The sequence below is a fragment of the Procambarus clarkii genome, chromosome 3 (genome assembly GCF_040958095.1).
Source record: "Procambarus clarkii isolate CNS0578487 chromosome 3, FALCON_Pclarkii_2.0, whole genome shotgun sequence".
In the NCBI taxonomy this organism is placed as follows: Eukaryota; Metazoa; Arthropoda; class Malacostraca; order Decapoda; family Cambaridae; genus Procambarus; species Procambarus clarkii.
In genome coordinates, this window is record NC_091152.1 from 19610545 (window position 1) to 19682633 (window position 72089).

At 46.4% G+C, this 72089-nt stretch overlaps 2 protein-coding genes across 6 annotated transcripts in view; both read left to right on the forward strand.

The window, feature by feature from the left end:
- LOC123760856 (serine-rich adhesin for platelets) overlaps nt 1-7861 on the forward strand; it is a 312965-nt gene extending 305104 nt beyond the window's left edge. Inside the window, 1 exon segment of the mRNA XM_069329888.1 lies at nt 4696-7861. Within this exon segment, the coding sequence (XP_069185989.1) occupies nt 4696-5610 (915 nt within the window). The 3' untranslated portion in view covers nt 5611-7861.
- A 9089-nt stretch (nt 7862-16950) lies between these two features.
- Nucleotides 16951-47483, forward strand: LOC123760857 (receptor-type tyrosine-protein phosphatase R). Of its 5 annotated transcripts, none has more exons than XM_069329900.1 (11): nt 16951-17072; nt 28098-29921; nt 31507-32579; nt 35488-35664; nt 36425-36525; nt 38868-38993; nt 39376-39499; nt 41983-42234; nt 42843-42962; nt 44141-44298; nt 47116-47483. In XM_069329900.1, the coding sequence occupies exons 2-11, from the start codon at nt 29852-29854 to the stop codon at nt 47210-47212; spliced, it is 2298 nt and encodes a 765-aa protein (XP_069186001.1). In that variant the 5' UTR covers nt 16951-17072; nt 28098-29851; the 3' UTR covers nt 47213-47483. The 5 variants fall into 5 exon arrangements, with proteins under 5 accessions (XP_069186001.1, XP_045602597.2, XP_045602598.2 ...); XM_045746641.2 differs by lacking the exon at nt 16951-17072 and adding an exon at nt 17090-17169; XM_045746642.2 differs by lacking the exon at nt 16951-17072 and adding an exon at nt 17090-17169 and having other exon boundaries at nt 31507-32570.
- The last annotated feature ends 24606 nt before the right edge of the window (nt 47484-72089 follow it).

The following is a 72089-nucleotide window of genomic DNA, read 5'->3' on the forward strand; positions in this document are numbered from 1 at the left end:
GACTTACCAGGGTCGAGTGGTCCTCTTGGCCCCATGGTGGCCGGCCCAGCCGGGGTTTCAGGCGCTGCTTGCCCGGTGTCCAAACCCGGAGGTTTTTCCGCGGGTCCGCCTCTTTCAGGAGATCGGGCCAGTCCGGTATGTGACTGGTTCGCTCTTTTCCGCGAGTCTTCGCGTTTGGTGTTTTTGACTCGTGTTTATCACCATCTTTATGGTGAGCAGGTTGCTTCCTTGTTGGTTTCTCACCTGCGAGTTTCCTCTTGGCGGCAGTATGAAGTTTCCTGGAAGTCCTTCCGGTTCTTTTTGACCCTTCGTCGTTGTTCCTTGCTTTCGGTTCGGGTGGTGTTGTCCTTTCTCTCTTGGTTGTTTCAGGACCGTCATCTGATGCCTAATACTGTCGCCTCATATCGTGCGACACTGGCGGAGCCGTTGCAGCTTGCTTTCAGTATTGATGTTACTTCTGCGCCGTTTCGCAAGCTGTCTCGGGCATTGTTTCACCTCCGGCCTGCTCATGCGCCGCCTGAGCCGTCCTGGTTCTTGGACAGAGTACTCTTCTATCTTTCCTAACCTCAGTTTGTTGTGGCCCCTTCGGTTCAAGATTGTTTTGCTAAGGCTCTTTTTCTGTTGGCATTAGCCTCTGGGGGTCGTGTGGCAGAGCTTCATGCTCTTCTCCAGCGTAGAGGTTTTTGCTCCTTGGTCGTGGTCTTCGATTTGTTCGTTTGCAGCCGTCTCCCTCTTTTCTGGCGAAGAATGAGACTGCTGCTTTCCGGAGGGGTCCTTGGGTTGTAGATGCTTGGTTTGTCAGGCCGGGGATTCACCATGTGTTGTGTCCGGTTGTGGCCCTCCGCTGTTATCTGCGCGCTACGGCTTCTGTGTCCGGGGACGTGCTTTGGGTTGACCCAGTTTCCCTTCTTCCCTGTTCGCGGGTTCGGGTCTCTCAGGTCGTCCGCAGGGTTATTAAATCCAGCCAGCCTGCGGTCTATCCCCGTGCCCATGACATTCGTAAGTTTGCTGCTCTTGCTGCCGTCTTCGGAAATATGTCTTGAGCTGACATTCGGGCACGGGGGTTTTGCGGTCGAACAGGGTCCTGGCTGCATGCTACCTTGTAAACGTTCCTGGGCCCAGTCGGGCCTGTGTTGCTTTAGGTCGGCGGTTGCTGCCCGTTTTCTCGTCTTCGCGTTGAGGAGTGGAGCACCGACCGCCTCCCGGGTAAGTCCCCTTGGATTTCTTGGTAGTCTTTGGTGAGGTAGCTCCGGGGAGCCGTAGGGGCTCCCCCAGAACACCAGTGTTGAATGTAATGAAACGCCATTTTTTGGGTGAGTCCCAGAGGCTCCTCCGCATCCCTCCCGCCCTCCGATCGGCGGTTTTTCGCGGGTTTTGATATCCAGCCTCTGAACTGGGGCGTGGATCGCCGGCTCAGGGGTCTGGGGCTTCCCCTTTTCCCTACTGGGGAGGGGGGAGCTGTGCAGACATGCGGCGCGGCTCATGTGATGTCATGCTTGTTTGTTCGTTTTCCTTTTTGGGGAGTTCTGTCCACCCGTTTGTCAATTTTCGTTGTTAACCAGAATAGAGGTTTGTTTTGTGGCGCTTACCTTTCTGGGTGCCTGTCCCAGTCGATGGCAGATATAGAATGCTCCAAATCACATGTGCATTTCTATGGGCCATTGCTCCCCGTCCCTCTGTGAGGGGGGCCAGGTTCTGGATTGTGGTTCCTGGTAGGCTGTACTCCACCCACATCGACTGATGCAAAATAGTTAAGATATCCATATCAGCCATGGATAGCTCCGGGGAGCCTCCGGGACTCACCCAGAAAATGGCGTTTCATTATGTTCAACGCTGGTTTTTTGTACTTTAGATAAACACTTTACATTGTTGAATAATATATTTCAAAGAGCACTACAAAAGCCATTACCACATCATGATGCCTTAGGTGGTCCTTATTTTTGTATAGCTTGCACTGCCTGTTGTCACAAGCTGGTTGTGTTAATTATTTATACATGAATGTGCATGGGATCCGTAACAATTTGGATTCTTTCTCTGTTACATAACACTGCTGCAGTTTTATCAATTGCAAAATATTTTTTGTTAATGTTTCTTTGTTTTTGCTTTATGTAGTAGTCAATTTTAGTGTATTATCTCTTTAATAAAGCAGTGCATTTCTATTGACAAAAGTATAGTGTACTCTTAATACAAACTGTGTGTACAATATTGTCTCAAAGTTTGAAATTTCATCCCTATTTCTGTGGGGAGCCCCTTCGACTCCCTGGAGCTATCAGACTGATATGTGATATATTAGTCTAGGGCATCAGTCAGTTGAAGCTCAGCCTACCGGGGACCATGAGCCGGAATCTGGCCTCCCCCTTAGAGAGGAACATAGAGCAATGGCCTATGGAAACCACCATGTGGTTAGAAGCATTCCATGTCTGCCATCGACCGGGGTTAGGCACCCAGAAGGTAGGCATAACAAAACAAACCCCCTTGGTAAGAAATTGCAACCGAAGACCTAACAGAGAGGGACAACTCCCCCAAATTCTAAAGAAACGTCATACACCGCTGCTGCGCCGCTTGTCCGTGCAGCCCTTCCCTCTCTGGGAGGAGGAGGGGGAAGTTCCGGACCCCCCCCCCCCCCCCCCCCCCCCGGTGATGGCTACTCACACCTCCAGTTTGGTGGTTGATGCGATTTGGGGTGGACGTCAACTCTGGCCTCAATTTCTTGGCAGTCTTTGTACCTTTGTGGGGGTTTCTGCTACTTGTGGTGCAGTGGCCAGGTGTAACTACATTGTACTGGGGTAGCATGTGCTTAGGGCTACCTTCCCTAGGTGCCCTGTAAGTATTATCCTTGAGTTCTAGGGTTACCTTCCATAGAGCCTTCGGGATTCCACTTCTGTAAGGTTTCTTGCTGCTCGACATTTACCTCATCCTTGGGGCTAGCTGGGGTTTCGTGGCCTTTGTTTGGCCTTGGGTAGGAAGTGGTGGTGTTGCTGGTTGAGGCGCTAAGTGCTGCGCTGCCTGCTTACCTACGCGGCGGCCGTGTTCCTGTTCCTTCTGGTGGCATTGAACTTTTGTGGGGTTTTCTTTTGTTTTTTTGTTTTCTAATAGCCTTGTTTGGCTATTAGTCCACATAGGGTATATTGGTGGCCCTCCTCTACGCCCCTGTGCTGGTACAAGTCACAGGGGTCTGGTTCTTAGCTCATCCCCACTTGTTAGCTTGTGGGTTTAACCAGCTAGCAGTACAGAACCTTGCCAGGGCTTCCTGTAGATGACATCCCTACGGGCCCCTGAAAACCCTCGTCGGGGCTCAGTTGACCAATGGATGTGTCCTCACACCTCGCCTTGTGTGAGTTTGAAGGTGGTTTTGTGCCCTTGTCAAAGGGTGACAGTCACCATTTTTGCCTCCGGCATGCTGCCTGTTGAGTCAACGATACCCTTGACAATGACACCGAAGTCTTGCGAGACTTGTGCTCTGCTCGTGCTCCAGTTTACTCATTCTATTGTCACAGAGGTTTAGGTACAGGCGGCATCCGCGTTGCATGCCAGGTTTACGTTGTTGCAACGTGTTGGGTTGGTTGCCCGCTCGGATGCCCCAGGGCGTTTTGGTTATAGGGAATCAGACTTGAGGGTGTCAGTCACTTCGACTTTGGTTCAGTCTGCATCCCCTAGTCCTTTCCTGGTTGGCATTGTGTGCCCTTCTCCCTGCTCCAGGCTCCCAAACGTCTGAGGGTTTTGTAGTCGGGGCGGGGTTTTGTCGACGATGAGGCTTGGGCGGCTTTAGGGACTGTCCCATTCGAGTCGGAGACGGAGGCATTCGAGCCCGTTCCTCCTGCCAAGGCTTCTGGCCCCTACCAGCTGACCCCCTTCTTTGCTGCCGAACAGCTGCGTGGCGCAGCAGCTGTGTATTTTGTTTGCTTGTTTCTTTAGAATTTGGGGGCGTTCTGCCTCTCTGTTCGATCTTCGGTTATTTCTTACCAAGTGGGGTCTGTTTTGTTATGCTTACCTTTCTGGGTACCTAACCCCAATCGATGGCAGACAGAATGCTCCCAACACATGGGGGGTTTCTGAAGGCCATTGCTCCCTGGTCCTCTCTGAGCGGGCCAGGTTCTGGCTCATGGTCCCCGATAGGCTGAACTCCAATTGACTGATGCCCCATACTAATACATCTTATCTCAGTTCGATAATTCTAGGGAGCTTCCAGGGCTTACCCAGAAAATGGCATTTTATTACATTCAATGCTGGTTTTTGTGTTTGTATTATAGCAATCAGCCTAACCAATGGTTTGTTTGAATAATGACACACATTTGATCAAAATATTTAGAGACCAATTATTAAGCTTTAAAATTTTATCTTTCCTCAGCATCACAACGTAGTGGTGGTGGTGGCCGAATAATTATCGGAAGTGGAGCCCCTCGTCCCACTGTCATTGGTCGAAAAGACTTGTTCGTAAGATATGGAGAGCAAGAGAAGGCAGCTCTGCAAGAATTTGAATTCCTTGGTGATTTTTCCACCTCTCATTCAGACTTGGGCTCCCAGGACCTAGGTGCTGCTTCTGGCAGAGCAAATAAGATGATAATTGACAGTGAAAGCAACTTGCCGCCACACACGAATATCTCGTCATTGCTTGACACGAGTAGGAGTGCTGGTGCTGTTTTACCTAAAGTAGAAAGTAATTTATTTAGAAAAAACATAAGTACCTTTGAAGAGAAAAGGAGAACTGTGAAAAGTGATATTAGTGGATGCAATCACAGTGGCTGGAGTGATGCCAGTGAACAAGAGGGTGTGGATACTCGGAGTATTGGTAGTGTCAAGAATGCTATACTGCAGCTCAATAAAGTGAATCGTATCTCAGGAATCAAACAACCTGCCACTATGCCTACCATCCCAGCTAGAAGTGCTTCCAATACAAGCAGTACCAGAGCCAATTATCGTAAGTCCAGTTCCCCAGTCAGTACAAACAAACCTCGGGCATGGACCCCTTCTAAAATTAGAGTGAGTGACATCAGTGGAGCTTCAAAGTTTAGTGTTAGACAAGAGAACTCACCATCCAGTAGAACGCCGTCTCCTCAGCTTAATATAATTGACAATAAAAGTATTGCTAATAAATCTCCCAGTGGCTTGCACAGTTGTGTTGAGAGACCAGGCAGCAGTAACACAAAAGCAGGCTCCTCAACGCGTATCCCACGTATCCAAACATCTCTTATGTCTTCCAAAAAATCATCAACCGAGTCTCCTAAATCACAGAAAGGAGATGCTTCCCCTAAAGATTCTTGCTATGAATCCATGAAAACATTTAACCCTCAGTGTGAAAACTCATTACCACCTAAAGGCTTCTCAAGTCGAGTAGTCAAGCCTCCTCCTCGTACACGCCCATCACTTCAGCAGCGACAGCAACAAAATCTTCAACAGCAGCCTAACAAAAGTGGCATTAAGAGTCCTAGATTAGCCAGATTAAAGAAAGCAGCAGACCCATTGGATTCATTTACTGGCAAGTCTTTGTGTGACAGTGGGTCAAGTGAAGGCTCCGAGCGTTGTGGAGGAAGACTTTCTCTCAGTGACTCCTGTGCTGAAAACTTCTCGCCAATTGATAGTGGTGACGAAGTTTTTTATAAAGAGTGCTAGCTAGATTAATAGCTTATGATGAAGACTTGAGTATGTGATGCCAATGTTCTCTGCCAGATATGGTGCTTCATGGATGTTTTAAGGAAGCTCAGATTTTATTATTATTATGTTTGCACTGTGCATGTTGGCTATTTTAAAATTGTGTTACTTTAAGTATGGGGCTATTTATTTCTTTAATTTATTTTTATTGTATTCAAACGTCCATGGATAAGCACATTCCGGATTCCTTTGTGACCATGACAATATTTCCATGTACGGTAACATGCATTAACATTTAAAGCATATAAATGTTGTGTTTATATGTAACAATTGAAGCTGTTGTCTTCCACTGTCTTCTCATACTAATATGCTTAAACTTCCCTGGGCTCAAAGTGGAAGATTTGCTGAAAGCAACGAAGATAGATAAAAGTGGCTTCTCTGATTATATTTTAAATAAGATATAATAGTATGTGAGAGAAATAGGCGAGATGATGTTAAAAGTGTTTACACTTGTGTATCTCAAGAGCTAGAGCATTTGCTAGTCACTATGGAGTAGGGCACCTGTATAGGGTTTAGGAAGATGCACATCTGTGTCTTACATGGATGCATTTATGCAATAATTGACTTAAGTGTTAAATGCATTAAAATACCTTATTTGATCATTTAATCCTCTGATGATAAATGTAAACTACTGCATGGGATATAGGACTGTGTTCTCTTAAGTGACCTCAACTTTTGAACTGCTCTTAGGTTGAGGAAGACACTGGTGCAATCCTTTCCGACGTTACATATGCAAAGTGTAACTTCTTATTTTTAATACACAAAATTTTTTTTGGACAAAAATTGATTGAGTAAAGATAAATATAGTGTATTGATATTGTAAGAAGTGTGTGTTGTATGTGACAAGAAGACCCCCATGTTCTGGAGTGATAGTTATGCTGTATGTTTATAAAGAAGGTTTGAAGCATTACTCCAAAGTGACAAGGTGAAAGTTGGAGTCGAGGCCCAAGTGTGTTCTACCTCTTATTATTATTATGTTCAGCGATGCATCGGCTGCAGTCAAATGCAATATGGTTATGTTTAAGGGTAGTTTGCATAATTTGAAAGTTTTAATTATTTCCTCTTCAGTTTACAAAATGAATGCCAAACTATCATAGTGCAGTGTCCCTGAACACATAAAAATTGGCAATATAGTAGGCAAATTTTCCATATCTATGTAATTTTGGAGTGTTGCATTTAGTATGTCCAAAATTTAGGTTTCATTTTCAAAACATCTTTCCAGATATAATTTGTTTACAAATGTCAAAAGTGTCTGATTAGAGTTTATTTTTTTATAACATAAGCAATAATACAATTTATTAATTGAGAAGAATCTCCAGGTGCAATAGAGTGGGAATTTCCTTTAAAGTGTGCATATACTGTTCAAAGTTATATCTTATATTTTAATGATTTTTTGTTTTATATACGAGTTTAAATGGCCATTTCGTAGACAGTATGTGTTAGAACGTGTATGATATAAGGTAATATAGCACAACTTAATAACACAGGAAATGATATAGATCCAGATATATGCTAATGATATAGATCCAGATATATGCTTTTCATTTTTCATTAATATTTGTATAAATCATTTTTTTACTTCAAATATATTTTTGTGTTCATTTTATATTTAGGCAAAGTGTCACTTCTTTGTTGTGGCTTTTGACAAGAGAAACTCTTGGGTGTAGAGAGAGAGAGAGAGTGCAGGAGGACCAAACTGCAGAAGGTACACACGTCCTGCCTTCCCGTGAGTAGCATACATGTCTGCCACGAGTCATAACCCACGCAGGTACATCTCAAATAAATATAAATATATATATATATATATATATATATATATATATATATATATATATATATATATATATATATATATATATATATATATATATATATATATATATGCGGAAAATCCACAGAGAAATATGAAATGAGGTGAACGTTTTTCAGTCAGTCTGGTGTTGACAAAGGCTTTAACAAAGCCGAAACGTTCACCTCATTTCATATTTCTCTGTGGATTTTCCGCATAAAATGATCAGTGTTTTGTGATCGTCAATTGCATATATATATATATATATATACTGTATATATATATATACTGTATATATATATATACTGTATAAAGTTATGAGACATGCATTTCATATGTAACTGTTGTAAGATAGTATGGTAACTAGTGTATATAGATTTTGTAGTTTCCTAATTCTTGCATCAATATAGTCAACATTTCTGCTCTCTGTGTTTTAATGCCCAATCTGTTTCCTCTTAGAGTAAATGTGTAACTGTTAATATGCGCCAAAGTCTTCCGTGCCAAATACAAATTGATACACTGGACGAAAATACAAGTCGAGTGGTTGTGTATACTACTTGTGTTACTATCAGTACATTAAGTACATATGCTTGAGCCCCTTACTTGCTTTCCGACCGCCCCTCGCCGTCGCCTGTCTCTCAATAGTGACCTCGGTGACTCGGATACTTTTGATATCGTTCGCCTTATGCGTTTTCGTTCTCGTATTGGCATCCTTGGTGATATTTAGCGCCCTCTGATTATTCCGCACATTTGATGGTGCTACACAGCCTTCCCAGTTTGGTGCCTTCTTTTGATAATTACTTACTTGAGCCCCTTAGTCATGTAACTGTTAGTACTTCAGGCAGTGTCGTCTTAATGTATGGGCACACTGATAGGTTACCAAGAGCCCCACAATTCTAGGGGCCCCCATATGTTCATGAAAGGGATTTTGGCAGAAGGGAGGGGGAATTATAGTATGGGTTACCTATGGCTATCATCATGGCAACAGGTCATGGTGTCCATCTGAATCACGAAGTGCATGTTGTGTCAGGAGAAAGTGCCAAGCCATTATGACTATATAGTACTTGAAAGGGACCAGGCCAAGGATTTGGGATGGGACGGGGGGAAAGGAATGATGCCAAACACTTGGACGGTCGAGAATTGAATGTTGACCTGCATGAAGCAAGACTATCTATCGCTCTACCGTCCAGCTCAAGTGGTTGGACAGATTTGGCAGAATGGATAATTATTTGACCTCCAACTGTAAAATGCCTTGGAGTTAATTCCTTTTTAAACTATATTTATTATGTACATAATTTGTGCATGGCTATCTGAGGGCAATCCTGTACTTTAGTGGGCAGGCAGGGCTCATTATCTGGGTTGGGGGCCCCAGTGCAGCTTTCTCTGGGGCTTACAATGCTGTTAAGATGACCCTGACTTAGGGTACGTATTTTTGGTCATGTTACTATCAGTACTTTGTTAAAATAAAGCAAGCAAAGAGTCATCCTAAGTGGAAATTAATCTGACTGGAAAAAAATGTAGTGAATAGAGTACTGCAAGGTTCCATCTTTAGCCAGTCATCTTAGTTCCTACAACAGTGATGTAGATTGTATTACAAACCACATCATCAAATTTGAAGATAATACCAAGATTTATGGTAAAGTAAGAAGCAAAACTGATATTGAGACCTTACAAATGGTTAGAAGGTTTTAAAATGCTTTTCAATACCGAAAACGCAAGAGCTTGCATGTAGGGCAAAGTCTGCACTGCACATCCAAGCTATCATTAACACTGCTAATATGCAGCAGAGTGACGAAGAATCTAGGAGTTAGGATCCACCAGTTACTGAAAGTTGCACAACAAGCAGGAGGTGCAGTAAGACATATAAACAAACCTTAGGAATAGTCAGAAAGAATCTTTTACTTCAAGGAAAAGTGTTTACTCGACAGTAATAGTCTTCGGTGCGCTCACATTTGGGTAACTATCCAAGCGTGCACCTTCTAAGGTACATAACACCTTCTAAGGTACATAACACCTTCTAAGGTACATAACACCTTCTAAGGTACATAACACCTTCTAAGGTACATAACTGCTTTAGATGATTTTCGTGTCAGTGTTGCGGGGTGTGAGACAGCTCTGGGTTGTGAGAGGTGGGGTGAGAGTGGTGGGGTGAGAGAGAGGTGGGGTGAGAGTGGCGGGGTGTGAGAGAGGTGGGGTGAGAGAGTAACCCGTGAGAGTGGCGGGGTGTGAGAGAGGGAGCCGGGTGGACTGCAGTATTGATCAGGTGACCGTGGCGAGTGTGTGTCATCACAGTTCTCTCTCGTCCCTTTGATTATTATAGTGTACATCTAGTGGGTTCCTCCATCACCCACCACCTGCTGGAGGGTTCCTCCATCACCCACCACCTGCTGGAGGGTTCCTCCATCACCCACCACCTGCTGGAGAGTTCCTCCATCACCCACCTCCTGCCGGAGGGTTCCTCCATCACCCACCTCCTGCTGGAGGGTTCCTCCATCACCCACCACCTGCAGGAGGGTTCCTCCATCACCCACCTCCTGCTGGAGGGTTCCTCCATCACCCACCACCTGCTGGAGGGTTCCTCCATCACCCACCTCCTGCCGGAGGGTTCCTCCATCACCCACCTCCTGCTGGAGGGTTCCTCCATCACCCACCTCCTGCCGGAGGGTTCCTCCATCACCCACCACCTGCTGGAGGGTTCCTCCATCACCCACCTCCTGCCGGAGGGTTCCTCCATCACCCACCTCCTGCTGGAGGGTTCCTCCATCACCCACCTCCTGCCGGAGGGTTCCTCCATCACCCACCTCCTGCTGGAGGGTTCCTCCATCACCCACCTCCTGCTGGAGGGTTCCTCCATCACCCACCACCTGCCGGAGGGTTCCTCCATCACCCACCACCTGCAGGAGGGTTCCTCCATCACCCACCACCTGCAGGAGGGTTCCTCCATCACCCACCACCTGCAGGAGGATTCCTTCATCACCACCTCCTGCAGGAGGGTTCCTCCATCACTCACCACCTGCAGGAGGGTTCCTCCATCACCCACCACCTGCAGGAGGGTTCCTCCATCACCCACCACCTGCAGGAGGGTTCCTCCATCACCCACCACCTGCAGGAGGGTTCCTCCATCACCCACCACCTGCAGGAGGGTTCCTCCATCACCCACCACCTGCAGGAGGGTTCCTCCATCACCCACCACCTGCTGGAGGGTTCCTCCATCACCCACCACCTGCAGGAGGATTCCTTCATCACCACCACCTGCTGGAGGGTTCCTCCATCACTCACCACCTGCAGGAGGGTTCCTCCATCACCCACCACCTGCAGGACGGTTCCTCTACCACCCACCACCTGCCGGAGGGTTCCTCCATCACCCACCTCCTGCAGGAGGGTTCCTCCATCACCCACCACCTGTCGGAGGGTTCCTCCATCATAACCAGTGGTTATCTAGTGTCAGTGCCTCTCAAAGGACTCGACAAAAGGACCTAGTAGGTGCCTTACGATAAGGAAGCAACTAAGGCAGATGGTGATGATTGTGTTGTTGTAGTGGAGGTGGGCTGGTGGTGGTGGTGGTTGAACAGCTGGTGGTGGTACTACCACGCCCAGCCTACCACCTTACCTTGAGGTGCTTCCGGGGCTTACTGTCCCCGCGGCCCGGTCGTCGACCAGGCCTTCCTCGCTCTTCTGGTACACGTAAACCACCCAGAACGTGAACAACTAGTTACTTCTCTAGAACAATTATGAAAATGCCAAAATGACGAGTTCCAATCCGAGATCTCGCGGTAATGATTGTAACTAGGGAATAGGCCAAAGGTTATCTTGAGATGATTTCGGGGCTTTTTAGTGTCCCCGCGGCCCGGTCCTCGACCAGGCCTCCACCCCCAGGAAGCAGCCCGTGACAGCTGACTAACACCCAGGTACCTATTTTACTGCTAGGTAACAGGGGCATAAGGTGAAAGAAACTCTGCCCATTGTTTTATAAATTTATATTATTTTATAAATTTAAATAATTTTGTGTAGAATCTACAGAAAAGACGGGTCATGTGTGGGATGGTGGTGGTGGTGGGAGAGTACCCAGGCTCCATGTCTCAGTGTTGGTACCTGGCGGTGGCTATACTGGGGGAGTACCAAGGCTGTATATATCCCTGTGTGAGTACCAAGCGGTGGATGTGGTGGGAGAGTACCCAGGCTCCATGTCTCAGTGTTGGTACCTGGCGGTGGCTATACTGGGGGAGTACCAAGGCTGCATATATCCCTGTGTTAGTACCAGGCGGTGAATGTGGTGGGAGAGTACCCAGGCTCCATGTCTCAGTGTTGGTACCTGGCGGTGGCTATACTGGGGGAGTACCAAGGCTGCATATATCCCTGTGTTAGTACCAGGCGGTGAATGTGGTGGGAGAGTACCAAGACTCATCACCACACCGCATCAGGAAGTGAAGTAACGACGACGTTTCGGTCCGTCCTGGACCATTATCACACGGCTCCTCACTGGTCCACGACGGACCGAAACGTCGTCGTCCCTTCACTGGCTGATGTGTGCTCTGGTCATCATGTCTTCAGCCCCGTTATTGTGACTCATCATGTACATATAGTACCAAGTGACTCATCATGTACATATAGTACCAAGTGACTCATCATGTACATATAGTACCAAGTGACTCATCGTCTACATGTAGTACCTATTAAATATGTACCCAACTCAACTAATGATTAATCAGCCAATTACACCATGGGATAACATTAACTTCATGGGACTACATTATTAAAACAGTTAACACTGAAAAGCATCACTGAAAGTCCTCAGAGTATGGGTAACGATGTGTATCAGTGCTATACCGACGGCTCTGTAGAAGAAGGTGGACGATGTACCGGATGTGCATGTAACATATTTGAACAATCTTCTCTCGTACATACAGCAATGAAGCGCGTCAATGACTGGGCAAGTACAACTCAAACCGAACTTGCAGGCATATACCTTGCCACTGAATTTCTAAAAGACAAAGGCAGTGGACTTATATACTGTGACTCGCAGAGTGCACTCCTGGCATTGAACGCACATAGTAGTGACACCCAGAAAATAGTCAGTGATATTCGAATGAATGTTTTAGCTGCTAAAGAAAACAGATTTGAGATTAAATTCCTATGGATACCATCACATGTTGGCATCTCAAGGCATGACACTGTTGATATGCTTGCTAAGTCAGCCTGCAGAAAACCAGTGGTAGAAATTGATATGGGTGTTTCATTAGCAGTGACAAAGAGAATACTTAAACAAATATCTAATGAAAATCTCACCGACCTAACAAATTCACAAAGACCTGAAAGTTGTAGCATTAAATATTATGATAGATATCGTGAGGAGACATTCACATATGGGACTAATAGAACAAGAATCCGGCAATGTGATGTTATAGTGGCCAGAATACGCCTGGGATATAGACGTATCTGGCAGCTTTCTCAAAACCCAAATGTCGAGTACACAATGTGTCAACTTTGTGAAAGAGAAAACATGCACTCTCTTGAACATTATATTGTAGAATGTCCCATACTGACTGACTTTCGCCCTCCTGGGCTAAGGTATGCTGAACTGTGTAACTACTATATGAGTACTGGAACACTTGATGATATATTGGACTTGTATCCAAGATTGACCATGTAATATATCAATCATACAATGTATATATATGATGTAACTATATAACCTGAGCTTGTAAAAGCACCTTCATCACCTTCAGTGATTAAGTGCTTAATTGCACACTAGTTTCTTTATCAGCTATCTCACCCTGTCAGAGTAAATGAGACAAATGTATGTGAATGCATGTGTGTGTGTATATATGTATGTATATGTGTGTGTATGTATATGTATGGGTATAAAGTATATATGGAAGCTGATCAGAATTACATTTCACCTTTGTGAATGTACATTAATGACACTATGTAAAAGACACATCTAACACTTTATGTAGGACATACGTAAATCTGTGTATCTATGTATTTACGTATGTAGGTTAGCTTAGCATTTTAAAAGCACCGAATCACCTTCTGTGGTTGAGTGTTCAATAAACCCTTGAACTATATGTTTAACACATCTCTAACCCTGTCCATGGAGGACAGAAGAAAATGTATATATGCTGGTTAGCATTGTAAATGTCTGGCCACGTCTGTGGTAGAAAATAATAAAAAAAAAATAAAAAAAAAACATATAGTACCAAGTGACTCATCGTCTACATATAGTACCAAGTGGCTCATCGTGTGCATATAGTACCAAGTGACTCATCGTGTGCATATAGTACCAAGTGACTCATCGTCTTCAAAACTAACAAAAGTCAAAACAAATGCAGTGTTTCCGCAGGAATACTATGTAGTAATTAAGGAAAGTGAGGGAAGGATGAGGTGGAGGAGGAGTGGCTCTGCTGATAAGGAAAGACTGGAGTTTTGAGGCGGTTATCCAAGGCTGTGAAGGGTTCAGTGGCTATATAACAGAAACCATAGCAATCAGGGAGTCTAGTACCAACTCCCCTGATTAGGCTGTAGGGTGCATGTAGCCTTGTTGGTTATTACTGCAGTTAAAACATCCAAGCGATCCTGAGCATAGAAAGGCGTCTCGGCTCACATTTATTTATTTATTTATATACAAGAAGGTACATTGGTTTTATGAGAGTACATAGCATTGATGTTTTTACATTCTTGTAATTAAGCCAGGCACTAACACCCATAGCGTTTTGGGCAGGTCCTTATTCTAACAGTTAATTTTAACTAGGTAATTTGTAGCAAAATTGAAAAATGTTAACAGGTAGTGTAAGAAAATCTGACGAAAATTAATAGATACATTATAGTAAAAATTGAGGATTATTAACAGGTACATTGTAGCATAATTCGAAGATTATTTCTAGGTACATTGTAGTTAAATTTGTATTTAGTATAAGAACCATGATATAAGATGATAGCAGTGATTACAATGGTGAAGTTGTGTAGCTTAGGCACATATATTGGGGGATCGGGTAGCACACGATACAGTGTGAGTTTGAAACACAAGGTAGGAAACTATGAGGGTGAAATTAGGTACTCTTTGGTTTTACTTTTGAATGAGACATAGGTTGGACAGCTTTTTACTTCGTTAGGGAGTGAGTTCCATAGACTAGGTCCCCTTATTTTCACAGTGTTTACACAGATTTAGTTTGACTGGGAATATCAATGAGATATTTATTTCTCATGTGGTGATTATGGGTTATATTACATCTGTCAAGGAAGAGTTTCAGAACAGGATTTGCACTTAGGAACAATTAAGGTTTTGTACATGTAAATGGGACAAGAGAATGTATGGAGTGAGTTTATATTTAGCATGTTTAGGGATTTTAACAAAGGGGGGGGGGGGCTGTGTGTTGTCTGAAAAAAAAGAGTTTGGAGTTTGTTATTGTTTTGATAGTAGATTTTTGCTGGGTGATGATGGGCTTGAAGTAGTTTGCAGTGGTTGAACCCCATGTACAGATACCGTATGTAAGACAGGGATATATAAACGCGTTGTATAATATAGTATAATGAGAAGAGAGCAGAGTTTGGAACATAATATCTGATTTTAGAATGTATACCGACCGTTTGTGAGACTTGTTTAGTTATGTGTTGTATGTGGGTGCTGAAGTTGAGTCTCTTGCTTATGTATAGGCCAAGGAACTTTCCACTATTTTTGATAGTGACTGTCTTCAACCTTGTCTTTGACTATCTTCAACCTTGTCCAGTCAGCAGTAACTGAGGATCTGGATGTAAACACATTAACAGACTATTTTCTAGGAAAAAACTGAAGGAGCAAGTAACCCGTCTTCGGATCAAGTCCATTCCATCCAGCGGTCGACCCCAAAGACGCAGTCATAAATTTTAACATACTGTTCATTCAAAACGGAAAACTTCTCAAATATAAATTAATATCATAATATATTAGTATATTGGGCATATATAGGCATAGATTAGGTTAGGTGTTTAGGTTCTGTTGGCGATTATTTTTATTTGTAGTGCGTGGGTGAAGCATTTACAGCGTTGTGATTTATTTATTTGTTTTTATTTATTTATATACAAGAAGGTACATTGGGTTTGTGAGAATACATAGCATAGTACAGTATTTACACTCTTGTAAAGCCACTAGTACGCGCAGCGTTTCGGGCAGGTCCTTAATCTAACAGATAATTTTAAGTAGGTAAATTCTAGCAGAATTAATAAAATGATAACAGATACATTGCAAGAAAAAAATGAGAAGAAAGAGATTAGTAAGTATATTAAAGCACATTGGTATATTAAACTCTGATTGATTACATTGACAGCTTGATTGGTAATTTAAACAAGATTAATAGACACCATACAGCAGATTGACAGCACATATAAGAAGACAGCAATGATCACAATGGTAAAGATGTTCGGATTGGGTAGATAAAGATTGGGAGATTGGGTAGCAATTGATACAGTGCAATTTTAAAGCAAAAGGTAAAAAACTATGAAAATGAAATTAGGTACATTTTAGTACTGTTTTTGAATGACGCAAAAGTTGGACAGCTTTTCAATTCATTAGGGAGTGAGTTCCATAGACTGGGTCCCTTTATTTGCATAGAGTATTTACACAGGTTAAGTTTGACTCTGGGGATATCAAAGAGATATTTATTTCTGGTGTGGTGATAATGGGTCCTATTACATCTGTCCAGAGAGAGTTTCAGAGCAGGATTTGCATTTAAGAACAGGGTTTTGTAATTGTGGTTAACATGCTGTTCATTCAAAACGGGAATTATATCAAATATAAATTAATATTATAATATATTAGCATATTGTACATATATAGGCATAGGTTAGGTGTTTAGGTTCTGTTGCCGATTATTAGTGTTTGTAGTACGTGGGTGAAATATTTCAACCCGTCCTCGACTCAAGAGTCCATTACATTCAGCGGTCAACCCCACAGACGCATTCATAAATTTTAACATGCTGTTCATTCAAAACGGAAATTTTCTCAAGTATAAATTAATATTATAATATATTAGCATATTGTGTATATATAGGCATAGGATAGGATAGGTTAGGTGTTTAGGTTCTGTTGGTGATTATTTGTATTTGTAGTACGTGGGTGAAGCATTTACAGCGTTGTGATTCGAACAAAATTCGTCAGTGAAACACATGTTCCGGATATGTTCGAACGTCAGCAGTTGTGAGTCGTGTGTAAACCGTTTTCATTCATAAACAGGGGGTTTGGCGGGTGCATGGAATCCCTTTTGTATCTTTGTTTGGAGGACGGGCTGAATATTTACAGCGTTATGGTTCGAACAAAATTCGTCAGTGAAGCACTTGTTCCGGAAGTGTTCGAACGAAATCGGTTGTGAGTCGTGTGTAAACCGTTTTTCATTCATAAACAGACTTTATTTAGTTCAGTATTCACTGTATCATTCAGAGTAAGAGGGTTATGACTGGATAAAATGAAGGTTGTGTCATCAGCAAATAAAATTGGGTTGAGGCAGCCCGTCCTCCAAACAAAGACCCAAAAGTGATTCCATACACCCGCCAAACCCTCTGTTTATGTATGGAAAACGGTTTATACACGACTCGCAACTGATTTCGCTCGAAACCTTCCAGAACAAGTCTCATTACCATCAGTGGAATTAGCGGGAGTTAGGTATAGAGAAACTGGATAGTTTCCTGTAAGGTAGTCCTTAACATTAATTTAGGGAGGATGGAATATCATTAGCAAAGGATGTGCAAATGGATGAGAAGTGAGTGTGGTGACAACCACCAGCCGGGTCGGACGTTCCCCTGGTCTCCCTGCTGGTGTTTACATTGGGTGATTGTTGGTTGCCCTGACGGGTGGTTGTTTGCCACTGCAGGGTGACTGTTTTCCAGTCTCAGTATGGGGGACTTACGTGTCGCCACTAAGGAGGAAGGACTCGGCTGGGCTGACATTTACCTGTCGGGTGGATACTAGCGTCGTCAGCAACACTCTGTTTGCAGTTATGGGTGTGAAAGTGGAAGATCTCGTCGGTCTACAGGTGGTTCGTGACGACAGAGTAGTTGTGAAGTTCGCCGAGAGTGGCTTGTTCCGGAGGTTTCTCGACCAGTATGAGGACAAGGTGGTGGGGCTGAGCAACGGTCTTGGCTCTGTGACTGTGACGAATTTGAGTGTGGAGTACACATACGTGTCTATTAAGAATGCACCGTTTGAAATGTCTGAGGATCTTCTCCGTCGGGCTCTTGCCAGGTATGTGTGGACTCTATTCGTGCCTGTAGATACACAACCGGGGACGTCAAGGGACTCGGTAATGGTTACAGAACGGTTAAGATGGTTCTTCATGGGAATGTGCCTTCTTCTCTCGCGCTTGCTGGCTTTACGGTCTGCTTCTCCTACCGTGGGCAGACTCGGACGTGTTTTAAGTGTGGCCACGTTGGACATTTGGCTGCTGCCTGCGACACTCTGGTGTATGATCGGGTAAATGTGTTTCATGAAGCGGATTTTCCCGAGCGTGAGGATGTCTCGGTTGTGGATGATACCCCTTGTGAGAGGACAGTTACGGTGATGGGTGCCGCTCCAGTTAGTGCGGTTGGTGGTGTGGGTGTCGGGGTGGTGGGGATGTGTGGACCCGCCCCCGCCGTCGGCTTCCTCACCTCCGCCGGCCCCGTCTCCAGCTCCTGTGTCGCCTGAAGGGTGTGGGCCTGTACCCCCTGTGGGTGAGGCTGATGTTTTTCCGGGTCGTGTGTTGCCCGGTGACTTGCGGCCGGCCGTGGGCTCTGCTGGGATGCCTCCTGCTGGGGGCGACAGTTCGGATGATCAGAGGCCTCTGTCCAAGCGTTCCCCGAGGACTAGGAGTGTGTCGCCCCCTCGTGGGTGGGCTGCAGAATGTGAAGTTGTGGAGGACGATGTGATGGAGGGGCCTGTGCTGCTGGTGCCTCCCCTCCCAGGGAGGCTGCCCCTAGTGGTCGTGACCTCGTGTATTTCCTATACTATCTGGGCGCCGAGGGTGAAGTGTTTGGTTTATGGGGTGCCGGAGTTGATGCCTCAGTCTTGTGCGTCGCCTGGTAGACCGCTGGCTGATCTCGAGCTCGTTTGGGAGGCGTACTGCTTGCGGTTTCCGAAGAGGGAGTTCCCCGATAAATATGCTTTTGTGTTTGCATTATATGTTTATAACATATACTTTTATAACTTATTACTTGGTATGTGGTTGTATTGTTTGCCTAGTTTAGAAGTTTGTGCACATTGTTTTGTGCTTTGTTCATACTGTAATGTGTTTTTCTGAGGTTGGAAGAAAACGTGCTCAGATTAGGGACTTATTTATTTTATTTTGTAAGTGAGCAGCTGCTTGCTTGTCGGAAAGAGGGGCCACGCAGTCTGCAGGCAGAGCTTATATAACCTCGGCCCGTTGTGCGCGCAACTTGGGCGGTTAAAGTCAGCTTTCAGACATACGTTTTCTCTTCCTCAGAAAACCCACGTTTTAAAAAAAAAAAAAAGTGTTCTTTTCCGTGTGTTAGACTGTTATCTTCTGTGTTGTGTTTCTAATGGTGTTCTATGTGTGTGTGTGTGTGCTTCTGGTGTGTGTTTTTTTTTTTTTTTCCCCGGGTCCTGCGTGTTCATGTATTTTTTCCATGTGTGTCTGGGTTGTGGTTGCTGTTTGTTTCACGGTTCCTGTGTGTTCCTGTGTGTTCCTGTGTGTTCCTGTGTGTTCCTGTGTGTTCCGGTCGAAGGATCGCGTGTTTCTGTACTGCGTGTGCCGGGTGTCTCGTGGGTTGTGTGTGCATTGAATTTTTTTTACTTTCTACCTTCTGAATATTTAATTTTTCGCCATTGTGTGGTTTTTAATGTATGTAACTTGGCGCGCCTCGTCTGGGTTGTGTAGTTTATTGTTGTGTTGTCTAATGAATTTTGCTTGTTTCATGGGTTCTCATTTACGTTTTGCACTCAAAATTGTCCACTGTGTTTTTATTGTGTTCACGTTTGTTCAGCTTTTAGTGTGTCATCTGTGTTGTATTTGTTCTGTGTTGCTTGCAGGTCACTTGGTGTTGTGTTGTTGGGTGGTGTGTGTTGTTGTTGTTGGGTGGTGGTGTGTTGTTGTTGTTGGGTGGTGTTGTGTTGTTGTTGGGTGGTGTTGTGTTGTTGTTGGGTGGTGTTGTGTTGTTGTTGGGTGGTGTTGTGTTGTTGGGTGGTGTGTGTTGTTGTTGGGTGGTGTGTGTTGTTGTTGGGTGGTGTGTGTTGTTGTTGGGTGGTGTGTGGTGTTGTTGGGTGGAGTGTGGTGTTGTTGGGTGGTGTGTGTTGTTGTTGGGTGGTGTTGTGTTGTTGTTGGGTGGTGTTGTGTTGTTGTTGGGTGGTGTTGTGTTGTTGTTGGGTGGTGTGTGTTGTTGTTGGGTGGTGTTGTGTTGTTGTTGGGTGGTGTTGTGTTGTTGTTGGGTGGTGTTGTGTTGTTGGGTGGTGTGTGTTGTTGTTGGGTGGTGTGTGTTGTTGTTGGGTGGTGTGTGTTGTTGTTGGGTGGTGTGTGTTGTTGTTGGGTGGTGTGTGTTGTTGTTGGGTGGTGTTGTGTTGTTGGGTGGTGTTGTGTTGTTGTTGGGTGGTGTGTGTTGTTGTTGGGTGGTGTGTGTTGTTGTTGGGTGGTGTTGTGTTGTTGTTGGGTGGTGTTGTGTTGTTGTTGGGTGGTGTTGTGTTGTTGTTGGGTGGTGTTGTGTTGTTGTTGGGTGGTGTGTGGTGTTGTTGGGTGGTGTGTGGTGTTGTTGGGTGGTGTGTGGTGTTGTTGGGTGGTGTTGTGTTGTTGTTGGGTGGTGTTGTGTTGTTGTTGGGTGGTGTTGTGTTGTTGTTGGGTGGTGTGTGTTGTTGTTGGGTGGTGTTGTGTTGTTGTTGGGTGGTGTGTGTTGTTGTTGGGTGGTGTTGTGTTGTTGTTGGGTGGTGTTGTGGTGTTGTTGGGTGGTGTTGTGTTGTTGTTGGGTGGTGTGTTGTTGTTGGGTGGTGTTGTGTTGTTGTTGGGTGGTGTGTTGTTGTTGTTGGGTGGTGTTGTGTTGTTGGGTGGTGTGTGTTGTTGTTGGGTGGTGTTGTGTTGTTGTTGGGTGGTGTGTGGTGTTGTTGGGTGGTGTTGTGTTGTTGTTGGGTGGTGTTGTGTTGTTGTTGGGTGGTGTTGTGTTGTTGTTGGGTGGTGTGTGTTGTTGTTGGGTGGTGTGTGTTGTTGTTGGGTGGTGTTGTGTTGTTGGGTGGTGTGTGGTGTTGTTGGGTGGTGTTGTGTTGTTGTTGGGTGGTGTTGTGTTGTTGTTGGGTGGTGTTGTGTTGTTGTTGGGTGGTGTTGTGTTGTTGGGTGGTGTGTGGTGTTGTTGGGTGGTGTGTGGTGTTGTTGGGTGGTGTTGTGTTGTTGTTGGGTGGTGTTGTGTTGTTGGGTGGTGTGTGTTGTTGTTGGGTGGTGTTGTGTTGTTGTTGGGTGGTGTTGTGTTGTTGTTGGGTGGTGTGTGTTGTTGTTGGGTGGTGTGTGTTGTTGTTGGGTGGTGTTGTGTTGTTGTTGGGTGGTGTGTGTTGTTGTTGGGTGGTGTGTTGTTGTTGGGTGGTGTGTGTTGTTGTTGGGTGGTGTGTTGTTGTTGTTGGGTGGTGTGTGGTGTTGTTGGGTGGTGTGTGTTGTTGTTGGGTGGTTTGTTGTTGGGTGGTGTTATGTTGTTGTTGGGTGGTGTGTGTTGTTGTTGGGTGGTGGTGTGTTGTTGTTGGGTGGTGTGTGTTGTTGTTGGGTGGTGTGTGGTGTTGTTGGGTGGAGTGTGGTGTTGTTGGGTGGTGTGTGGTGTTGTTGGGTGGAGTGTGTTGTTGTTGGGTGGAGTGTGGTGTTGTTGGGTGGAGTGTGGTGTTGTTGGGTGGTGTGTGGTGTTGTTGGGTGGAGTGTGGTGTTGTTGGGTGGTGTGTGGTGTTGTTGGGTGGAGTGTGGTGTTGTTGGGTGGTGTGTGGTGTTGTTGGGTGGTGTGTGGTGTTGTTGGGTGGAGTGTGTTGTTGTTGGGTGGAGTGTGTTGTTGTTGGGTGGTGTGTGTTGTTGTTCGGTGGTGTTGTGTTGTTGTTGGGTGGTGTGTGGTGTTGTTGGGTGGTGTGTGGTGTTGTTGGGTGGTGTGTTGTTGTTGGGTGGTGTGTGTTGTTGTTGGGTGGTGTTGTGTTGTTGTTGGGTGGAGTGTGGTGTTGTTGGGTGGTGTGTGTTGTTGTTGGGTGGTGTGTGCTGGTGTAAGGTGTTTCTTTTGGTGCTTCGGTGCCTTAATGTTGTCATGCTTTCCTTGTCATGTATTTGTTTTATAAAAAAAAATGGATGAGAAGAAACTATTGAATTGAATAGCAGTGTCAGAGGCTGAAAGCAGACCATCGTCATTGGATAGGAGTATTTTTTGCTTAACCTAACTAACCTGCGTCTTTAACCTAACCTAAAGTAACCTACGCCTACCTATACATAGAATTTTTATGTATACTAATATTAATTTATATATGAGAACAAACCAATTTTTAATGCACAGAATGTTACAACTGACGACTGCGTCTGGGGAGGACGGCCGCTGCTTTAACCAGCCTAGTGTGAGGACGGCCGCTGCTTTAACTAGCCTAGTGTGAGGACGGCCGCTGCTTTAAAGATGCTAGTGTGAGGACGGCCGCTGCTTTAACTAGCCTAGTGTGAGGACGGCCGCTGCTTTAACTAGCCTAGTGTGAGGACGGCCGCTGCTTTAACTAGCCTAGTGTGAGGACGGCCGCTGCTTTAAAGATGCTAGTGTGAGGACGGCCGCTGCTTTAAAGATGCTAGTGTGAGGACGGCCGCTGCTTTAAAGATGCTAGTGTGAGGACGGCCGCTGCTTTAAAGATGCTAGTGTGAGGACGGCCGCTGCTTTAACTAGCCTAGTGTGAGGACGGCCGCTGCTTTAAAGATGCTAGTGTGAGGACGGCCGCTGCTTTAACTAGCCTAGTGTGAGGACGGCCGCTGCTTTAACTAGCCTAGTGTGAGGACGGCCGCTGCTTTAAAGATGCTAGTGTGAGGACGGCCGCTGCTTTAACTAGCCTAGTGTGAGGACGGCCGCTGCTTTAACTAGCCTAGTGTGAGGACGGCCGCTGCTTTAAAGATGCTAGTGTGAGGACGGCCGCTGCTTTAACTAGCCTAGTGTGAGGACGGCCGCTGCTTTAACTAGCCTAGTGTGAGGACGGCCGCTGCTTTAACTAGCCTAGTGTGAGGACGGCCGCTGCTTTAAAGATGCTAGTGTGAGGACGGCCGCTGCTTTAACTAGCCTAGTGTGAGGACGGCCGCTGCTTTAAAGATGCTAGTGTGAGGACGGCCGCTGCTTTAACTAGCCTAGTGTGAGGACGGCCGCTGCTTTAACTAGCCTAGTGTGAGGACGGCCGCTGCTTTAAAGATGCTAGTGTGAGGACGGCCGCTGCTTTAACTAGCCTAGTGTGAGGACGGCCGCTGCTTTAACTAGCCTAGTGTGAGGACGGCCGCTGCTTTAAAGATGCTAGTGTGAGGACGGCCGCTGCTTTAACCAGCCTAGTGTGAGGACGGCCGCTGCTTTAAAGATGCTAGTGTGAGGACGGCCGCTGCTTTAACTAGCCTAGTGTGAGGACGGCCGCTGCTTTAACTAGCCTAGTGTGAGGACGGCCGCTGCGTTAAAGATGCTAGTGTGAGGACGGCTTGTACAAGTACAAATAATCGCCAACAGAACCCTAACCTAACCTGTGCCTAAATATGCACAATATGCTAATATATAACAAGATTAATTTATATTTGAGAAAATTCCTGTTTTGAATGAACAGCATTAAAGTTTGTGAATGCGTTTTTGGGGGTCAACCGCTGGATGGAATGGACTTAGTTTGAGGAGGGGTTGCATGAGGACGGGCTGGAGCAAGGGCATACCTGAATCATGCCTGGAGAGGGTTCTGGGAGTTCTTCTACTCCTCCGAGCCCTGCCTGAGGCCAGGATCGAGGAGTTTGCTACTGGAATGGTTCCATAAAGGAAGCAGCTCCCTTGCGACACAAGACTGAGAAAGTTCAAGCCCACAACAAAGAGGTTATATGTTTGAGACCTAAACTGTTAAGGGATTGTCAGTACAAGACGCTGTGTTTGAGATGGTTGACACCGAGAGTGTCTGGATCACAGTGTTATACTCTGACAAGCTCCGAAGACGTACGTAAGCATTTCTTCAGTGTCAAAAATATATATGATTCGTTGCAGAAATGTCTGGCGGGAGTAGCAGATAACAAGTACATAATAACCGGGGCTCATTAGCTGAAGCGTGACCCTGTGAACTCGGCTAGAGTAGAACACGTGCACATGCTGACACATTTTCTCGTGCTCATTCCAGACACAAATTTCTCATCACGATCTCATATCAACAATTTGTTCCTTGTTAAGCTGGCGACTGATGGAGGTGGCAGACCTCCGGATAGCTTATGCCCCTTCTCCTCCCTTTCTTAACCTTTGGTAGAGCAGGAGTTAGGATTAAGCCTGCCATGCCCTTATGCCTGCCATTATATGCAAACATATAATGGGGGAGCCGGTCGGCCGAGCGGACAGCACGCTGGATTTGTGATCCTGTGGTCCTGGGTTCGATCCCAGGCGCCGGCGAGAAACAATGGGCAGAGTTTCTTTCACCCTATGCCCCTGTTACCTAGCAGTAAAATAGATACCTGGGTGTTAGTCAGCTGTCACGGGCTGCTTCCTGGGGGTGTGGAGGCCTGGTCGAGGACCGGGCCGCGGGGACACTAAAGCCCCGAAATCATCTCAAGATAACCTCAAGATAACCGTCCTCAGGCCAGGCTCGTTAAAGTTGCGACCATTCCCAGAGATGAATTCATCAATTGTAATGAATTGTGTATTTAAAATAGATTTGTTCTCATATAATAATATTATTATATATTAAAGTTCTGTGTATAGTTAGCCATTGGTTAGGTTTGGTTACGTTATGTTGGTGATAACTTACATTTAGAGAACTTGGGTGAAACATCTAGATTTTTACAGATGTTGACCAGACCACACACTAGAAATTGAAGGGACGACGACGTTTCGGTCCGTCCTGGACCATTCTCAAGTCGATTGAGAATGGTCCAGGACGGACCGAAACGTCGTCGTCGTCCCTTCACCTTCTAGTGTGTGGTCTGGTCAACATACTTCAGCCACGTTATTGTGACTCATCGCTTTACAGATGTTGTCAGCGAATCACTGTTCGAGAAATCTTCGATCATCATCAGCTGTGAATCGTGTGAAAACGGTTTTCCATTCAGAAACACGGGGTTTGGCTGTTGACTTAACGAGCATTTGGAACCTGTTAGATGACCGGCAGAGAGTGTGAGAACCTGTTAGATGACCGGCAGATGGTGTGGGAACCTGTTAGATGACGGGCAGAGAGTGTGGGAACCTGTTAGATGACCGGCAGAGTGTGGGAACCTGTTAGATGACCGGCAGAGTGTGGGAACCTGTTAGATGACCGGCAGAGTGTGGGAACCTGTTAGATGACCGGCAGAGTGTGGGAACCTGTTAGATGACCGGCAGAGTGTGGGAACCTGTTAGATGACTGGCAGAGTGTGTGGGAACCTGTTAGATGACTGGCAGAGTGTGTGGGAACCTGTTAGATGACTGGCAGAGTGTGTGGGAACCTGTTAGATGACTGGCAGAGTGTGGGGGAACCTGTTAGATGACTGGCAGAGTGTGGGGGAACCTGTTAGATGACTGGCAGAGTGTGGGGGAACCTGTTAGATGACTGGCAGAGAGTGTAGGAACCTGTTAGATGACCGGCAGGGAGTGTGAGAACCTGTTAGATGACTGGCAGAGAGTGTGGGAACCTGTTAGATGACCGGCAGAGAGTGTGGGAACCTGTTAGATGACCGGCAGGGAGTGTGAGAACCTGTTAGATGACTGGCAGAGAGTGTAGGAACCTGTTAGATGACCGGCAGGGAGTGTGAGAACCTGTTAGATGACTGGCAGAGAGTGTGGGGGAACCTGTTAGATGACTGGCAGAGAGTGTAGGAACCTGTTAGATGACTGGCAGGGAGTGTGAGAACCTGTTAGATGACTGGCAGAGAGCGTAGGAACCTGTTAGATGACTGGCAGGGAGTGTGAGAACCTGTTAGATGACTGGCAGAGTGTGTGGGAACCTGTTAGATGACTGGCAGAGTGTGGGGGAACCTGTTAGATGACTGGCAGAGTGTGGGGGAACCTGTTAGATGACTGGCAGAGTGTGGGGGAACCTGTTAGATGACCGGCAGAGTGTGAGAACCTGTTAGATGACTGGCAGAGTGTGGGGGAACCTGTTAGATGACTGGCAGAGTGTGGGAACCTGTTAGATGACTGGCAGAGTGTGGGGGAACCTGTTAGATGACCGGCAGAGTGTGAGAACCTGTTAGATGACTGGCAGAGTGTAGGAACCTGTTAGATGACTGGCAGAGTGTGGGAACCTGTTAGATGACTGGCAGATGGTGTGGGAACCTGTTAGATGACGGGCAGGGAGTGTGGGGGAACCTGTTAGATGACCGGCAGAGAGTGTGGGGGAACCTGTTAGATGACTGGCAGGGAGTGTGAGAACCTGTTAGATGACTGGCAGAGAGTGTGGGAACCTGTTAAATGACCGGCAGGGAGTGTGGGGGAACCTGTTAGATGACCGGCAGGGAGTGTGGGGGAACCTGTTAGATGACCGGCAGAGAGTGTGGGGGAACCTGTTAGATGACCGGCAGGGAGTGTGAGAACCTGTTAGATGACTGGCAGAGAGTGTGAGAACCTGTTAGATGACTGGCAGAGAGTGTGGGAACCTGTTAGATGACCGGCAGGGAGTGTGGGGGAACCTGTTAGATGACCGGCAGAGAGTGTGGGGGAACCTGTTAGATGACCGGCAGAGTGTGAGAACCTGTTAGATGACTGGCAGAGAGTGTGGGGGAACCTGTTAGATGACCGGCAGAGAGTGTGGGGGAACCTGTTAGATGACCGGCAGAGTGTGAGAACTTGTTAGATGACCGGCAGGGAGTGTGGGGGAACCTGTTAGATGACCGGCAGAGAGTGTGGGGGAACCTGTTAGATGACCGGCAGGGAGTGTGGGGGAACCTGTTAGATGACCGGCAGAGAGTGTGGGGGAACCTGTTAGATGACCGGCAGAGTGTGAGAACCTGTTAGATGACCGGCAGGGAGTGTGGGGGAACCTGTTAGATGACTGGCAGAGTGTGTGGGAACCTGTTAGATGACTGGCAGAGTGTGTGAGAACCTGTTAGATGACTGGCAGAGAGTTTTGGAACCTGTTAGATGACTGGCAGAGTGTGAGAGAACCTGTTAGATGACTGGCAGAGAGTTTTGGAACCTGTTAGATGACTGGCAGAGAGTGTGAGAACCTGTTAGATGACTGGCAGAGTGTGTGGGAACCTGTTAGATGACTGGCAGAGAGTGTGGGAACCTGTTAGATGACTGGCAGAGTGTGTGGGAACCTGTTAGATGACTGGCAGAGAGTGTGGGAACCTGTTAGATGACCGGCAGAGTGTGTGAGAACCTGTTAGATGACTGGCAGAGAGTGTGGGAACCTGTTAGATGACTGGCAGAGAGTGTGGGAACCTGTTAGATGACCGGCAGAGTGTGTGAGAACCTGTTAGATGACCGGCAGGGAGTGGGGGAACCTGTTAGATGACTGGCAGGGAGTGGGGGAACCTGTTAGATGACTGGCAGGGAGTGGGGGAACCTGTTAGATGACTGGCAGGGAGTGGGGGAACCTGTTAGATGACTGGCAGGGAGTGGGGGAACCTGTTAGATGACTGGCAGAGAGTGTGTGGGAACCTGTTAGATGACTGGCAGAGAGTGTGAGGGAACCTGTTAGATGACTGGCAGAGAGTGTGAGAACCTGTTAGATGACGGGCAGAGTGTGTGGGAACCTGTTAGATGACTGGCAGAGTGTGTGGGAACCTGTTAGATGACTGGCAGGGAGTGTGAGAACCTGTTAGATGACTGGCAGGGAGTGTGAGAACCTGTTAGATGACTGGCAGAGAGTGTGGGAACCTGTTAGATGACTGGCAGAGAGTGTGGGAACCTGTTAGATGACTGGCAGAGAGTGTGGGAACCTATTAGATTACCGGCAGAGTGTGTGGGAACCTGTTAGATGACTGGCAGAGAGTGTGAGAACCTGTTAGATGACTGGCAGAGTGTGTGGGAACCTGTTAGATGACTGGCAGGGAGTGGGGGAACCTGTTAGATGACTGGCAGGGAGTGTGAGAACCTGTTAGATGACTGGCAGAGTGTGGGGGAACCTGTTAGATGACTGGCAGGGAGTGTGAGAACCTGTTAGATGACTGGCAGAGTGTGGGGGAACCTGTTAGATGACTGGCAGGGAGTGTGGGAACCTGTTAGATGACTGGCAGAGTGTGGGGGAACCTGTTAGATGACTGGCAGAGTGTGGGGGGAACCTGTTAGATGACCGGCAGAGTGTGTGGGAACCTGTTAGATGACCGGCAGAGTGTGTGGGAACCTGTTAGATGACCGGCAGAGTGTGTGGGAACCTGTTAGATGACCGGCAGAGTGTGTGGGAACCTGTTAGATGACCGGCAGAGAGTTTTATGACGGGCACATTGTTACAGCTTTCACCATAAAGGTCATTCTCCTAAAATATATTTTTTATACATTACGGAAGAGATTCGGTTGTGTGATAGATGCGTCAATATGTGGGTTATTTCAAGGGAAAAATTTAATGTATGTTTTCTACATTTTTCAGGATTTGATGCCCATGCGTAATCGCAGCTGAGTGACAACAAAAGAGAGAGAATGTTGGCAGAAGCATACGATGACACCAACGTGATAGTTTGTGGAATGATCAAGGTTTGCGTACAACTACAAGGACGGTGTTGGCAGTGACTTAAGTGACAGCATCAGGGCAGTGCTGGTAGCAAGGGTTACATTACACTTACATAGGACGGTGTTGACCGGATAAGTCTCAAGTGTCGAGAAACAGAACAGTCTATCTGGCGGATAACTGTAGGCACTGACCCTCACACGTCCCTGGTTCATCACGACTGCTGGCACTGACGCTCACACGTCCCTGGTTCATGACGACTGCTGGCACTGACGCTCACACGTCCCTGGTTGATGACGATTGCTGGCACTGACCCTCACACGTCCCTGGTTCATCACGACTGCTGGCACTGACCCTCACACGTCCCTGGTTCATCACGACTGCTGGCACTGACCCTCACACGTCCCTGGTTCATCACGACTGCTGGCACTGACCCTCACACGTCCCTGGTTCACCACGACTGCTGGCACTGACCCTCACACGTCCCTGGTTCACCACGACTGTAGGCACTGACCCTCACACGTCCCTGGTTCATCACGACTGCAGGCACTGACGCTCACACGTCCCTGGTTCATCACGACTGCTGGCACTGACGCTCACACGTCCCTGGTTCATCACGACTGCTGGCACTGACCCTCACACGTCCCTGGTTCATCACGACTGCAGGCACTGACGCTCACACGTCCCTGGTTCATCACGACTGCTGGCACTGACGCTCACACGTCCCTGGTTCATCACGACTGCTGGCACTGACCCTCACACGTCCCTGGTTCATCACGACTGCTGGCACTGACCCTCACACGTCCCTGGTTCATCACGACTGCTGGCACTGACCCTCACACGTCCCTGGTTCATCACGACTGCTGGCACTGACGCTCACACGTCCCTGGTTCATCACGACTGCTGGCACTGACGCTCACACGTCCCTGGTTCATCACGACTGCTGGCACTGACCCTCACACGTCCCTGGTTCATCACGACTGCTGGCACTGACCCTCACACGTCCCTGGTTCATCACGACTGCTGGCACTGACCCTCACACGTCCCTGGTTCATCACGACTGCTGGCACTGACCCTCACACGTCCCTGGTTCATCATTACACACTCAGCACAACACACACACACACACACACACACACACACACACACACACACACACACACAAACACACGGATAATATCACCAATGTGTTTCTAGCACCTGTTTACTGGTATAAACATGAGCTGTCTCGTACGAACGAAAAGGCCACTCGCAGTTTTCTCTATCCGTATGGTCCCGTGCTCTTAGCAAGACATCAATACATATTTCGAAGACATATGCAAACAGCTCGAAGTCAAAACAAATATATTAAACTATGGGAAACTTAGCTCTTGCTGACTGGAAAGCATATTAAGGCCTTACAGAGAACAATGTAGGACAATTAATAGAACTCGGGTATCATTCGAACACCATGAAAAATGGCAGCATTAGTGTGATCGTGGCAACATTGGCTAGAAATTCAGAGAGCAATTATTTGGCCAGCCATGGTGACGTCGGGACCAGCCGTGGATAGTGAGGCATGTCTGTAGTGCTGACACCAGCGCTGCGGGACCCCAGGAGGCCAGGATGAGGCACCATACACCCAAGAGACTCCAAGTACTCGCCTCAGCAGCACCCAGACACCCCAGGAGGCCAGGATGAGGCACCTTGAGACACTCAAGACACAGCTGCTGGTGCTGGTGTCTTTGGGAATTGTGGCAAGAGCAGGTGAGTTGTATATGTGTGAGTTGTGTGTGTGTTGTGTTGGGTGTGTGTGTGTGTTGTGTTGGGTGTGTGTATGTTTGTGTGTTTAGGAGTTTACCAGATCGGGTGTACACTTTCTAACTAGCTTGATCAAAAGGTTATCGTGGGAGAGATTCGGAGATTGGAGGTTTTAAATAAATTGCAGGACACCTAGGACATCAGGGAGGCTGACAACAGTGTGAGCATCAGACAACAGGCGGTCGGTGACCCCCACATCCTGATTTGACCTTTCCTGGAGTAGCCTTCTAGATAAAGGTAGCTGTCCTCCTCTCGCAGGAGTTCGATAGTTTTCCTTTTATATTAATGTAAGGCGAGGACCCACGGTTCCAGTTAGGAGGTCCAAGTCATCTTTACATTTGGTGGCTCTGTCTGGGAGTAGGACAACCTCGATTTAACATTTGGGGTCCTCGTCTGAGGACGGAGAGAATCCCTGAGGTCACATTTGGGAGTTTGTGAGGGGCAGGTGTGGGCCTCTACCGTACATCTGGGAGCTCGTTCAGGACGGTGAGGGTTCCTTCTACCTTACATCAGATAATAGTTTTGTATGTTTGTTAAAATACTTTTGGCAACCCTGCCCACACCAAGCTCTCACTGGGTTGGGGTGCCAACAAGTACTAGAAATATTATCCCCTCAAGAAACACAAATATCTGTTTGATTACATAACAATTCGATGCACTATGCACTATGCACTATAGGGGCGGGGAGGTTAATTTCCCATAATTACACTTACACAGCCTTCCCGGTTTGGTGCCTTCTTTTGATAATTACTTACTTCCCATAATTACAAGAATATTTATAATAAAAAGATTATTATTGTCTCAAAATATTGCCATCTCTCTCATATTTTCACAAATATTTAAATTACTTGTATTTTTTGGGTTGACATGGCCCCCTTCAACATATACATACAGAATACAACCAAAATTTGCTTCTTTTATTGTCGCTCTTTTGATGGTCTAACCATTCAGCTGAACTACAGTCTCCCAACAACACTTATCCCCTGAAGCAGCAAATGAATTGGAGATCATAACATATTTATTAGGCCTCGTCACTTTTGAAACTGAAATAAGTTTATTGAGGTAAAATCCACACAAAGGGATGAGGTAGCTCAAGCTATTCTCACCCCGTTCAGTACATCGTGTTAATATATACATAGACACACATCACAAACAATAAACATATTACCAAACATTCTGAGAGATAAACATATACATTTCTCCTTTACACAAGTAGTATGGTATCGTCACTCTTTGTAAGTCACATGTAGGATGAGGTGGAGTGAATGTTGGGCGAGACGGTAGGTGAGGCAGTGTATGCCCCTGGTCTGATTACCTTATGTCTGTTACAGGCAGCAAGGCGGTGTATGCCCCTGGTCTGATTACCTTATGTCTGTTACAGGCAGCAAGGCGGTGTATGCCCCTGGTCTGATTACCTTATGTCTGTTACAGGCAGCAAGGCGGTGTATGCCCCTGGTCTGATTACCTTATGTCTGTTACAGGCAGCAAGGCGGTGTATGTCCCTGGTCTGATTACCTTATGTCTGTTACAGGCAGCAAGGCGGTGTATGCCCCGACGTCAAGTTGGGCGGTCGGGCAGCAGCTGGAGACGTCAGAGGGTGAGGTAGAGCAGTACTCGCGGGGCGGCGTCCCGACCCTTCCCCGCCCACTTCACTTCCCCGCCCACGGTGAGAACCGGTTCAGTGTGGCCACCCAGCGTCACCAGTACTATGGCAGCTACCAACACCACAACGGCGACACCAATGCTTCCCCTCACCTGGACTATGAACTGGATCAGTCTTACCAGAACGAGGTTAATATCTACGAGTACTCGTACACGGAGAGCAGTGCCTATGTCAACCCCAATATGATGTACACTCGTGGTGGTGGGCGGCGTGTGGGTCCTGGGGGCAAGGTGGGCCGCCCACGGCGCCTGGGGGAGCGTCTGTGGTGGGCTGGCGTGCCCGTGCTGACTGCACGCGGAGACACCTTCCTCCCCAGGGGCGTCCCATCAGGGGTTGAGGAGGGGCGAGCACGAGCTGTGGTGACGGGCTCTCAGCACCATCACCAGGAGCCCATCAGTAACCCCGAGACCCGTGACTCTGAGTGGTACCTTCACGGTGCCAGCGGTGACCACAAACCCGCTCCTGATCTTCTGCTCCAGAATGATTCCCTGATTGGTATGATCAGAGTGCAGAAGTCGCTGCAGCAGTCACAGGAGACGGCCGGCTACGTGCATGACTTCCCTCCCGTGCCTGGCACCTCGGCTGCCCACCCACCACCCAGGCAGTGGGGAGGGTTCGACACTCTTCTCAAGATGATGAACCAGGCCGATGAAAGTGCACCAACCAAGGCATCCAAAGATCGTAACAGCACCGAGTATGGAACACCCATTGGCAAGAACAGAAATAGACAAGGACCCATCAATATCAGTATCAGTATCAGCAGCACCAGCAGCAGCAGCAGCAGCAGGAGCAGCAAGAGAAGGAAGAGCAGTGGTGATGGGTCCCAGCAGGTGTTGGCACATGTTGGTGATGAGGGTGATGATGAGTCCCACACACCTGTCACCACCACCGCCGTCCTGGGCTCCGTCATGCTCCTCATCATACTCGTCGTGGTGAGTCAGGTACTATCACTAACTCTTCCACTTCACTCACTCATAGTATATTCCTTGTAATGTGTCACAGTATATTCCTTGTACTGTGTCACAGTATATTCCTTGTACTGTGTCACAGTATATTCCTTGTACTGTCATAGTATATTCCTTGTACTGTGTCACAGTATATTCCTTGTACTGTGTCACAGTATATTCCTTGTACTGTGTCACAGTATATTCCTTGTACTGTCACAGTATATTCCTTGTACTGTGTCACAGTATATTCCTTGTACTGTGTCACAGTATATTCCTTGTACTGTGTCATAGTATATTCCTTGTACTGTCATAGTATATTCCTTGTACTGTGTCACAGTATATTCCTTGTACTGTGTCACAGTATATTCCTTGTACTGTGTCACAGTATATTCCTTGTACTGTCACAGTATATTCCTTGTACTGTGTCACAGTATATTCCTTGTACTGTGTCACAGTATATTCCTTGTACTGTGTCACAGTATATTCCTTGTACTGTGTCACAGTATATTCCTTGTACTGTGTCACAGTATATTCCTTGTACTGTGTCACAGTATATTCCTTGTACTGTGTCACAGTATATTCCTTGTACTGTGTCACAGTATATTCCTTGTACTGTGTCACAGTATATTCCTTGTACTGTGTCACAGTATATTCCTTGTACTGTGTCACAGTATATTCCTTGTACTGTGTCACAGTATATTCCTTGTACTGTGTCACAGTATATTCCTTGTACTGTGTCACAGTATATTCCTTGTACTGTCACAGTATATTCCTTGTACTGTGTCACAGTATATTCCTTGTACTGTGTCACAGTATATTCCTTGTACTGTGGCTCCCATACTCATGTGGATAACTAGGTTAACAACTACCACCAGCAGGCGGCACCGCTGGGAGAACAATGTGACACCAATGTGGATAACTAGTTATATTTGATTTCTCTTCGTCTTTGTGTAACTACAACCATATAGATTATATATAAATTTTGATTAAATATTTAGATTTTTATAATATATTACTGATAGCATTGCCTTTATATTTTCATTTAGTATTCACATACATCACTTAGTGATGCAGAGTGAAGAATAATCTTACTGGAAAGGGATTTTTAGTCAGTTCTACGTCAGCAAGTGGTAAAAACGCCCAGATACACACAGGACCAAGCCTAAACCAGTAGCCGTTAATTGAGGAGAATGTGATAAGATGATTTTGTCATGTTGAATGATTAGATAGATGATTTTGTCATGTTGAATGATTAGATAGATGATTTTGTCATGTTGAATGATTAGATAGATGATTTTGTCATGTTGAATGATTAGATAGATGATTTTGTCATGTTGAATGATTAGATAGATGATTTTGTCATGTTGAATGATTAGATAGATGATTTTGTCATGTTGAATGATTAGATAGTTGATAGGTTAATATTATTGGGTGATCCATAAATGTGCGGATGGTAGTATGATGAATTAATGAAAGTTTTAACACTTACGTATTGGTCAGCCTCACTAGCCAATAAATCCTTTCACACTTGACTAACTGGGGTGGTGACCTTCCTTGGAATTTCGCTGACGTAGCATAAGGCGAATGAATGGCGTCCTTCCTCGACGGTAATAGGTTCAACTAACATAACCCGCACGTGGCAAGCGCACATCCACACTACAGTTTTACAATACACACCAACCACTACAGACGAGTGTGATAAGATGGCGCTGTCACAACGTGACTGTGTACACCACACTATACTACACCAGGACTCCTGGTTCAACCTTGACTACTAGCGGACGTCTGGACACCACCTCCTGCCTGGGAGCCACCTGATCACGTTCTGTTTTCGCGTTTTGACTTTGCTACTGCCGTTTGGCATCCCTATTCAACGGTACGGTTGTACGACGCCAGGCGCGCACATCGCCTTGGGTCACGGGATTGTTGATAGATTTTGTTGACGTGTTCTGGCTGGTTCTCCCGGCGGGGTGACGGTGTTCGGGGCCGGCTTGGCCGAGAGGTGCCGGGGGTTGGTGGGTCTTGATGGGCGCCTGGTGTGCTCTCAGTCGTGGTGGGCGGCTGACTTCTGCTATACCGGAGGACACTGGATGACTTTTGCGTTTTAGTTGGGGGCCGAGTTTTTGGTTTTGCTACCTGGTGTTCTCTGTGTTGGGCGGGGCCGGTGCTTGTCACCCTGAGGGACTCCTGGGGCTCCCCAATCATCTGGCTATCTGGGTTTTTTGGCGTCACTTGTTTCGCGATTTGGCTTGGCGTTTCACCTTTCCAGGCTTCGCGATTAACCCTTTCCGGGTAGGCCGGGGCGCATCCGACCCCACCATCGTTGTCACCCCTAAATCAACAACAACTTATTTTCGTCTAATTTTGTTATAAAAAGATACTTTTTCAGAGTAAAAATGTTTTTTCATGTTCTACATTCAGGACCAATAATATAATTAGTAAATGTATCATATTTATTCATTACTAACATAATACTACGAAGCTTTGGGTAATTAGAGGGAGCGGTGGAGCACTGCCACCACCAGATCCACTCAACACCTGCCACACTACACTCACACCTGCGGCTTAAGACAAGAAATTTCCATACACTCGCAAATAGTGACAGAATCTTAATGTTACAAAAAATAATTAGGAGTATATGAATTGTATTACTCCAATAATTATGTATTTTTAAGACTTTTCAAAAATTTAATGACATCGAATCAAACTTTGAGTCATTTTTCAAGAACAATAATTTTACTAAAATACTTTCGCCTTTTTTATCATGATGCTGTTGAAAAAGGTTTATCAAGGCATTGTGAAAGTTAAAAAGTCTTCTCTGTTAAAAAAGTGTTCTATGTGTTGGGTGATATGTTTCTTAATGTGTTTTAAAACAGTCACCGGAGAAAAGTCATCATTTCAGGTGATGGTGGCACTGAGAGTGCAGTGGCGGGAGAGAGTGAAGGAGGAGGAGGCGTGGGGAGCACAGTCGCCCTCAGTACTCCCCGCCACCCCCGCCTCCACCAGCACCACGCCCCCCCTCAACCCTCACCACCTCCACCCACTCACACACCTTCAGGCTCAACCCATCAGGATTAAGGTCATCGTCTCTAATTATTTTGGTTCGTTTTTAAAATGATCAATATCAAAGCAAAGTTGGTTAAATTAATTTATTTTGGTCCCCATAGTATGGTGCGGAGCCACATAATAGCCTCAGGAACGGGATCTAATATTTTAAAGCTGAAGTTTACAATTGTGGTGAACAAGTTACAGATTCCACTGGCCTCAAGTTTTGTAATGGCTGTTTATCTGTAACTCAATAAGTATTAAAGTTGGATTAGTTTAATTATGAAAACCCAACGGGATAACGACGCTATGAGAGAAGATAATTATGAGATCAATACAGTGCTAAAGTGTTGTCATAAGAGTAACTTTAAAATTAGCCCAATCCGAGTTTAAAGGTAATGGTTTAAGTTTTTTAAGCAAGCAGAACATTCCTTCTGAATCACTGTATCGAGTTGTCAGTAACTGATCCGCTAGAACCAATTACAATCTGTGTAATATTAACCTCAATTTAATAAGACTATCAAAATCCTCAGATTAGGCAAAATTGTAATTAATTTTGTCAATAAAGATGTTAATAATAATAAATGTGTAATATTGTCAAATCCGATGATTCATTTAACCCTAGTTAAGCTTATAAGATTGGATCTTAAACCGTCCCGTGCTGTAGCTCAAACATATTTAACATCATTCTAACATAATAAATAATGTCTAAAGAACTACTTCAATAAATATTGATTTACTTAGGTGGTAGAATTATCTACAGTATTTTTAATAAGAATTTATTTTCATTGCAGGCAAAGGGTTTGCTGGAGAGGCGAGGTTCCAACACGAGCCTGACCCTGGAGCTAGCACCCAACTATGCTCCACCAGAGGTCCCGTCCCCACCTCGACATTGGTGAGCCCAACCCTCGCCCCATGTCTACTGCCACCTCATTCACAGCTCCGTAGCCTTAATATTACCAGTAGAAGTAGACGTGAACTTATAATATTACCAGTAGAAGTAGACGTGGCCTTATAATATTACCAGTAGAAGTAGACGTGGCCTTATAATATTACCAGTAGAAGTAGACGTGGACTTATAATATTACCAGTAGAAGTAGACGTGAACTTATAATATTACCAGTAGAAGTAGACGTGAACTTATAATATTACCAGTAGAAGTAGACGTGGCCTTATAATATTACCAGTAGAAGTAGACGTGGCCTTATAATATTACCAGTAGAAGTAGACGTGGACTTATAATATTACCAGTAGAAGTAGACGTGAACTTATAATATTACCAGTAGAAGTAGACGTGAACTTATAATATTACCAGTAGAAGTAGACGTGGCCTTATAATATTACCAGTAGAAGTAGACGTGGCCTTATAATATTACCAGTAGAAGTAGACGTGAACTTATAATATTACCAGTAGAAGTAGACGTGGCCTTATAATATTACCAGTAGAAGTAGACGTGGCCTTATAATATTACCAGTAGAAGTAGACGTGGTCTTATAATATTACCAGTAGAAGTAGACGTGGCCTTATAATATTACCAGTAGAAGTAGACGTGGCCTTATAATATTACCAGTAGAAGTAGACGTGGCCTTATAATATTACCAGTAGAAGTAGACGTGGCCTTATAATATTACCAGTAGAAGTAGACGTGGCCTTATAATATTACCAGTAGAAGTAGACGTGGACTTATAATATTACCAGTAGAAGTAGACGTGGACTTATAATATTACCAGTAGAAGTAGACGTGGCCTTATAATATTACCAGTAGAAGTAGACGTGGACTTATAATATTACCAGTAGAAGTAGACGTGGCCTTATAATATTACCAGTAGAAGTAGACGTGGACTTATAATATTACCAGTTTTAGTTTAGTTCATTTATTATGCACCCCATACCCATCTTGTGGGCGGTAGTGGAAAGGGTTACAGAGGCACATAATGGGCTCAGGGACTGAACCCCACAATTCATTTAGCTAAGCAAGTTACAATCTTGATGAGCTAGTTACAAAATTCAATATAAGTCATCACATCAACAATGGGTTCGAGATCGACCTCAAGTACAGGTTCTAAATTAAGCAACTGACATATGTGGAGAGCTAGTGTTAAAATTGATATGTTTGTCCTGCACACCGCCCCCCATCCAGTGGGCAGCGGTGGATAGGTTACACCGCCCCCCATCCAGTGGGCAGCGGTGGATAGGTTACAGTCACTCAGTTACTACCTACAGTTAGCAAACTGGGGATATTTGGCTAAAATTTCTGGTAGCAGATCATTTTGAATGAAATATTGACACATCGCTGGAACATTGGTTATAGAATTGTCTCTAAATTCACGTATCTTTTCGCACTCCATCACATAGTGACGGAGGGTGTGCGAATAATTTTGTTGACACAGTTTACATTTGGTCAGGTCTACATCAGCAGATAATGAGAATTCCCAGAGATACTTGTAACCGAGTCTAAGCCGAGCAATAGTAACATCTAGAAGTCTGCTGATTTTATTGGATGATCCATAGATGTGTGGCTCCTCTTGCATGATAGTATGATGATAGATGGAATTACTGGTGTCAATTTCACTTTGCCTCAGATCTACAAGATCTTGTTGAAGTTCTCGGTGCACTGCTGCTCTCAGATTGCTCATTGACAATCCAAGGTTACACTCAACGGCTCCTTTAAAGGCTTCCAGTGGTGCGGAGAGAAGCAGTTTGATCTGGGTGTGGCCGGTGGCCGCTGTTGTAGTCGCCTTAAGACGATGCCAACGCTTATAAAGTCATCCGTTGTATTCTCTGCATACCCCGCTACTGTACCCGCCTTAACACTGGACGCGTGATCCTGTGGTCCCGGGTTCGATCCCGGGCGCCGGCGAGAAACAACGGGCAGAGTTTCTTTCACCCTGATGCCCCTGTTACCTAGTAGTAAATAGGTACCTGGGTGTTAGTCAGCTGTCACTGGCTGCTTCCTGGGGGTGGAGGCCTGGTCGAGGACCGGGCCGCGGGGACACTAAGCCCTGAAATCCTCTCAAGATAACCCCTTGTCCACCAAAACACTTAAGCCTTAAGTGACGTAACTTTGCAATTTTCTTGTGTTCCAAGATACAAGGCTCTTGGTCATCAGCATTATATTAGTACTACAGATAACGTAACTATCACTTGCAGCAGAGGTGCTCGCACTAGTCTTTATTATGCTTTTAGTAAAATAAACATTTAAACCAGAGTTATTTATCCATATCACTTTCCTTCAGCACGCCAGAGGAGTTCCTAATGACGGCGGGCAACAGAATGAGTCGAGGGCAGCTGCGCCAGTGTCTGAAGGAGGTCCGGGCACTTCACGCAGAGTTCTGGGAGATCCCACTCAACCACCCTGACAAGTAAGTTTACACACACACTGACCGATAGATTCATGATTGATGAAGATTAAGCCATCCAAAAGGTGACACGGGCATGAATAGCCCGTAATGGGTGGCCCTTTTGAGCCATTACCAGTATCATTAGACGATACTGGAGATGTGGAGGTGCGACTGTACCCTGCGTGACGGGAGATGCCTCCTGTGTGACCGATAGAGCCAAAGGTGAGGCTTAATACCTGACGCTCGACTCTGCATTCTCCTTTAAGAATAAGCTACGCCTGCGGCCAGAAGTCAGCAAGCGCGTCATTGAGCGTACAGATCGGCGTACATTTCATGACCCAGTGAAAGTTGTGAAAGTTTTGTGTGTCCGAGTATATTGTTTGTGGCCTCGTCCCTGCCGCAGGTGTGACATGCTGGGGGCGGCGTCCAAGAACAGGTACCGCACCGTGCTGCCCAACGAGGCCAGCCGGGTGCGCCTACACACTGAAGACCCGGCCTTGGAGTACATCAACGCTAACTACATCAGGGTGAGTGACACAGTTACAGCCCCGCTCCTGTGCCAGGTAAGTCCACTATGGGCTCGCCATAGCCCGTGCTACTTGGAACCTTTTGTTCCGAGTAGCTGAATCTAAAACAGCAGCAACAGGGTGAGTGCCTTTACCTCCTCTCACCTTACTGCTTACTTCTTTACTGCTTCATCTACTTCATCTTGTCTTACGCTTCCTGCTGGGATCTGCTGCTACTGAGCTCTCATCACACTTCTTCCTTATATTAACAAGTTAAGGTACACACAAGCAGCGTGTTGGTGGCCTGTTCTACCTGAAGGTTTAGAGTCTAGGACAAGAGTTGTTGTTAAAGATTTAGCTACTCCGGACGAAGTGTCCATGTAGCACGGGCTATGGCGAGCCCGTACGTCAAGAGCTTGCTAGGAGTTCATCTAGTATCTCCATCTAATCAAATCAAATCAAATCAAATGTTTATTTAGGTAAGGTACATACATACAAGAGATTTTACAAAGAGTGATAGATTTATAGATAGAGCTAGTACATACAATGCCTAAAGCCACTATTACGCAAAGCGTTTCGGGCATGAAAAAAACTTAAATGACTAAAGCTTAATACTAATTGAGCATAAAGAATCTCACATGGTGGTTAGACATACATGGACTTAGGACAAAGCATGTATGAGTCTAATACATTAGCATGTACTAACAGACTCAGGGCAGAGCACAAGAATATCTATCAATACACAGAACAAGAGACCTATAAGCTCATTTGTATGGATCTCATCTGATGTTTCCTTCAGCTGCTCTCAGGGGCCCCAATAAATTTTTTTTCGAAAATATTTTTTATAATTATTGCCATTTGATAGCCTAGATTATTAGCTACATTTTCAGCTGAATTTAAAAGAAACTGTCACTTCCAAGTTTTTATTTAATTTTTGGTCATCAGTACATGTCAACTCACATTGACAACCAAAGCAATCTGGCAATAATGTTGAGTTGCCAACTATTATTTTTTTGCATGACTTCTATCGTGATGAAGGCGAACCAGATCAAAATTGCAAATAACTACATTAAAACTCCTTGTTGAATCATGCACAGGAATGTTTTCAGAGAGTTCCTAAGAACCTTTGTGACACTGCCATATAGGAAGAAATACACGATGCTTAGTGAATCTAAGTCCAGAACTATAGTGCTTACAGACTGAGGCAGGGGGGGGGGGGGTTGAATTGAAGGGCTGAGGCAGGGGGGGGGGGGGTTGAATTGAAGGGCTGAGGCAGGGGGGGGGGTTGAATTGAAGGGCTGAGGCAGGGGGGTGTATTGAAGGGCTGAGGCAGGGGGGGGTGTATTGAAGGGCTGAGGCAGGGGGGGGGGGTGTATTGAAGGGCTGAGGCAGGGGGGGGGTTGTATGGGGACACACCGCCATCGTGACAGTATTGGGCAGCGCCACTCATCCTGTGAGTGGACACACCACCATAGTGACAGTATTGGGCAGCGGCACTCATCCTGTGAGTGGACACACCGCCATAGTGACAGTATTGGGCAGCGCCACTCATCCTGTGAGTGGACACACCGCCATAGTGACAGTATTGGGCAGCGCCACTCATCCTGTGAGTGGACACACCACCATAGTGACAGTATTGGGCAGCGGCACTCATCCTGTGAGTGGACACACCGCCATAGTGACAGTATTGGGCAGCGCCACTCATCCTGTGAGTGGACACACCGCCATCGTGACAGTATTGGGCAGCGCCACTCATCCTGTGAGTGGACACACCGCCATAGTGACAGTATTGGGCAGCGCCACTCATCCTGTGAGTGGACACACCGCCATAGTGACAGTATTGGGCAGCGCCACTCATCCTGTGAGTGGACACACCGCCATAGTGACAGTATTGGGCAGCGCCACTCATCCTGTGAGTGGACACACCGCCATAGTGACAGTATTGGGCAGCGGCACTCATCCTGTGAGTGGACACACCGCCATAGCAGCATGTACAACACTCCCCAATAGGAAGAAAACCCGCTGTGTTGTTCATCCTGTCACTTGTACCCAGACACAGCTGGGACTTGCTTAACTGTCTCAAGTGAACAGCTCCTCAAACAAGAAGATTAACATCTGTCAACCCTAAAAAGCTTACGTTATCTTGCGGGTGTAAAATGGGGAAATCTTTTAAGAACAGTATCAATATTTGACAAATAGTGTTTTCCTAACTCAAACAATGTGGGGTTTATTATTCTACACATATTCCTAATGTCTCTCAGATGTTCACATTCACGTAGATAGTGGTCAAGGCGGTGTCCATCACTCTCACCACAGATTCTGCAACTAAGATGTAATGCCTTTATTGTTTTCTCTGACACTTTATTGCTATTTTGTGAGCTTATTGCTTCTATTAGTTTGTCTTATTATTATCATTGTACTGTGTGAATGACGCCCCGCGTGTTGGAACACTTCTCAGTACATGTATATGAGTAATGCTGGAGAGAGTGGCGGCGTGTCTGCAGGGTTACGACGGAGAGGAGCGGGCATACATCGCGACGCAGGGGCCGCTGCCTCACACAGTGGCGGACCTGTGGAGGCTGGTGATGCAGGAGTGTGCGCCCGCCCTCGTCATGATCACCAGGCTCAAGGAGAAGCAGAGGGTCAAATGCGAGCCTTATGTGCCCACACACGCAGCCACATATGGTGATATTAGTGTCACTGTCAGGCAGATTATACAGAAAAGTGGCTACACCATCCGTAGACTTTTGCTCCAGGTGAGTTGCCTGCTAAAAGATTGTGAAGTATGTGACCCCAAAGGTTTACCAACCCTTTCTCGCACTTTCTTAGTCAATATTGATTTATTAAATACGTGCATATGTGACATCCTAGTTTACCTTGAAAAGCTTCATAGAAAACACCGACCTTACCTAACCTTCTTAGTATGTTAAGATGAGCATCTTATTGCTTCGTAATTACAATTATTACTTAACCTATACCTATAATAGGTTAAGTAATAATTGTAATTACGAAGCAATAAGATGCTTATCTTAACATACTAAGAAGGTTAGGTAAGGTCGGTGTTTTCTATGAAGCTTTTCAAGGTAAACTAGTATGTTTAGTGTGTCACATATGCACGTATTTAATAAGTCAATATTGACTATACGAAAGTGCGAGAACGGGTTTAGGTTTACATATGCTTAGTGGTCATCCCATACATATTAATTATAACGTCAGATCTCACGTGTGTGTTCGTCTACATTTATGACAAAGTTCTTAAAGTTATCGAAGTATAATCATTTAATAATTTGTGCATAAGAACTTGAAAGTGATAAAAGATATCTTTGGCATATACCACGATGATGATATGATATATTTCCACTAGCGAGGAGAGGAGGAGCACGAGACACTACACTTCTGGTACACTGCCTGGCCCGACCACAAGGCCCCAGCGGAGGCTGACCAACTCCTTGCCATGGCACTACAGGTTGAACACATCAGAAAGGTCAGTTCTTCCTACTATGGCAACACCATCATTAATTCATTTAAATTCCTTAATATACAATCGCATCTATTTTTCTGTTTTAACCAGATGTGTTTTTCTAGCATCAATCTTACCAAACCAGACTTAACCTAACCTAACCAGACCTAATCAAAATTTAACCCAGTTTTAAGTAAATCTCACTACATTTACCCCAATTATAACACACCAAAACTGAATTTAACTAAATGTAACTAATAATATTACAACCAAAGCTGAATTTCACTGTTAACGTCAAACCATTTCCAATATACAACACACCCTCAATATTGCAGCACCTCGTAGCCTGGTGGATAGCGCGCAGGACTCGTAATTCTGTGGCGCGGGTTCGATTCCCGCACGAGGCGGAAACAAATGGGCAAAATTTCTTTCACCCTGAATGCCCCTGTTACCTAGCAGTAAATAGGTACCTGGGAGTTAGTCAGCTGTCACGGGGTGCTTCCTGGGGGTGGAGGCCTGGTCGAGGACCGGGCCGCGGGGACACTAAAGCCCCGAAATCATCTCAAGATAACCACCCCGGCCAGATTTGATATACCAGATTCTGCAAATATAGTTTTAGAATGTGTAGTTACAAGGCATTTTTCCACATGCCTTGTAACTACAAGGCAAGTAACTACAAGTGAAGTATCGCCGAGGTAACTAAAAGTGACTATGACGGAAGTAGAGCGACAGAAAAAGAAAATTACTTCGTTTTAGTCAACATTCCCACTACTGTCCGTAAGTTTCCCACAGTCTGTTACCTCGCCACAGCCCGCCAGGTAGCCTAGCTAACATTAGGCTATGCCCCAACCCTGAAAAGCCTACTAATGTTCATGTTCAAAATGCTTTGATCCTGCACATGTGGTTTTGTGCTGTTGTGCTGTATTTCCAGGAAACATTGCCTTTACTTCAAGTTCAAGTTCAAGTATGTTTATTGAGATAAGCAAGAAATACATCTCAAAGGGATAGAGTAGCTTAAGCTACTTCTACCCCCCCTTGCCTTTACTACTCTCGTTCTCTACTCTTATCGACATCTTTGTAATTATCAGATGTCTGTGAGGGTAATTTTTGCTAACTTAAATATTTATATATAACACTTATAGTCAATTACTGGTTAAAGTTAATCACAAAATTTGAGTTTAATAACAATATTTGTGGTGCAGACGGGTGATGGAGGGCGCCAGGGTCCCGTGGTTGTCCACTGTTCAGCTGGCATTGGTCGTAGTGGCTGCTTCCTGGCCATAAGCATCGCTATCAACCAGCTGCAGGAAGAAGACTGCGTCGATATCCTCGGCATCGTCTGCCAGATGAGGCTAGACAGGTAAGAGTTGTTTTACGGTAAGATGTCAACACCATATACAAACTAATTGGTCAATTTTTGACTCGATCACAGTTATTCAGTTGCACACAAGATGACACTGCCACTTGCGACAATGCAAGGTGATGGCAGATTTTTCCCTAGTCATTGGAAAAGTGGCTGCTAACTCGACCAATGGCTAGATATGACACTGCTGCTGCAGATGGATCATTGGCCGATAGAAAGCTGCCCAAAGCCTAACCTAAACTAGGCCTATCGGAACAACCTCGACCTAATATGTACTTTATGAGGCCTTGGGTTAGGGTTTAGTCACCGTTATTTCTCTGCCTCATTTTGTGCCGCCAACTTGGAGACAAGAGTCATCAGTTGATCCAACATGGAATATTGTTCATGTTTAGAAGGATAGGCAGGGTTGATGAGGATAGGCAGGGTTGATGAGGAGGATAGGCAGGGTTGATGAGGATAGGCAGGGTTGATGAGGAGGATAGGCAGGGTTGATGAGGAGGATAGGCAGGGTTGATGAGGAGGATAGGCAGGGTTGATGAGGAGGATAGGCAGGGTTGATGAGAAGGATAGGCAGGGTTGATGAGAAGGATAGGCAGGGTTGATGAGGAGGATAGCTAGGGTTAATGAAGGATAGCCAGGGTTAATGAAGGATAGCCAGGGTTGATGAGAAGGATAGCTAGGGTTGATGAGAAGGATAGGCAGGGTTGATGAGAAGAATAGGCAGGGTTGATGAGAAGGATAGCCAGGGTTGATGAGAAGAATAGGCAGGGTTGATGAGAAGGATAGCCAGGGTTGATGAGAAGGATAGCTAGGGTTGATGAGAAGGATAGGCCGGGTTGATGAGAAGGATAGCTAGGGTTGATGAGAAGGATAGCTAGGGTTGATGAGAAGGATAGCCAGGGTTGATGAGAAGAATAGGCAGGGTTGATGAGAAGGATAGGCAGGGTTGATGAGAAGGATAGCTAGGGTTGATGAGAAGGATAGCCAGGGTTGATGAGAATAGGCAGGGTTGATGAGAAGGATAGCTAGGGTTGATGAGAAGGATAGCCAGGGTTGATGAGAAGGATAGGCAGGGCTGATGAGAAGAATAGGCAGGGTTGATGAGAAGGATAGGCAGGGTTGATGAGAAGAATAGCTAGGGTTGATGAGAAGGATAGCCAGGGTTGATGAGAAGGATAGCCAGGGTTGATGAGAAGGATAGCCAGGGTTGATGAGAAGAATAGGCAGGGCTGATGAGAAGAATAGGCAGGGTTGATGAGAAGGATAGCCAGGGTTGATGAGAAGGATAGCTAGGGTTGATGAGAAGGATAGGCCGGGTTGATGAGAAGGATAGCTAGGGTTGATGAGAAGGATAGCCAGGGTTGATGAGAAGAATAGGCAGGGTTGATGAGAAGGATAGGCAGGGTTGATGAGAAGGATAGCTAGGGTTGATGAGAAGGATAGCCAGGGTTGATGAGAATAGGCAGGGTTGATGAGAATAGGCAGGGTTGATGAGAAGGATAGCTAGGGTTGATGAGAAGGATAGCCAGGGTTGATGAGAAGGATAGGCCGGGTTGATGAGAAGGATAGGCAGGGTTGATGAGAAGAATAGGCAGGGTTGATGAGAAGGATAGCTAGGGTTGATGAGAAGGATAGCCAGGGTTGATGAGAAGGATAGGCAGGGTTGATGAGAAGAATAGCCAGGGTTGATGAGAAGAATAGGCAGGGCTGATGAGAAGAATAGGCAGGGTTGATGAGAAGGATAGGCCGGGTTGATGAGAAGAATAGCCAGGGTTGATGAGAAGTATAGCCAGGGTTGATGAGAAGGATAGCCAGGGTTGATGAGAAGGATAGCCAGGGTTGATGAGAAGGATAGCTAGGGTTGATGAGGAGGATAGGCAGGGTTGATGAGAAGGATAGGCAGGGTTGATGAGAAGAATAGCCAGGGTTGATGAGAAGAATAGCCAGGGTTGACGAGAAGAATAGCCAGGGTTGATGAGAAGAATAGGCAGGGTTGATGAGAAGGATAGGCAGGGTTGATGAGAAGGATAGCCAGGGTTGATGAGAAGGATAGCTAGGGTTGATGAGGAGGATAGCCAGGGTTGATGAGAAGGATAGCCAGGGTTGAAGAAACTATAATGACAATCTGCTGTCACTTCTCTGACAATATGACACTACCAAACTCATCAACCACAAGTTCAAATTAAATCTTGGTTAACATCAACACGTGATTAATCATCAATTATTATTTATTTGTTCAATTTCTAGGTGCGTTTTTGGTTTGAATAGATGAGTACATATATTATCTAATTAAAGTCAGCAATTTATAGCAAAACAGTAATTATGTTTTCGGTAACAGGCCAAATCTTGAACAATTAATAAAGCTAATTCAAGTTCATCTAATGCTACCTTTTTTATTACTTATTATTTACCTACATTTATTATTTGTATTAAATGAACTAATTTACTTTATATAAGCTTTAACTTTATATAAGCTTCATTATAAGGAAATATATACATTATTATATATCTTATACACCCTGAGAATAATATCCATGGGAATAGTGTATTGGATAGGATTACTATATATAGGATACACTGGATAACCCTAATATTTAAGATTCATAATGCTTAGCCTAATAATATTCAGTGGAAGTTAATGTTACTAACTTATTACTATTTTCCGTACTAACCTAAATTTTGTTAATGTACTTAATAATAAATATTAATATATGAATATGACTGCACTTGCAGCTATTGCATAACACTAATGTGTAGCATACGTGTGCATGTTAGACCTTGTTATCAGGAGACTAAGATGGGTACTTGTGGCAGGGGCGGGATGGTGCAGACGGGCGAGCAGTACGAGTTCATCCACCGGGCCATGGCGCTCTATGCCTCCAGCCTCCCCTCTCACCTCAACACCAAATGATCAACACCACACACGCCTCCACTGGGAACCTCACCCGTCACACTCCCGCCACTAGCCACCACGCTCTCTACCAGAGTCTGAAGAACTGACGGACACCACAAGCGTCTTGTCAGCGCTCTGACACGGCCACTGTGTCGGTGATGACATGCAGTGGACCACCAGGCGGTCCTGCATACAGCCGCCACATTACGTTCAGTGTCCGCTATGTGTAACATTCACGTGTATACTACAGTAATAAAGTTGTGCAATAAATGAAAATGCATTTGTGGCAGACTGTGATGTGGATAGCCTACTTATCTTGTATGACGGGAAGATATAATTTAAAGCCGTGATATGATGGACTTAAACAAAATATGATTAAATTCTGAAATGAATGAAAACAATGGTGGAAATATTGATGCTTCTCGTAGCTGGTTTCCATGTTTGAGTATATATTATTGCATCTGTATATATGCACACAACATTAGGTATACCAGAACAGAAGCATAACTGGCATATTATGAGACTGAACTGTCACACTCTCAAAATTTCATTAACATGTGTCAGTTTATACATCACCAAGAGTGCATATTGCTGGCATGCTGTGTTAGCTTATACACTGCCCAGAGTGCATAATGCTGGCATGCTGTGTTAGCTTATACACTGCCCAGAGTGCATAATGCTGGCATGCTGAGTCAGCTTATACACTGCCCAGAGTGCATAATGCTGGCATGCTGTGTTAGCTTATACACTGCCCAGAGTGCATAATGGTGGCATGCTGTGTTAGCTTATACACTGCCCAGAGTGCATAATGCTGGCATGCTGTGTTAGCTTATACACCGCCCAGAGTGCATAATGCTGGCATGCTGAGTCAGCTTATACACTGCCCAGAGTGCATAATGGTGGCATGCTGTGTTAGCTTATACACTGCCCAGAGTGCATAATGGTGGCATGCTGTGTTAGCTTATACACTGCCCAGAGTGCATAATGGTGGCATGCTGTGTTAGCTTATACACCGCCCAGAGTGCATAATGCTGGCATGCTGAGTCAGCTTATACACCGCCCAGAGTGCATAATGCTGGCATGCTGAGTCAGCTTATACACTGCCCAGAGTGCATAATGGTGGCATGCTGTGTTAGCTTATACACTGCCCAGAGTGCATAATGGTGGCATGCTGTGTTAGCTTATACACTGCCCAGATGGCATAATGCTGGCATGCTGTGTTAGCTTATACACCGCCCAGAGTGCATAATGCTGGCATGATAGGTCGACTTATACACTGCCCAGAGTGCATAATGCTGGCATGATAGGTCGACTTATACACTGCCCAGAGTGCATAATGCTGGCATGATAGGTCGACTTATACACTGCCCAGAGTGCATAATGCTGGCATGATAGGTCGACTTATACACTGCCCAGAGTGCATAATGCTGGCATGATAGGTCGACTTATACACTGCCCAGAGTGCATAATGCTGGCATGATAGTTACCTTATACACTGCCCAGAGTGCATAATGCTGGCATGATAGTTACCTTATACACTGCCCAGAGTGCATAATGCTGGCATGATAGTTACCTTATACACTGCCCAGAGTGCATAATGCTGGCATGATAGTTACCTTATACACTGCCCAGAGTGCATAATGCTGGCATGATAGTTACCTTATACACTGCCCAGAGTGCATAATGCTGCCATGATAGTCAACTTATACACTGCCCAGAGTGCATAATGCTGCCATGATAGTCGACTTATACTCTGCCCAGAGTGCATAATGCTGGCATGATAGGTCGGCTTATACACTGCCTAGAGTGCATAATGCTGTCATGATAGTCGGCTTATACACTGCCTAGAGTGCATAATGCTGGCATGATAGTCGGCTTATACACTGCCCAGAGTGCATAATGCTGGCATGATAGTCGGCTTATACACTGCCCAGAGTGCATAATGCTGGCATGCTGTGTCAGCTTATACACTGCCCAGAGTGCATAATGCTGGCATGATATATACACTGCCCAGAGTGCATAATGCTGGCATGATAGTCGGCTTATACACTGCCCAGAGTGCATAATGCTGGCATGATAGGTCGGCTTATACACTGCCCAGAGTGCATAATGCTGGCATGATGGTCGACTTATACACTGCCCAGAGTGCATAATGCTGGCATGATAGGTCGACTTATACACTGCCCAGAGTGCATAATGCTGGCATGCTGTGTCAGCTTATACACTGCCCAGAGTGCATAATGCTGGCATGATAGGTCGACTGGAAAAGTGAAATTTATATTATATAAGTATCTAAGATTATTTACATAAACTATTATTTGAAAGAGAACTTATGGAAACTTTGTATTGTTGATAATAATTTTAGAATTTATCCTCGTGGTTCGTTGGTAATTTATATAAAAGTTGGGAAATATGAAAAAGTTGACGAAGAAACAGCTGAGTGACCATTGGAGTGGCAGTTAAGGGCCTCATTAACCACTGTGAACAACACAGCCACAGTCCTTCACTAAGTGTAACTGCTACTACCTAAGTGGTTAAAAATTTGGTGTTTAGGAGCTCAAGGAAAGGCAATCTTGGCGGGATATATCACCCACGACCATGGAAGTGTTGTCACGTCCACTACCCACCGGGGTGAGCTCTCCGGCTGTACACACACACACGCCGCGCGGCCCCAGCACTAGGCTACACACACCAGACTAGTGTGGAGGTCCTCTGAGCAATGTGAGGTAGGCAGACTGGTAGGCATACCCACAGGTGTGGAAGGTGTTCCCTGGCCACAGGTGTGGAAGGTGTTCCCTGGCCACAGGTGTGGAAGGTGTTCCCTGGCCACAGGTGTGGAAGGTGTTCCCTGGCCACAGGTGTGGAAGGTGTTCCCTGGCCACGGGTGTGGAAGGTGTTCCCTGGCCACGGGTGTGGAAGGTGTTCCCTGGCCACGGGTGTGGAAGGTGTTCCCTGGCCACAGGTGTGGAAGGTGTTCCCTGGCCACAGGTGTGGAAGGTAACCCCTCGTTACAGGTGTAGAAGTTTGAAAAATATATATAACTGGTTAATAACGAGAAATCATTGAGGTCAATGAGTGGTGGTGTGACAGTTATGGAGTGTGTGTGTAGTTGTGGACACCAGCTGGTGTGTGTGTAGTTGTGGACACCAGCTGGTGTGTGGTATGAGGACACCTGCTGGTGTGTGGTATGAGGACACCAGCTGGTGTGTGGTATGAGGACACCTGCTGGTGTGTGGTATGAGGACACCTGCTGGTGTGTGGTATGAGGACACCTGCTGGTGTGTGGTATGAGGACACCTGCTGGTGTGTGGTATGAGGACACCTGCTGGTGTGTGGTATGAGGACACCTGCTGGTGTGTGGTATGAGGACACCTGCTGGTGTGTGGTATGAGGACACCTGCTGGTGTGTGGTATGAGGACACCTGCTGGTGTGTGGTATGAGGACACAGCTGAATTTAGACAAATATTGCATGATAACATTTAATTTTTGCGAGCTGCAGGAATAGTTAACTTTATACAAATCTTCTATGAACACGTCCACACACATGTTTGGTCTTGTCTACTGTGTACCCTGGTCTTGATCTACTGTGTACCTTGGTCTTGATCTACTGTGTACCTTGGTCTTGTCTACTGTGTACCCTGGTCTTGATCTACTGTGTACCTTGGTCTTGATCTACTGTGTACCTTGGTCTTGATCTACTGTGTACCTTGGTCTTGTCTACTGTGTACCCTGGTCTTGATCTACTGTGTACCCTGGTCTTGATCTACTGTGTACCCTGGTCTTGATCTACTGTGTACCCTGGTCTTGATCTACTGTGTACCCTGGTCTTGATCTACTGTGTACCCTGGTCTTGATCTACTGTGTACCCTGGTCTTGATCTACTGTGTACCTTGGTCTTGATCTACTGTGTACCCTGGTCTTGATCTACTGTGTACCCTGGTCTTGATCTACTGTGTACCCTGGTCTTGATCTACTGTGTACCTTGGTCTTGTCTACTGTGTACCCTGGTCTTGATCTACTGTGTACCCTGGTCTTGATCTACTGTGTACCCTGGTCTTGATCTACTGTGTACCCTGGTCTTGATCTACTGTGTACCCTGGTCTTGATCTACTGTGTACCCTGGTCTTGATCTACTGTGTACCCTGGTCTTGATCTACTGTGTACCCTGGTCTTGATCTACTGTGTACCCTGGTCTTGATCTACTGTGTACCCTGGTCTTGATCTACTGTGTACCCTGGTCTAGATCTACTGTGTACTCTGGTGTTGATCTACTGTGTACCTTGTTCTTGATCTACTGTGTACTCTGGTCTTGATCTACTGTGTACCCTGGTCTTGATCTACTGTGTACCCTGGTCTTGATCTACTGTGTACCCTGGTCTTGATCTACTGTGTACCCTGGTCTTGATCTACTGTGTACCCTGGTCTTGATCTACTGTGTACCCTCCCCCTCCCCGCTCAGCTCGTTGTCGCCGTGTGGGGGCTTAGTGGGATGGCTGCCGGAGTGTGATGCTCCTTGGGACAGTCCTCTGTCCTTTTCTAGCCTTGTGCTCCTGCTGCCGTCCTCTCCAATTCTGCTGGGCATCTTTTCCTTTTCCTTCTGTTTCGTTTTTCTCCCCCTCTTCTCCTATCTGCTTGCTGTTTCCTGCCGACCTTTTGCTCGTTCTGGTTCTTCCCTTGGACTTCTTCTATTTTGACGCCCGGGTGCTTGAGGAGGCATACTCATGCACCCGTAGAACTGCAGTACCCGACGTCGAGAGCGAAGAGAACCTTTTATTGTCAATCCCCACTTCGTCACTGAACCCGATCTCGACGGACTGTCGGTTTCTTAAGGTGGCGTTTGTGGGGCGTATACTCGCGATGCACCCCTAGGAGGCCCCGACAAGATCGGCGATGGCTTCTTGTTGGGTGTCCTGCCTCTAATTGTGGCTCCATGGTGGGTGTAGGGGCACATTCGTGAGTGAATTCTTCTTTTCGTCAAGATGATAACCCCTGTTTCGGCTTCTTCTGGTTTACCTTCTCAGGCTCGTGGGGTGGGCGACCAAGCCCCCGAGTCGGTCCGTATTGGAAGACCGGGCTCTGTAGCCTCCGCTGCATTGGGCCCCGACCTTGCTCCTCCTTTGGCCTCTCTGACTCCTTCCTCTGGCTCCCCTCCCTCCTCTGTGGTTGGGTCGAGCCCCAAGCCCCCAGTGGTGACTACCTCGTCCCCTGGCGCGGCTCCTTCTCTAGTTGTAACTACTGCGCCTTTTAACCCCTCTCTCTCTGGGGGTTCTCACCGCCGTCCTCGTCACGGCCGCCCTCGCTCGATTCCTTCCAGTTCTGCTACCTATCAAGCCTTGTTTGGTCCCGCTTCGTGGGCCAAATATTTTGATCTCCTCCCTCTTGATTCTGCGCCTCCTGACGATTTCTCCCTCCATCGACATCTCATTGATTCCGTGGATGCCTCCATTACTTTCAACCCCACTCGTCTCGGTACACGTGTCGTTGCTGCTCCTTCTCAGGATGCTGCTTCCCGCTTGGCTGCCTTATCCTGCCTTGGCGAGACCCCCATTCGGGTCTCGAAGAACGCTCAGTTGAATGCCAGTGTTGGCACTATTTTGCTCCCGCCCCATGTTGCGACCGGTGTTCGGGACCTGCGCGACTGCCACGACGATATTCGACATATCCTCGCTGCCCAGGGCCATTCTATTCTCCAGGTGGACACGTTTACTCGTCCCCCTCGTGGTAGTCGCCGTCAACCCCTCCGGGTTGTGAAGATTACTTTTGATGGTAGGACCCTTCCACCCTCTGTCATTCTTGCTGGTGCCGGGTGCTCTGTCCAGGAGTACATTCCTTCTCCTCGGCTCTGCAACAAGTGCTGGAGGTTTGGGCGTGGTGCCCTCCGCTGCTCCGGGACTGTCTCTCTCTGTCCTTTGTATGGTGGCGAAGGTCACTCTAAGTCGGAGTGCGCTTCTCCCCAGGCTCGTTGCCTCAACTGCGGTGAGGCCCATCCTACCTTCTTCCGTGCGTGTGTCCATTACAAGCTTGAGGCAGCCGTCCTCAACTTGAAGCACCGGGAGCGTTTATCTTTTCCTGAGGCGAGGCGCCAGGTTCGCCGGCTCCCGCCTTATGCTAATATCTCTTATGCTCGCGTGTTGCGCTCTTCCTCTCCTCGTCCTTCCCGCCTTCCTCAGACTCACAACCGTTTCCGGGCCTTGGACCCTGATGCGCCCACTGCCCCCTCCTCTGTCCCTTTGGGTTCTCTCCCGAAGGATCCTCCTCCTGGTCCTCTGTCTGGGGTTCCCCTTCCTTCTACCCGGTCTGTCGTGTCTTCTTCCTCGTCCCCCTCCGATCCTCCTTCCCATCCTCTTCCTCCATCTATCGGCTCTCCCCACCGCCTGTCGGTGCGGGCGGATGTCCATCGCTCTCCTAACGGCCGTCGTGTGTGCTCTCGTTCGGCTTCTCCTGTTGAGACACTGGAATCCGTTGCCCGGTACGTAGTTGCTGGGACACCGGTCTCTTTAAGTCAGAAGCGTAAGCCTGGCTCCTCTCCTTCCTCTTCCCCGGCGGGTAAGAAGGCTTCGCTTTCTTCCTCAGCTCCTCCTTCTGGCTCTGTTGCTCCTTCCCCTCCCGTTTCAGTGCTTGCGCCCCCTGTTCCTGCTATGGAGGTTTCTTTGGCCCCTGCTTCCCTTTCGGTTGCTGCTCTTGCTGGGGTGCGCTCCCCTCTTTCTACTCCCCCTCTTCCTGCTGCTGTCCTTGACTGCTCCTCTCCGTTGTCTCCTCCTCTTCCTCCTCCTCCTCCGGACCCTGCCCGCCCACCTCTGATCTGTTCTCCCGTTTCCTTCCCTCTGTCTTTGCTCAGTTTACCCATGCCCCCTAACCCTGACTTTGCTGACCCTGATATTCTTTAACGTGCTCTGTTGGTCTTTCGCCTTTGTTTCTTCCTTGTTCTCTGTTTTTGTCCTTTCTCTTCTCGTCGTTGTCCATTCTTCAATGGAACGTTCGAGGTTATTACGCCAATTTCCTCGAACTCCAACTTCTGGTTTCGCGGTTTTCGCCCCTTTGTGTCTGTCTCCAGGAGCCAATGCTTGGTGCTCGTCCTGGTCGTTTTCGTGGCTATTCCTTTCTCTTCCCCCCCCCAGCCATTGCTGGGGCTTCTAATTCTTCTGCTCTCTTGATTCGGGCTGATGTTCCCTTTGTTCCTTTACTTTTTCCTTCGCCTCTCCATTGTTCTGCTGCTCGTATCTTTGTGGGGAAATGGTACACAGTTTGTTCCATTTATCTCCCCCCGAGTGTCCCGCTCTCTCTTCCTGATTTGAAACACCTCCTAGACTCCTTGCCGGAGCCTGTGCTCCTGCTGGGTGACTTCAATTGTCGTCATTCTCTTTGGGGTGACGTTCTGACGAATACCCGGGGTCGCCTCCTTGAGCCGTTTCTCCTCTCTTCTTCCCTGTCTCTTCTGAATTCTGGTGAGCCCACTCATTTGGACTCTCGAACTCGCACCCTTTCTTGTCTTGATCTTTCTCTCTGCTCTTCTTCTCTTTACTTAGATTTCACGTGGCAGGTTCTTGATGACCTCCATGGAAGTGATCATTTCCCCATCCTTGTTTCCTTTTTCTCTTTTCGCCCTTCCCTCTCTTTCCCTAGGTGGCAGTTTGCTAAGGCGGACTGGACCCTATTTTCCCTCAGTGCTACTCTCTCTGACCTCTCCCTTCTGCCCCTCTCTCGCGCTCTCCTCCTTTTTCATGACACTGTCTTCGACGCTGCCCTCCGCTCTATTCCTCGCTCTTCCTCTCGGGGTCCACGGAAGTGCGTTCCCTGGTGGAATGCGGACTGTGCTCGGGCTGTCCGCTGTAAGCGTGCAGCCTGGAAGAAGCACCGCCGTAGGCAGACGACCGATTCTTTTCTTTTCTTTTGGAAAGCGAGTGCGGTGGCCCGTAGGGCCATCCGTACGGCTAAACGTGAATGTTGGGCATCTTATGTCTCAACAATTACGTCCGAAACCCCTCTGGCCCAGATCTGGAAGCGTATCCGCAAGATAGCGGGCAAGTTCGTTCCCGATGTTTCACCGGTCCTTCACCTCCATGATACTCTTGTGGCGGACCCGTTGCAGGTCGCTTCCGAACTGGGTTCCCACTTTTCTTCTGTTAGCTCTGGTCTTCATCTTCCCCAATCTTTCCTTCTTCGTAAACCTGTCCTTGAGTCTCGTCCTTTAGATTTCTGCACTCATCTTCAGCTTCCCTATAATGATCCCTTCTCTCTCTCTGAACTTCGTTCTGCCCTGGCCCTCTGCGGTTCTACGGCGGCGGGCTCCGATGGTATTCATTATGAGATGCTTCGCCATCTCCATCCGAGTACGTCTCAGTATTTACTGAGTCTGTATAATCGGATCTGGGAGTCGTCGTCAGTCCCTGAGGACTGGCTCGATGCCGTTGTCCTCCCTGTTCGCAAACCGGGATCTCTGGGTACTTCCCCTAAGGACTTTCGCCCTATTGCTCTCACAAGTTGTGTCTGCAAACTCTTTGAACGTATGGTTAACGTTCGTCTGATGTGGTTCCTGGAACACCATCACCTCCTCTCCCCTTCTCAATTTGGTTTCCGCAAGTGCCGCAGCACGACAGATGTCCTGGTGAACTTGGAGGTCTATATTCGTACTGCTTTTGCTGCGAAGACCTCCGTTGTTGCCGTCCTTTTTGACCTAGAAAAGGCTTACGACACCACTTGGCGTTATCATATCCTATCTCAACTTCATTCTTTTGGCCTTCGTGGTCATCTCCCTCTCTTTCTCCGCAGCTTCCTCTCTCGTCGTTCCTTTCGGGTGCGCCTTGGTACCGCTCTCTCTCCCTCTTTTCAGCAATACGAAGGTGTGCCCCAGGGTAGTGTTCTGAGCACTACTCTTTTTCTGGTTGCCCTCAATGGTCTTCTTTCCTCTCTTCCTTCTGGTGTCTTCTCCGCTCTCTATGTCGATGATCTTACCCTTTGTTGTCAGGGTGATGATTCGCCTCTCCTTCAACGCCGGCTTCAACTTGCAATTGATGCCGTGTCGTCTTGGGCCACTGATCATGGCTTCAAGTTCTCTACTTCTAAGACTTGTGCCATGACTTTTACGCGGAAACGGGTTGTTCTTCGTCCCTCTTTGTCACTTTATGGTCATCCCCTTGAATACAAAGATTCCGCGAAGCTTTTGGGGTTATTCCTTGACACTCGTTTGTCTTGGTCTCCCCATATCTCTTACCTCCGTGTTGAGTGCTCTAAGGCCCTTACCCTCCTTCGGGTCTTGTCCCATACTTCTTGGGGGGCAGATAGGCGCACTCTCCTTGCTTTACATTCCTCTCTCGTCCTGTCAGCTCGATTATGGTTGCCCTGCTTACTCGTCTGCTTCTCCTTCTACTCTTCGCCGTCTTGATGCTTTGCACCATACTGGGTTGCGCCTCAGTTCTGGTGCCTTTCGTTCGACTCCCATCCTTAGCTTGTATGTTGACACTGGCTTCCTGTCTCTCCAGGACCGCCGTGATCGCTACTGTCTTCGCTATCTTGCGCGGTCCTTGCAACATCCTTCCTCTCGCCTCTGTCGTGCTTTAACTTTTACCCCTCCTGCGGTTCCTGTTCCTCTTCACCACCTCCCTCTTTCTGTCCGGTTATCTCGCCTACAGGATTCTCTTTCCGTTCGTATTTCTGATGTTTCTCCTCGTGTTGTTCCTTCTTTGCCCCCGTGGAGGGTCCCTCTTCCGCGGTTTTGTACATCCTTGACCCGTATCACTAAAGCTTTTACCCCTCCTACGGTTCTAAAACGCCTTTTCCTCGAGCACTTTTCTTCTCACTCCCGCTCCGTTTCTGTCTTCACCGATGGGTCTAAGTCAGCGGACGGTGTTGGCTACTCTGTTGTTTTTCCTGATCGCACTTATATGTGTCGCTTGCCTCCGGAGACTAGCATCTTTACAGCGGAACTTTATGCTATTCTCTATGTTCTTCGTCTCCTGCTTTCTCGTTGTCAGTCTTCCTTTGTGGTTGTTGTTGACTCTCGTAGTGCCCTCATGGCTCTTGGGTCCTTTAATCCGGTTCATCCAGTAGTTGTCGAGATCCAGCATTGGCTGTTTCTCGTTCAAAGTAAATTTAAGTCGGTTGAGTTTTGTTGGGTTCCCAGCCATATTGGTGTGTCTTTAAATGAGCGTGCGGATGCTGCTGCCAAGGAAGCTGTCCGCTCTTGTCCCATCTCTCGCAAAGGCATTCCGTATTCCGACTTTTACCCGGTTATCCATTCCTCAGTCCTTACCCGTTGGCAGGCTTCTTGGTTGTCTGTTACTGGTAACAAGCTACGTACTCTTAAATGTTGTGTTTCCTCGTGGCCGTCCTCCTTCCACCGTAACCGGCGGTGGGAAACAGCTCTGGCGAGGTTGCGTATTGGCCATACTCGCTTAACCCATGGTCACTTGATGGAGCGCCGCCCTGCTCCTTATTGTCCTAGTTGCATTGTCCCTCTTACGGTCGTGCATGTCCTTCTTGAATGTCCTGACTACCAGGACGAGCGTGTGTCTTGCTTTCCGACCGCCCCTCGCGGTCACCTGTCCCTCAATAGAATTCTTGGTGACTCGGATACTTTTGATATCGTTCGCCTTATGCGTTTTTGTTCTCGTATTGGCATCCTTGGTGATATTTAGCGCCCTCTGATTATTTTGCGTATTTGATGGTGCTACATAGCCTTCCCGGTTTGGTGCCTTCTTTTGATAATTACTTACTTACTGTGTACCCTGGTCTTGATCTACTGTGTATCCTGGTCTTGGTCTACTGTGTACTCTGGTCTTGATCTACTGTGTACCCTGGTCTTGATCTACTGTGTACCCTGGTCTTGATCTACTGTGTACCCTGGTCTTGATCTACTGTGTACCCTGGTCTTGATCTACTGTGTACCCTGGTCTTGATCTACTGTGCTCCTGAGTGACTAAGCGAACAGTTTTAGGATATCGCTGCCTCCCTCCGTAGGCTTAGAAAGGAGGCTTCATCAACCTGTCCTCTTAAAAAGAACGTCGCTTTTGGCCGTTTGTCCGTATGGCCGAATTTGGACGTAATATGAAAATGGAAAAAAAAAATGAAAATAAATTTGGGATTTTTTTTTCAACAACAGTAAGTTAAGGGTCCTCTGATAGGTTAGGTGGGCAGGAAATTCTCATAAAGTTTCAAAACGTTATGAAAAGCGTTAATTTAAAGTGTCCTCTTATAACCTCTGCGCGTACGCCGGACGACTCAAACAGAAAACGGAACAGAACGTGACTTTTGTGAGTCGATTTCATTTCAAATTTTCAAATTACGTCCAAATTTGGCCATAGCGCCGCTCATACCAGCCAAAAGTGACGTTATTTTTAAAAGGACGGGTTGAGAAAAGATGCCTTAACAAAGCCTGCTTCATATAGCCTGCCCAGCTGACCGCGGCTGGCGGGAAGCTCACTCTACGGTGGCAACTCAAAGAACATAGGGAATATTTCCTCATTTTTGGAACATGGATCATACATACTTTCATGGATTGTGCTGACAGACCAGAGAGGAGGACTGCCTGAATTTCCAGGGAGCTTGTCCGCTGTAAGATGGAAATAGCATAGCAGGTATAATCTGGAGGGATAGATGACGGAAGGTGGAGCCGGTTACACCATTCGCACACAGAGATCACACTAACGTGATGCATCAAATGAACAAATCCACAAGGGCAGTGACGAGGATTCGAGCCTGCGTCCGGGAGCATCCCAGACACTGCCTTAATCGACTGAGCTACGACAGGGTTAAAAGGGTTGAAACCGAAGTTCTACTGAACTTACTGGATCCCGAAGCCTCTCCGAGTCCTCGTCACTGCCCTTGTGGATTTGTTGGTTACACCCTTCTCTAGTGGGCGACGGGCGAACGACGCCGCGACTCTGAAGTTGGACGCAGCTCTAGCCTAGCCTTGTCTGGAGAGCCAATCCAGCAATGGACATCTGCTTGTGTGCAACAACTGATCCTCTGACCACTAACGCGGTGTTCCGTCTGCCCAAACGTAACAGAATAACGTGGATTAACCCACGCGCTAAACACTGGCACCTAATAGACTATTAGGTACGTAGGAAAGCCAAAAGGATGGCCCGTGGCCCTGTGTGGTGCAGATACTCGACGGACCACAGACTACTCGCCTCCACAATGACCCTCAGGATCCAGCCGCCCAGAGGTCGACAGGGCACCAGGACTGGTGTGTCCACAACTGTGAGGAAATTAAGGCCCTGCAAGGTGAGGAACTGCGCCTGCTGAAAACTGAGATGTTCTGCGAGATGTGGGAGCAGAAGTGCATCTCCCAGACTTTACCAACTTTGACAGGTGTGTGCACCTCGGCAGTACATGAGCAGTCAATATCGATGAGGAGGCGAGCACCGGGATCCCCACAGCTCGCGCACCATTTGGAAGGCTTCGATCCAATGTTTAGGATCGATGTTAAATTACAACTGAGATCAAACTCTAGTGTACTCGGCTGTGGTCCTGCGCATCCTGCACGCCTGCCCGTGAGACGTGCACGCCTGCCCGTGAGACGTGCACGCCTGCACGTGAGACGTGCACGCCTGCACGTGAGACCTGCACGCCTGCACGTGAGACCTGCACGCCTGCACGTGAGACGTGCACGCCTGCCCGTGAGACCTGCACGCCTGCACGTGAGACCTGCACGCCTGCCCGTGAGACCTGCACGCCTGCCCGTGAGACCTGCACGCCTGCACGTGAGACGTGCACGCCTGCCCGTGAGACCTGCACGCCTGCCCGTGAGACCTGCACGCCTGCCCGTGAGACGTGCACGCCTGCCCGTGAGACCTGCACGCCTGCCCGTGAGACCTGCACGCCTGCCCGTGAGACGTGCACGCCTGCCCGTGAGACGTGCACGCCTGCCCGTGAGACGTGCACGCCTGCACGTGAGACGTGCACGCCTGCACGTGAGACGTGCACGCCTGCACGTGAGACCTGCACGCCTGCCCGTGAGACCTGCACGCCTGCCCGTGAGACCTGCACGCCTGCCCGTGAGACCTGCACGCCTGCCCGTGAGACCTGCACGCCTGCCCGTGAGACCTGCACGCCTGCCCGTGAGACCTGCACGCCTGCACGTGAGACGTGCACGCCTGCCCGTGAGACGTGCACGCCTGCCCGTGAGACCTGCACGCCTGCCCGTGAGACGTGCACGCCTGCACGTGAGACCTGCACGCCTGCCCGTGAGACCTGCACGCCTGCCCGTGAGACGTGCACGCCTGCCCGTGAGACGTGCACGCCTGCACGTGAGACGTGCACGCCTGCCCGTGAGACCTGCACGCCTGCCCGTGAGACCTGCACGCCTGCCCGTGAGACCTGCACGCCTGCCCGTGAGACCTGCACGCCTGCCCGTGAGACCTGCACGCCTGCCCGTGAGACCTGCACGCCTGCCCGTGAGACCTGCACGCCTGCCCGTGAGACCTGCACGCCTGCCCGTGAGACCTGCACGCCTGCCCGTGAGACCTGCACGCCTGCCCGTGAGACCTGCACGCCTGCACGTGAGACCTGCACGCCTGCACGTGAGACGTGCACGCCTGCACGTGAGACGTGCACGCCTGCACGTGAGACCTGCACGCCTGCACGTGAGACCTGAACGCCTGCCCGTGAGACGTGCACGCCTGCGCGTGAAACCTGCACGCCTGCCCGTGAGACCCGGACTGTCAATAGTTCTATGCACAAAACTAAGCCATATTCATGTGAGCTGTCTGCGGAAGCTGCTTAAGCTGAGATGACAGGACAAAGGTTTAGATATAGACATGCAGGGGCTGGCGTCAGAAGTATTTACACCATCCTCAGCGAGGCATGGCTAAGATGGCTGGCCATGTTGTGGGTATTGGAGGGCAAAAGTTGAGATGTGACAGCCCTGAAGGCTTCCCTTAGGACTCTGAACACCGGACGAGCACCGCTGAGGAGCGCTCTTCCTGATGTAGACAAATTCATTCTGGTGCAGCAGCCGACGACCAGGAGAGTGAACCATGACCTGGAGAAACACTCTCTTCCATCACCAGGGATGGTGGCCCCCCCCCATCACCAGGGATGGTGGCCCCCCCCATCACCAGGGATGGTGGCCCCCCCATCACCAGGGATGGTGGCCCCCCCATCACCAGGGATGGTGGCCCCCCCATCACCAGGGATGGGGGCTCCCCATCGTACATTGTTGGAAGCCCACACTTCCATTTCCCCATTGCAACAGGAAATTCCGGGCACGAATTAAACTATTCGTCTGGGAACCCACTCCACCAGACACTGTTGACACTGTTGTGGTCTTCATGGACTTTGTTGCACCAACGACAACAACGACAACGACAACAACAACAACACTCTGGTCTTGATCAGCTGTGTACCCTGGTCTTACTAACCATGTACTCCGTAACAGTACAGCCATTATATAACTTGGATGAGTTTATATATATATATATATTCAAAATTATACCATTAAATGAAAACTATATATGAATTGAACACTAGTAAAAATAAGAATACAATATCTCCTTGACCAATAATAAATCTATTTCTCCCTGTTATCGCCATGATTGTATTTTCTGATATTGTTGAAGACGCAACTGACTGGGCAGCTTTCTCCATTAGTCACATATAATATTGTCTCCATGATAGCCATATATGTACAAAGCTGATCATTTATCCCAGAATGATTATTTTATCCTGTATATTTCCTGTCACTCAAGACATCAGGGAAGACATGATCAATACATGCACAACTTTCACACGAATAGACTGGGAAAATCAGAAGCATCATAGGTGGAAAGTAAGTACAAGTTTAGCCAGCGAGAGACACAGATCTCTCAATGTTAGCGACAAAGTGGCCTGCACTACTAAGTGCAGGCCACATGTCACAAGTGCAGGCCACATGTCACAAGTGCAGGCCACATGTCACAAGTGCAGGCCACATGTCACAAGTGCAGGCCACATGTCACAAGTGCAGGCCACATATCACAAGTGCAGGCCACATGTCACAAGTGCAGGCCACATGTCACAAGTGCAGGCCACATGTCACAAGTGCAGGCCACATGTCACAAGTGCAGGCCACATGTCACAAGTGCAGGCCACATGTCACAAGTGCAGGCCACATGTCACAAGTGCAGGCCACATGTCACAAGTGCAGGCCACATGTCACAAGTGCAGGCCACATGTCACAAGTGCAGGCCACATGTCACAAGTGCAGGCCACATGTCACAAGTGCAGGCCACATGTCACAAGTGCAGGCCACATGTCACAAGTGCAGGCCACATGTCACAAGTGCAGGCCACATATCACAAGTGCAGGCCACATGTCACAAGTGCAGGCCACATGTCTAGTTTCAGAGGTAAATATCGCAGGGGCAGCCAAGAGCTTGGCAGACTGTTGGCTACACTATCATAGACAACAACGTGAGGCGGGACCAAAGAGCATAAGCTCAACCCATGTAAGAAGGCGAGTGCAACTATTTCCTCCATGACTAACTATAATATACCTGTAATTCTTGTGTTGTGTCCACGACCTGACTGTCAGCCATGAGTGACCATCATGGTCACTGTTGGTGTTGTGCATACATGAGTGACCTGGTACTCCCTCCCCCTTGACCAACTACATGAGTGACCTGGTACTTCCTCCTCCTTGACCAACTACATGAGTGACCTGGTACTTCCTCCTCCTTGACCAACTACATGAGTGACCTGGTACTTCCTCCTCCTTGACCAACTACACGAGTGACCTGGTACTCCCTCCTCCTTGACCAACTACATGAGTGACATGGTACTCCCTCCTCCTTGACCAACTACATGAGTGACCTGGTACCACCTCCCCCTTGACCAACTACACGAGTGACCTGGTACCACCTCCCCCTTGACCAACTACACGAGTTACCTGGTACCACCTCCCCCTTGACCAACTACATGAGTGACCTGGTACCACCTCCTCCTTGACCAACTACACGAGTGACCTGGTACCACCTCCCCCTTGACCAACTACATGAGTGACCTGGTACCACCTCCTCCTTGACCAACTACACGAGTGACCTGGTACTCCCTCCTCCTTGACCAACTACACGAGTGACCTGGTACCACCTCCTCCTTGACCAACTACATGAGTGACCTGGTACCACCTCCCCCTTGACCAACTACACGAGTGACCTGGTACTCCCTCCTCCTTGACCAACTACATGAGTGACCTGGTACTCCCTCCCCCTTGACCAACTACATGAGTGACCTGGTACCACCTCCCCCTTGACCAACTACATGAGTGACCTGGTACTCCCTCCTCCTTGACCAACTACACGAGTGACCTGGTACCACCTCCCCCTTGACCAACTACACGAGTGACCTGGTACCACCTCCTCCTTGACCAACTACATGAGTGACCTGGTACCACCTCCCCCTTGACCAACTACATGAGTGACCTGGTACCACCTCCTCCTTGACCAACTACACGAGTGACCTGGTACTCCCTCCTCCTTGACCAACTACACGAGTGACCTGGTACCACCTCCTCCTTGACCAACTACATGAGTGACCTGGTACCACCTCCCCCTTGACCAACTACACGAGTGACCTGGTACTCCCTCCTCCTTGACCAACTACATGAGTGACCTGGTACTCCCTCCCCCTTGACCAACTACATGAGTGACCTGGTACCACCTCCCCCTTGACCAACTACATGAGTGACCTGGTACTCCCTCCTCCTTGACCAACTACACGAGTGACCTGGTACCACCTCCTCCTTGACCAACTACATGAGTGACCTGGTACCACCTCTCCCTTGACCAACTACACGAGTGACCTGGTACCACCTCCCCCTTGACCAACTACACGAGTGACCTGGTACCACCTCCTCCTTGACCAACTACATGAGTGACCTGGTACCACCTCCCCCTTGACCAACTACATGAGTGACCTGGTACCACCTCCTCCTTGACCAACTACACGAGTGACCTGGTACCACCTCCCCCTTGACCAACTACATGAGTGACCTGGTACCACCTCCTCCTTGACCAACTACACGAGTGACCTGGTACTCCCTCCTCCTTGACCAACTACACGAGTGACCTGGTACCACTTCCTCCTTGACCAACTACATGAGTGACCTGGTACCACCTCCCCCTTGACCAACTACACGAGTTACCTGGTACCACCTCCCCCTTGACCAACTACATGAGTGACCTGGTACCACCTCCTCCTTGACCAACTACACGAGTGACCTGGTACCACCTCCCCCTTGACCAACTACATGAGTGACCTGGTACCACCTCCCCCTTGACCAACTACATGAGTGACCTGGTACCACCTCCCCCTTGACCAACTACATGAGTGACCTGGTACCACCTCTCCCCCCTTGAACAACCGGTCGTTCAGGTCGAGTCGAGGTCGAGGGAGGGGGTAGACGTACCGTGCGCGCTCCGTTAAAATCGTGACATTAACAGGGATTCGTAGGACTACTGCCGTGGATTACTGATTACAGTCATAAAAAAGTGCATAGTGACCGCTGGAAAATTGAAAATAGTCATTAACAATAGAACTTTGTGTTAAATAGAGAATAAACGGGAGACCGCGTGTGAGCCAGTGAACGAGGCTTTGTGTACATGCGTGTATTAGGAAAAAAAAAAAAAATAGTGAACGGTGATTCGTGGAACAGTGATGTGGAACGGGTATCACAACAACATATAAGTTGGAAGTGAATATTATAAATATAGAACACTAGAAATATAGAATAGTGGCAAGAGGCGGCATCAGTGGTTATAAATCGGGTAACTGGAAACTGGTGACATCAACCTGGGCCACAAGAGGTCACCTGTACCGACCGGGGGACCAGCCTCGCTACCTACGCTAAGTACCTGCCATAAAGTTTGAACAAAATAACATACATAATATTACAAATATACGGTATACATATAATATTATAAATATTAAACATATAAATATATATGCATATATATTGTTACAAATATACAATATACATATAATATTATAAATATATAGATATATACAACAAAACAAGGCAATATGGGAGTAAATAAACAAATTTGTGGCCATTGTAACAACTCCTTAAAGACGAAGGTAACGGGAATTGAATGTTATATCTGTAAGACTAGATTCCATTCGGCTTGTACAGGAGTGAGTAACACTACAGCACTGAGAGCTGGTCACTTGCTCTGGGTGTGTAAAAATGACCTGCCAGCTTGGAATATCCTAAAAAACCTTCTAGATAACATGACGCATGATCGGAAAACATCATTCATTGGAAGCCTACCAGCCATCCAGAAGGAGTGGGAAAGGAACAACAATTCTAATATACAAGGGGCGGAGGCTATAGTCAGGGATGAAACTGAGGCTGAAACTCAGGAAGTTGTAAACTCTGACTCAGTAGGCCAGGATGTAGATGACAGTAAATTAGAAAGTGTACCAGACAGCACTGACAGCTCGATAGGCACAGACACCACGACGGTTCCCGATAGAGCAATTCAGAACAGAAGGACAGACTTATGCAAATTTTATGCAAAGGGCATATGCAGACATAGATATGCTGGTAATAAGAAAGGATTAGAATGCAGTTACCAACATCCCAAAAAATGTTTAAATATGCTTAGGAAAGGTGAGTGTCGATTTGGATCAATATGTAGGTTTTTCCATCCTGACATGTGCCAAACCTCACTGGAGGACAGAAAATGCTATGACCTCAGCTGCCCACACTTTCACGTGAAAGGCACGGAACGCTACATAAAGAGTGGCAAGCAGGATAATGAATTTGGAGGAAACTCTATAAATTTTTTATACCAGACCGACAGAGAATTCAAAAGGAGCAGCATGGAGAGTGTATGGAACTGGATGCCAGATCCACTTGCATTCCAGAATTACAGATACAATTACCAACCGAAAGGGAACTACAACTACGACAGACAACTGCCCTACAACAATCAGTACTGGTCAGAACAAACTCATTATGTCCACGAATAATGGACTTGCCGAAAAAGTCTCCCATTCAAACTATCACTAATAAAGTAACCTCATTCATCTTTGCCAACATACAAGGACTGAAAACAAGAACAAACAACAAAGTACAGTTCATAAATGGCCTCCTCACGGAGTCAAATGCAGTATTTGGAGCTTTCACAGAAACCCATGCAGGGGAATTGTTGGACAGTGAGAACTGGATTCCAGGATATAACCTATACAGGTGTGATAGGAAAATTAGGTCACATGGAGGAGTGGGTCTGTATATTAGGGAAGACCTTGTATGCTCGGAGCTCCTAAACGTTACAAATGAGGTGGTAGAGGTACTGGGATTAAAAATAGAGAAAATAAATTTAGTGATTATACTAATATACAAACCGCCAGATGCAACGGCTGAGGAATTCACAGAACAGATAAGCAAAATAGAGAATAGCCTTGATAATTTGGAGAACCCGATACCTGATATTATCTTCCTAGGTGACTTCAACTTGCCTAGTCTCAGGTGGAAAATAGCAAACAATAATATTATACCAGGAAATCTATCAGGACCTAACCAACCACAGATTAGAGAACTACTTAGATTCTGTGACAAATTTTCACTCAATCAGCAGATATCGGAGCCAACGAGAAATGAAAATATTCTAGATCTGGTCTTTACGAACAATGAAGACATTATCAGAGACATTACGATATCAGATACCACATATTCAGATCACAAGCTCATTGAAGTGCAAACGACCATCAATACTCAGAATAGACCTAAAACGTTGATAAAGCGAGAGGGGCTATTCAGTAAATTCAATTTTAATAATAAAAGGATAGACTGGGAGATAATAAACAGGGAACTTACAAACATTCCATGGGGAACTGTTCTAAGTAATACAAGTCCTACAGAAGGAATAGAAAAACTGACTTCAGAAGCGTATCAAGTCTGTCTGAAACATGTTCCTTTGAGGAAAGCCAGAAAGAGATCTAACGTAGAAAGAGAACGCAGACGACACTATAAACGCAGGAAAAAAATATCGGAACTGCTTATGCAGACACGAATTTCCCGTCAAAGAAGGAATAATTTAAATAGGGAGATTGAAGAAATCGAGCGGAAATTGAAACACTCATATGAAACTGAAGAAAGGCAGTTAGAACAGAAAGCAATTCAGGAAATAAAGAAAAATCCAAAATATCTCTTCTCATATGCGAAATCAAAAGCAAAAACCACTGCCAGTATTGGACCTATTCGTACAAGTGAAGGTTCATACACCGAGGATGACAAAGAAATTAGTGAAATCCTAAAAAAGCAGTATGAGGACATGTTTAGCACTCCAATAAACAACATGAAGGTGGAAGATCCAGACAATTTCTTTATGCGGGATATTCAAACCCCTGTAAATATAACTGATATAAACACGAGCGCACTAAATTTTGAAAAAGAAATTGAAAACATGCCCATGCACTCGGCCCCAGGTCCAGACTCATGGAATTCAATATTTATAAAGAAATGCAAAGTGCCGGTAGCACAGGCACTCAGTATAGTGTGGAGGAAGAGCTTGGACACGGGGGAGATACCAGATGCACTTAAAGTAGCAGACATAGCCCCTCTACACAAGGGAGGGAGCAAAGCATTGGCAAAAAATTATAGACCAGTTGCACTAACATCGCACATCATAGAAGTATTTGAGAGAGTGATTAGGAGTCAGGTCACCAATTTCATGGAGACCAATGACCTTCACAACCCAGGCCAACATGGATTTCGAGCGGGAAGATCGTGCCTCTCACAGCTACTTGAGCACTACGACAAAGTCACTGAGGCATTAGAAGAGAAACAGAATGCTGATGTGATATACACGGACTTCGCAAAGGCTTTCGATAAATGTGACCATGGCGTGATAGCACACAAAATGAAGTCAATGGGAATAACCGGTAAAGTAGGACGCTGGATACTCAGTTTTCTGTCAAACAGGACTCAGCGAGTAACTGTCAACCATATAAAATCTAGTCCAAGTGCAGTGAAAAGCTCTGTACCTCAGGGTACAGTCCTTGCACCGCTGCTTTTCCTTATTCTCATAGCAGATATAGACAAAAATACAAGTCACAGCTTCGTATCATCCTTTGCAGATGACACAAAAATCAGTATGAAAATTACCTCGGCTGAGGACATTGAAAAACTTCAAGCTGATATTAATAAAGTTTTCGACTGGGCATCAGAAAATAACATGATGTTTAACAGTGATAAATTCCAGGTACTCAGGTACGGTAAAAATGAGGACCTTAAACATAATACAGAGTACAAAACACAATCAAATGTACCCATAGTAGGAAAACGGCATGTAAAGGATTTGGGAATAATAATGTCTGACGACCTAACGTTTAAGGAGCATAACCAAGCAAATATTGCGACAGCCAGAAAAATGATAGGATGGATTACGAGAACTTTCAAATCCAGGGATCCCATTACAATGGTTGTACACTTCAAGTCACTTGTGTTGTCCCGTCTTGAGTACTGTTCAGTACTCACTTCCCCCTTCAGAGCAGGAGAGATTGCTGAAATAGAGGGAATACAGAGAACATATACGGCACGCATAGACGCAATAAAGCACCTAGATTATTGGGATCGTCTCAAAGCCCTCCAAATGTACTCACTAGAAAGAAGACGAGAGATATCAAATAATATACACCTGGAAGATACTGGAGGGCCAAGTACCAAATCTACACAGTAAAATAACAACGTACTGGAGTAAACGATATGGAAGAAAATGTAGAATAGAACCAGTGAAGAGCAGAGGTGCCATAGGCACAATCAGAGAACACTGTATAAACATCAGAGGTCCGCGGTTGTTCAACGTCCTCCCAGCAAGCATAAGAAATATTGCCGGAACAACCGTGAACATTTTCAAGAGGAAACTAGATTTATTCCTCCAAGGAGTGCCGGACCAACCGGGCTGTGGTGGGTATGTGGGCCTGCGGGCCGCTCCAAGCAACAGCCTGGTGGACCAAACTCTCACAAGTCAAGCCTGGCCTCGGGCCGGGCTTGGGGGGTAGAAGAACTCCCAGAACCCCATCAACCAGGTATCAACCAGGTAACCTACTTCACACCTTGTTGTTTTCGGCCACACACACACACTCATGTACACTGTTTTCACTGAAGGTTTAAAATGAGTTCAACACTCGGTCAGCTGTCCACTAACTATACGAAGCTGTGAAACAAAGCCTAAACATCTCATTTTGAAAGAAACTTAGAATTTTGAACGGTCTCTTGGTATATAATGATTGTGAACACACCCATATTTTTATTGGTCACGGACTTGTCATTATTAGAGATAAAATGCCATTCATTATAACTGTGGGATAATGGACAACTACTCTGTGTAAGAGTTACGATGTTGGCTGACAGTCTCTTCATACTGAAAGTTTAAGAGGGAACATGCACCACAAGACCAAATACTTACATTAAAAACTCTTTGTAAGAGTTGATAACACATCTGTCTCATGACTTACCTGGTGTATGTACTCACTCTTTTAACTTACGTGGAATATTATATAAAATATACACATTTATTAATCTCCAGTTTTTTTGTCAGAATATAAATACTTTACCCTAACGCACTCAAATTATGTATTAACTAAACTTTACCAATGTATATCCTAAGATATCTGGCTTCAGCTGAGGACACATCGTACGTGTTCTTCTCATCCCAACACAGGCAACTGTTATCGTACTACTCGGCAACTGTTATCGTACTACTCGGCAACTGTTATCGTACTACTCGGCAACTGTTATCGTACTACTCGGCAACTGTTACCCTGCTGCCTAGACCATCATTATATCACCAGTGTGGAAAAACTTTATTGGCAAAACAAACTTGCAATGTATACATGTGTGTATATATATAGTATATATATATAATATATATATATATATATATATATATATATATATATATATATATATATATATATATATATATATATATATATATATATATATATATATATAATGTCGTACCTAGTAGCCAGAACGCACTTCTCAGCCTACTATGCAAGGCCCAATTTGCCTAATAAGCCAAGTTTTCATGAATTAATGTGTTTTCGACAACCTAACCTAACCTAACCTTATATAGATAGGTTAGGTTAGGTAGGGTTGGTTAGGTTCAGTCATATATCTACGTTAATTTTAACTAAAATAAAAAAAAATTTACCTCATACATAATGAAATGGGTAGCTTTATCATTTCATAAGAAAACAAATTTGAGAAAATATATTAATTCAGGAAAACTTGGCTTATTAGGCAAATCAGGCCTTGCATAGTAGGCTGAGAAGTGCGTTCTGGCTACTAGGTACGACATATATATATATATATATATATATATATATATATATATATATATATATATATATATATATATATATATATATATATATATATATATATATATATATATTATTATATTGGTGTATACTGGCAGCAGGTTTTCATTTTACATGTGTCATTGAATATGACTACATATTTGCATATTCTGTATTGATTATTTTCTTCTTTAGGGCTTCTATCCCTCTGACCAGTACTCTAGCATCTTGATTTAATTTGGAAGAGGAGTTCTCCAAAAGTCATTTTCGTTCGAGGTGAAGAAAAATAAATATATATAACTATAGAATGTATTACACTTATTATAAAATTTACACAACGTTTCGAACCTACATGGTTTATTCTGAAGTGATAAGAAAGTACTGGATGTATCAGAGTTACACCATTAAAGGGGAGGGGGGGGGGTCAGGTGTAGACAAGTAGACCCATACAAATGGGTCAAGAATTAGGCATACAAGGGAGAAAAGTAAGGTGTTAAAGTTTGAAGAAAATGGCGAAAATAGGGTAAGAATCACATTCAAAGATTTATCAGGTGTAGTGGACGTAACATGTTGGGCAGTGTCTTGTATGTTGGCATCTTCATGTTCCGGTCTTGTTCTTACTCTCATGGTCGGTAGAGTGAATAGTTCCGGAATTTGGGCATTTATGGTATGTTGTTCTATTTTTATATGGATTGTTTCAAGAATTTGTATTCTTGTTACTTCCTGGGTTTTGTTTAATTATACAAGTGTTTGTATTCTACATTTCTCTTGTTAGGGTGATGTCATGGACTTGTCACATGTGATTTTTTGGGGGCACCTGATTGTAGATGACAGGTCAAACGCCTCGTCAGCTTGGTCGACGTCATACCTATGTACTTAGATTGAAGGTTACATCCTTCGTGGGGGGAAGGTGTACATGTATACAAGGGACAAGTGTACATGTATACAAGGGACAAGTGTACATGTATACCACGTTTGACTGTTGTATAGGGTTCACCGTCGGCTTCGGGCTGTTCTTAATAAGGAGTCCGGTAGTCTTCTTGGTTTTATAGAATATGATGAGGTCTATGTCTTAGTTAGGAGTAATGCTTTTTACTCCTTTACGGATTATTTCTTTCATTATTAGTTCTTCTTTTTTATGTTCACTGTGCATGATTGATTTATAATATAATTTTATTGGAGGTGTTGTGGTTCCTGTTCTTGGTTCAGGATTGTACCATCGGTCCAGGTGTCGTCTTATAGTAGTGTTTATTTCCGTGTTGCTATATATCCGTTGTTCACCAACACCTGAGTTATTCTTTCAAACTCCATCCTCACGTTGTTCCATTCAGAGCAGTATTCGCGCTCGACGAATATAACCGTTGAGAACACAGGCTTTGTATTTTTGGGTACACTCACTCCTACCGTTTAGATATAATCCTATGTTGGTGGGCTTAGTATACACGCTGGTGCTTAGAGAGGCTCCTGTTTTGGTTATTAGTACATCCAGGAATGGCACACTGTTATTTTCAGTCTATCTTCGATGGTTCCCATGTCAAAATTAGCGAATAACACTCCTAAGGGGGAGCCTATTGCTACTTCGTCTATTTGTAGTTACAAACACACA

Bases quoted from the DNA above. Each gene is read 5' to 3' on its own strand.
- LOC123760857 (XM_069329900.1), top strand. From the start codon at position 29,852: ATGAGGCACCTTGAGACACTCAAGACACAGCTGCTGGTGCTGGTGTCT. The intron at 32,580-35,487 runs GTACTATCACTA...TCATCATTTCAG, and splicing joins TACTCGTCGTGGTGAGTCAG to GTGATGGTGGCACTGAGAGT. The intron at 38,994-39,375 runs GTAAGTTTACAC...TCCCTGCCGCAG, and splicing joins CCACTCAACCACCCTGACAA to GTGTGACATGCTGGGGGCGG.